The 60,948-nt window shown below is 45.9% G+C and overlaps 1 long non-coding RNA gene and 1 pseudogene across 1 annotated transcript; both read left to right on the top strand.

Moving 5' to 3' along the window:
• The first annotated feature begins 405 nt into the window (after nt 1-405).
• On the top strand, nt 406-37,007 carry LOC131833186 (uncharacterized). The gene is made up of 5 exons (XR_009354352.1): nt 406-474; nt 21,194-21,298; nt 30,045-30,130; nt 30,349-30,436; nt 36,585-37,007. It is a non-coding gene; the product is annotated as an uncharacterized LOC131833186 (long non-coding RNA).
• Nucleotides 37,008-49,511: 12,504 nt separating this feature from the next.
• On the top strand, nt 49,512-52,726 carry LOC131834624 (large ribosomal subunit protein eL31-like; annotated as a pseudogene).
• Nucleotides 52,727-60,948: the final 8,222 nt, after the last annotated feature.

The following is a 60,948-nucleotide window of genomic DNA, read 5'->3' as shown; positions in this document are numbered from 1 at the left end:
GGGTGGTCCGTGTATCACTGAGAGGAAAGGAACTTGGAGGATCCGTGATTTGTCAGGTGGGTTTTTTTTTTTTTTCCCCCTGTGCTGTCCAGGGCAAAGGGGCCCATCTGGCTGACAGGAACATCCGCTCTGCTTGACAGGCAGGCCCGAGAGGAGCCGGAGCATCAGGCAATCATAACTCACCGACACGAGCCATTAAGTATCAGCCTGCTCATCTCTGGCAGAGTCCTTGCTTACTACGCAGTCTTCGGATGAGAGTCATTCATTTCCCACGTGAGCAGGCCTCCCACCAATGGACATGAGGTTCTGGTTTTCTCAGAAGTTACAGTTCTCCCTGGTACTAATGAGCTAATATTCTGGCTTATTCATCAGTCTCTTGAGAGTTTGCACAGCCTGGGCGGGTCCCTGACCTCTGAGGCACCAACCAGATATAGCTGCTGCCTCTCAAAGTGGAGGACACGTTCCTGGGACCTGGTGAGCTCCTGTGCTCCCTCCGTCTTTCCTGCTCTTGATCCCCACTTTCTCTTCTTTCTCTTCATCTTTTTTTCTTCTGCTGCACCCACCTCCTCTCTTTCTCTTCCTCGGTGTCATGTCTCTGGTATGAATCATGACATAGCATTCTTGGTTAAGCTAACGGATTTTGGAGCCTGTGGGGTTTGAGTGCTGGTTCTGTCATTTAGTAGCTGTGGGCTCTTGGGCAAGTTATTTTAAGGTCTTGGTGACTCATTTGCAAAATGGGAATAATAACACTTGCCTCGTAAGGCTGATACCAGGATGAAATAAATCAGAGCAGCCCCTGGCACTGGTGGGTACTCACTCACTCAGTGTCAGTTAAGTGACAAATCCTGGGTGCCTGCCACGTGACACATTTGTGCTGAGGGTTTGTATAGATGGTTGGGAGACAGAGACCTGCCTCCAGGGCACATGTAGGAAGAATGGGGAGGAGGAGGCAGGGACATCAACAGGTCATTTCAAAGTATGCACTTACCTGATGCTGGCTCACCGTGAGGGGTGATGTCCCTTGGGGACATTTGAGTCTCAATGCTGTCTGTCTTTTCACTGCCACATGGGTCACTGCCTAGCGCCAAGAGGTACACTATATGGATCTAGGAGCCTTATGTGGGAGGGCGTTTGGGAGAGGAGTGACACCTACAAGGAGAGGCTCAGAGGGCATGGGGAATGAGGTTTGTGTCTGTTGCAGACTTTCAGAGTGCCTCTCATTGGGTGTTTGGGGCTGTTCCCCACATTCTGTACCAGTCATTTGATGAGACGTTCAGAGGTTCCTTCTTGGTTTATGGCTCCTGCAGTCCTGGTGGCCTGCAAATGGAAAGGTAGGTGTGTTGGTGAAGATGTGAATGTAGCACAATCCTGATGAATCAATGACTCCTATACTGACAGTGGTCTGATTGCTGAGGTTGGAAGTGCCCAGGAGACCTGGTGTCCTAACCAAGAATAAAGAAAGAGATAAGATTGTCTCCTTAGAGGTATGGGAAGGGATCCATAAATGTCACCGCTATTCCTTCCCAGGGGCTTTGCAACCTGTTGCCCTGAGTGTCCCACTAAGGGATTGCTATTGAAGTCTGCTCTCTGAAGACCATTGTCATATTCTACTCTTTTCTCTTTCATCAGATGCATGGATTTGGTGTCTTTGCTAATAGGTGTCACACTTCTAAGCAATTTAAAAAGTTAAATTAATTTCTTTTTGGAACAGGTGAAGAGTTGGCGTGCATTAAAGTCAAAAGGTACTGAAGAATATACAGAAAGTTTCTCCTGCTCCCTCTTTAACCACCTGGTTCCTCTCCCCAGGGCAATTAGTGTTAGCAGCTTCTTGTGAGACTGTCAGATCTTTAGATAAAAGAGACCAGGATTTATAAGATTTCTATTAATTCAACATTTCTTTATTGAGCACCAACCAGGTGCCAGGCGGTAGAGGAGAACAACAGGGAATGGTCTCAGTTCTCTGAGATCCCATGGCGCACTAGGGGCGGAGGCCAACAATTATAATCTGATTTTATTAAAGGAGAAATAGAGAGAGGAAAACAAGCCAATAATGGAGACAGAGGACCGTCTGTAACCCACCTTTTGGATTTTCCAGTCCACCACAATTGGAGCGCTGTAGAATTCATTTCTTCCCTGGTAAATGAGCTTTTGACTCTTTCTCTTAACTTAGTCTCATAGAATTGAAATCTATTTTGGATCATCTGCTAATTAAAAAAAAAAAAACCATGAGATACAGTTCATGCAACACAAAATTTACCTTTTAAAGTATACAATCTCTCATATTCTCCTACACTAAAATCATGCATTAACAAGACAATCAATTTTAGAACCTTTGCCTTACCCTAAGAGGAAACCTCATACCTCTTTATTATTACCCACAATCTCCCCATCCCCCCAGCTACTGGCAAATCTATCTCTATAGATTTGCCTATTCTGGACGTTTAAATGGATATACATGGAGTTATGTAATATGTAGCCTTTTATGTCTGACTTCTTTCATTTAGCGTCATGTTTTCAAGGTCCACCCATGTTGTAGCGTGCACAAGAGCTTTGTCTGCCTATGATGGCATAATACCCCACTGTGTGGATAGACAACATTTCGTGTATCCATTCATCAGTTGATGACATTTGGGTGGTTTCTATGTTTTGGCTATTATGAATAATGCTGTTATAATCATTCATGTACAAGTGCTTTTTTGAAAGCTTGTTTTTAATTCCTTTGGGTGTGTACCTGGGTGTGGAATTGCTGAGCCATAATGTAATTTTATATTTAACTTATTAAGGAATCACCAAATGGTTTTCCACAGCAGCCACACCATTTTACATTTTCACCAGCAGCACATAAGGGTTCTAATTTTCTCATTTTCCTGCTTTTAAAATTGGACTTTTCTCCTAGATGCTCCTTCTGGAATCATCTACTTCGCTGCTCACTCTGCTGCCTGTGGACTCACCTCAGGCCTCAGCCCCTACTTACCTGGTGGCGACCTAGACAGAATTTGTAAATCATGTTTATCTTTTTTTTTTTTTTTTTTAAAGATTTTATGTATTTATTTGACAGAGAGAAATAGATCACAAGTAGGCAGAGAGGCTGGCAGAGAGAGAGGGGGAACCAGGTTCCCCACTGAGCAGAGAGATTGATCTCAGAGCCTTGATCCCAGGACCCTGAGATCATGACCTTGATCCCAGGATCCTGAGATCGTGACCGAAGACAGAAGCTTAAACCACTGAGCCACCCAGGCACCCTTATTGTGTTTATCTTTAAACTTTACATGTGAGAGCTACAGGCCATCACACCTGTATTCATGTCTGGAGAATGGAAGAAAAGATCTTGGGAGGCAGAGAAAGAGAGGTCAGGTGTATTTGGTAGTTGTACTAAGTTCCCTTTTGACCCCAAGGCAGTAACTAATTGCTTCTTTTTTTAGTTTCCCCACTTAAGGGAGGACTGAGTGGGCTCTAGGTGAGTCCAGTGGGCTGGAGAGAGAGAACTAGGGAGCCAAGGACAGAGAGAGGGAAGCAGAAGGTCAAGGACTTTGTCCATGGTTATGCCAGGAAGATTTGGAGGCCAGGTGGTATCTAGAGGGCACAAAGGTGTCAGCAGCAAGCCAGGAACCCCAGAGCTAAAAAAAAAAAGAGGACAAAGCATGCTCCATACCAGGGGAGGACAGGTAAGCCAGGACTGACCATGCAGCCCCAGCAGAGTGCTTCACAGAGGCTGCTGGATCTTGAGCCCTGCTTGACCTAATCCCAAGCTATGGGCTGCTGGCTTTGCAGATGCAGAGGTATTGCAGATGTTGGGAAGGAAGACTTCTATTACTCCTGGCAGAGGCAGAGGGAGGGGATCTAGGGTGCTGAGGATTAGGAAGTGTGACCCTTAGGGAGGATGGTGGCCCTACTCTGCATTCCTGCAACCCCCAGTCATTCAGCCTTCAGTTGTGCTGTGTGGCTATCCAACAAAGCACTGACTGGTTGGGAAGTGGAAAACGTAGTCATTCCAGCAGCCTTGGAAGCTGGGAAGCTGGGAAGCCTCAGAAGCCACTAGATAGAGGTTGATGCCAAGGTGCAGACCTGTTCTGGCTCACCTGTACGTGCAATGGTAATTGACATACTTATGTACCAGGCACTGTTCTAGGCACTTTACATGTGTTGATCCATTTAACCCTCAGAAACCTCTGATTTGGGTGCTCTAATAATGCTAGTTTTCCAATGAGGAAAGTGAGGCACAGAGTGGTTAAGCAAGAGCTCCCCAAGACCCAGCTGGTAAACGCCAGAGCAAGGGTTTGAACATAAACCTGGACAGTCTGCTTCCAGGGTGTGTAGTTTTTTGTTTTTGTTTTTGTTTTTATTTTGTTTTGGGGGGAGAGAGAGAGAGAAAGAGAGAGAGAGGGAGAAAGAACAGGGGTGGGGAGGGGCAGGGGGAGGAGGAGAGAGAGAATTCAAGCAGGCTCCACACTCAGCATGGAGCTGGATGAAGGGCTTGATCTCACGACCCTGAGATCATGTCCTGAACCAAAATCAAGAGTCGACGCTTAATGGACTGAGGCACCCAGGTGTCCCTGGAGTGAGTAATTTTAACCACTAGGCTATGCTGCTTGTGTCTTTGAACCTTTGTTGTCTCTTTCCCCTGTCCCTTCCAAGGTCCTGAGGAACCAGGGTCCACTGTCTCCTAGATGTGGCTGAGATTGCTCCTCCTCTGCTGCCTTGGCCAACATCCCTCTCCGCCACAATTCTACAGACTCTAGATCTCTTCATCTATCTCTTCTAGCCACCGCCCCCCACCCCCCACTCCCGCCATTTTTCCTTGTCTAAGCTTATCTGATTTAGCAAAATACAAACACAAAACTGAAAAAGCAAGCAAAGAAAAATCACAAAATTCCAAAACTGGAATGCCCAGTTACTACTGTGTTTTAGAGAACCAGCGAATGATTTTGTAGTGTAATTATGTCCCAGGGGCATACTTATGTTTGGGAAATACTTGTGCTACATAATTTTTTGTTGTCTCTCTCAAGTTAAAGTATAACTAGGGGCGCCTGGGTGGCTCAGTGGGTTAAGCCTCTGCCTTTGGCTCAGGTCATGATCTCAGGTTCTGGGATTGAGCCCCGCATCGGGCTCTCTGCTCAGCAGGGAGCCTGCTTCCCACCCTCTCTCTCTCTGCCTGCCTCTCTGCCTGCTTGTGATCTCTGTCAAATAAATATATAAAATCTTTAAAAAAATTAAAGTATAACTAGCAGTTCTGTGTTTTATCTGACAAACTTACTCTGTTTTTTGGGCTTTGTGTTGGGGTCACACGTAGATGAAGAGTTGCTGTTGTGAACACTTCCTCCTCCAGATACTCCCCAGAATGTTCACTGTCTATCCATCTTATTATGATTCCTGGGGGACCCTGCCATTAGAAGATGGGTGTGGTGAAAAAGTAATGAATACTGTTTTTCTGAAAATAAATAAATTGAAAAAATTAAAAAAAAAAAAGAAGTCTCTATTAGGGACGCCTGGGTGGCTCAGTTGGTTGGGCGGCTGCCTTTGGCGGGTCATGATCCCAGCATCCTGGGATGGAGTTCTGCATTGGGCTCCTTGCTTGGCAGGGAGCCTCCTTCTCCCTCTGTCTCTGCCTGCCACTCTGCTTTCCTGTGCTTGCTCTCTCTCTCTATCTGATAAATAAATAAATAATATCTTAAAAAACCCCATATGCTTATTTAATCTTATTTCTCTATTTCTGGATTTGAAGACATAGCCTTACCAATCCCAGAGCAGATGAATGTTTATGAGCCCGTGCTTTAAAACCACACCACAGAGTTTTTGAAATTCTGAAGATGTGCTGTTTACTGATCTTCTTCCTCTCCTTCCATTATGCTTCTCTATTTGCTCCCCTTTAAGAAAGAATTTTCAGATTAGTTTTTTTCTGAATCTCCTTTTGGAAGACCCATGCCAGCTTTCCACCAAGTTCATGTTCTTCAGGTATCCTATGATCTCACATACAGATTCTATCAACATATTTGGAATAAAAGTCAGGCCCATTGCTCTTTGGTTCTTTGGCTCCTCTGTAGGCTTTTATAATAGGTCCTACATTTTGGCCAACATTTCTGCAATTTCACCCTTCAGAGCTCTTGGATGGATGCCATATAGTCAGCAGGATTTATTTACACCTAATTTTTCAATTAGGTCTAGACTGTCTCTACAACCCATGTCTTGCATGCTTCAAAAGATACTTTGAGGGGTAGAAAATTCTCTCCTGACCTTTCCCATCTGCTTGAAGTTGGCTGTCTAGTTTGGGCCTATAGTAGATCCTAGAAGAATCAAAGATGTAAAAAATATGGTCCCTGGCAACAAATAGCCTATAGTCTGGGAAGGAAGATGATAGAGTTAAAAAATCTCTCAGCGGCAAATTACAGAAAAATTAGCTAGAGGTGGATTAAACAAATGAGTTTTATTTATTTATTTTTAATAATAAGTAGTCTGAGGGCAGGTGAATCCTGATGTTGGTTTAGTTCTTCAACAATGTCCTTAGGGACCAGGCCCCATAGGTCCATTTTTAGTTATTGGTTTCTCATCTTTGTGCTCTTTGCCTCATGGCCACAAAATAGCTGCTGTGGCCCCAAGCATTATGCCCCTGCTTGAGGCTGGAACAAAAAGGAAGAGTAGGACACCACCTGTTTCTGTTTCTGTCATTGGGAAGAAGCACCTCCCACCCTACCCCTGCCACTTCTCCCAACCAAACATACGAGACTTGAGCTCATCTATCATTGGCTACAACACATGTCATATGGCCACCCAAGCAGTAAAACAGGTTAGGCTAGGAACATGAGTGTTTAGGCTTTTCAGACTCTTTGGTGGAGGTAGGCAAGTTTGGGAATGGGTGTTTGTTTAGCTAATGAATAGTATTCTCCTTGGAAGGGAAGCCATAAACATGCCAATGTCACTGACAGCCTAAGGCAGTTTCAATGCCAGAGGAGTAGCACAGATTCAGACCCAGCAAATCAGTTATTCCCCTAGCTTCTTACTTTATGTGGAGTTCAGAAGGAAGACAGTTGCTCATGAACTGAGATAGCCATGGAACTTAAGTTGCAGCAGGAAGGCTGGATGAGATTTAGACGTTGTTGGGTTGAGGACATTCTAGGTCAGAGAAATAATGGAAAGGACTAGAGACGGGGACACAACTGTTTTGAAGGGCAGTGAGCATGGAGTGTGGGATCATGTAGAGTAGAAATGTACCCAAAGGACTGATTTTGGTTAGTTTTCCCGAAGCTGCACTCTTGAGTTTTTCAGAAGCTGTAGCTTGCCTTACATGCATGGAGAAGGGTAAGCACTGTGTATGGAGAAAGTTCCCAGCAAAGTTCTCTTCAGATGCATCATGTTTCCCAACATCCTCTGCATGGGCTCTGAGCAAGCACATTTTTGATCTGCTCATGCTGAAGAGCCTCTTTGGCCCCCACTCCAGTTACTGTCCACCTGGTCCTTCTTTCTGAAGCCCACCTTCTACTTCTTATCTTTGTACTCCTTTACATCTCTGGAATGGTTCCATTGCTTTTATCTACTTTGAGATGTTGTCCTTTGTGCTCAGATGTTGGCAGTTATGTTCCCTCTCTACACTTGACCTTTTTTGGACATTAACAATCCTTCCACACTTATTGAGCTCTTGACAACTGATGACCCCAGGCTTCATGATTGAAATCTAATCCAGGCCACCATCCTTGACCCAACCCTACAACTAAACTTGGTCAAGCTATTATCCAGTCTTGTTCTTCATTCAGTAAGCATAAAGTAGTCATTGAAAGCCTTGGTTGGGAGAATCCAAGTCAGTAAAAGACATGTTAGGAAGCTCTCCATGACAGTGGCATTTAGAAGAGGTTGTGGGGAGGAGATCCAGTGGTGAGCAGACCAGTCAGGAGGCTGCTGCAGTAATTTATAAAGATTTGGACTGGGCAGGGGCAGGGCACATCCCTGATATCAGAAAAATATGAAAGGATGTGTCAGTGGCATTCGGGACATGATGATTTTGGTTTGGGAAGAGAAGAAGAAGCACAACAGGAAGCCAGTGTTTCTAGTGGGAACTGTTATTGGGAATAGCAGACAAGGAACCATTGAACCAGGTTTTGTTTGGTTCGTTTTTAAGAAGATGAATTTGGCTTTGGGCAAGCTTCGTGTGGAGTGGCAGCAGGGTTTCTAGGGGAAGACAGTGTGGGAGTTGAGAAAAGGATCCTGGTGAGAAGGAAAACTTGTAGGTGTTCACTGGGAACAGCAAGAAAGAGGGGTTAGGAAAGAGCAGGGAGAAACAAGGATGGTGGAAGGTCAGGAAGGGGAGGGGAAGTTGGAGAAGTAGTTGCAGGCAAGTAGAATATGTGAGGGTCTGAGAAACCAGAACAGGAGAGTTTCAAACCTGAGGGAATGGCCAGCCATGGCAGCCCACAAGCCTCTTCCCTCATAAGGTAGAGCATTCAAGTCCTTTTGCTGGGTCCTTATCATTTCTAATTTCAGTCCTGTCCTCATGATAATTAAGAACATTTTCCCGCTCATCAGTTTTCTCCCTTGGGGTGCTTATTTTTACAAAGATAGTTTTCCAATACATTTTAACCTTAGTTAATTCTGAGTTTCATCTGCCTGTCACAATGAGTGAGTTTCCTCATTCCCCTGATTTGAATGAATATTTCTCAGGGTTTTTTTTTTTTTTTTTTTGGTAAAACAAGGGCAGAACCTCTTATGTGGCCGAACAGCAGTGCTGTGACATTTGGTTGCCTTGTAAGGCTTTCGTTTGTTTGTTTTTGCTTCTTAAACATTTTTCCTGGACTTCCTGAGAGATGCTAGTGAACATTCTTCAGGATTCCTGTGACCTTTTTCCTTCTTTCTGTACTTAGCAGCTCATTCTTGTATTTTCCTAGTTCCTACTGAAAGCCTGAGGTGTATCTTACTATGGATTTCTTTTCTCTCTGGTTGTTGGAGTTAATTTTGTGTTACAATGTTAACAGCAGCTAACATTTGTAAAGTGCTTTACAATTTACAAAGCACCTCGCATACATTTTCTTATTGTATCTTCACAGTAATTCTGTGAAACAGTTTAGGTACAATTGTCCTTGTTTTACCAATGAGGCCTCTGAAGACTCTGACAGTAATAAAAGGGGCCCTAGTGATTAAGATCCTTGACTTACTTTCCTTCCTCCCTTCTTCCCTCCCTCTCTTCTTTCCTTCCTTCCTAATATCACATTTTTTTCCTTTAAAAAAAGAAGAAAGACAACATGATCATTTGAGGAAATTTGGAAAGTCCACAAAAAAATAAAGAAGCAGATATACATTGTTATCTACTCCACTGTCCAGGAAATGCTCCTGTCAGTACTTTGTGGTGTTTCTTTCCAGTCCCATGTCTATAGATTGGTGAAGACTTAACATGATTAAAAGTTAACCGCATCTTGATGTTTGAGCCTGACTTTTAAGTGTAACATTCTATTGTGCACATTTCCCCTTGCCATTTGACTATTTGAAAATCGATTCTAGCATGTGGATATTATAATAATCCATGTAACCATTCCCCTCTTGCAGGACCTTGGAGTTGTTTCCATTTGGGGCTTGTACGAAAACACTTGTGATGAACATATTTTATACCACAAACACCTGTCTGAACATCTGTGTTCTAAGAGTAAGGAAGGAAGGGCTGCATGAAAGAGCCTATCGCTCAACCATATTCCATAGATGTACTAGCTTTTATCCAACAAGAAGCCTATCTTACCACACCTTTGCCAGCATTATTATATTTTAAACCAATTATTAGTTTTATGGATGAAAAACAAAGTTCCATTGTTTTGTTTTACATGTCTTTGTAAATAGCTTACGAGACAGAACTTTTCCCATTTGTTATCTGTTTCCTGTTAGAGAGTCTATCGTATTTTCACTTTGTTATTGATATTTAAGGTTTTATGTGAGTTAAATGGCTCCCTAATTCTTGATGCTCCCGCAGACACCATTCATGTTGTCTTCCCCCACCATAGAATCCATGCTGAAAAGGGGATTTCAGCCTACTATTAGAGGAAAAAATAATAAACTGAATCAACTCATATAGAATGCATATGATGTATAGGTCCCCTTCTCCAAACAGCCCTCTTAGGGCCTTGTACCTGGCACATATCATGTAAAGGTAAAAGTAGGTGCAAGTATGCTATAGATACTTGTGGAATGAGTAAATTCATGTGGTTCCAAGGGATTAAATCAGATTAGGATGAGGATGGAAAGGGAGAACTCAGTTGCTCAAGGACGGGATGAGCTACAAGCAGTGATGAGATGTCCAGGTAGGGACATCCTGGTCTAAGAGGGACTCTAGTACCATTTCAGGGACTGGAATAGATCATTCCATTGGCCCAGAGGTTTCCTCTCTGCCCATTAATGTAGTTTGAGACATTATACAAAATGTCTTGGTACCTTTGTTCTAGGTCACAAATGGCAAACAGATTTCATCCCATGTGCCAGTTCCTATGGGCTGGTCGTGGTTGCCTGTAGGGCTGGTCGAGTAATATTATGCTGCTGTACTGGGTTCTGCAGAGCAGAACACTGTGATTTAGCAATAATGTCTTCCATGGGGCCTGGAGCAGGAAGGTTCATGTCTGTGTCATCTTTGTCTTTTATTTTTTTTTTAAGACTTTATTTATTTACTTGTGAGAGAGAAAGAGAATGAGAAGGGGGAGGATCAGAGGGAGAAGCAGACATCCTGCCGAGCAGGGAGCCCAATGTGGGACTTGATCCTGGGACTCCAGGATCATGACCTGAGCCTTAACCAACTGAGCCACCCAGGTGCCCATGTGCCATTTTTGCCTTAAGGAATCCCTCCAACCCTGTCTCCGGATCCTGCTTACTCATCTTGATGTTCTTGGAGATTTCCCATTTTGAATCAAGTTATTCTCTCCTCACTTGTTAGATTTGATAGTTGAAAATCACTCTTGCTCTCTCAGTTCCTGACTGGCTCTAGCTCTTGGGAGTCCCCTTAGGGAAGAGCTTGCATGGGACTGCATTTTGGATGTGGATGATTTTTTTTTTTAAAGCAGATTTATTGAGGTATAATTGACATATCATCATATCATAAAAACTCATTATTTAAACTGTATAATTCAGTGGTTTCAAAATATATTCATGGAGTTGTGCAACCATCACCATAATCAATTTGTTTTTAGATTTTTTAAAATTTATCTATTTGACAGAGAGAGATCACAAGTGGGCAGAGAGAGAGGAGGAAGCAGGCTCCCTGCTGAGAAGAGAGCCCGATGCGGGGCTCGATCCCAGAACCCTGAAATCATGACCTGAGCCGAAGGCAGGGGCTTAATCCACTGAGCCACCCAGGTGCCCCACCATAATCAATTTTATAACATTTCCATCACTCTAAAAAGAAGTCACCCTCCCTTCCCAAACCATCCCCTTCTCTAGCCCTAACAACAGTAATCTGCTTTCTGTTTCTATAGATTGGTCTGTTCTGGACATTTCATATAAATGGAACCATACAGTATGTGCTTGTGACTAGCTTCTTTCACCTGGCATAATGTTTCCAAGGTTTATCCATGCCATGTTGTAGCGTGGGTGAGTACTTCCTTATTATTTATTAGTGCCGAATCATATTCTGTAGTATGGACAGATCACATTTTATCTATCAGTTCATCAGTTGATGGTCATTTGGGCTGTTTCCACCTTTCAGCTTTTGAGGGTAATGTTAGCATGAACATTCATTACAAGTTTTTGTTCAGGAGTGTATTTTCATTCCTTCTGAGTAGGTAATCCTGTGCTTAACCTTTTCAAAAGCTACCAGACTGTTATCCTAAAGTTGCTGTGTCATTTAACATTTTCATCAGCATTTCCTGAGGGTTCTATTTTCTCCACATCTTCTCCAAGACTTATTTGTCAGTCCTTTTGACTATAGTTACCCTAGTGGGTGTAAAGTGGTATCTCATTGTGGTTTTGATTTGTATTTCCCTGATGACTAATGATATTGGGTATGTTTTCATCATCTTATTTGTTATTTATGTATTTTTATTTTTTTAAGAAATGTCTGCTCAGATTCTTTGCCGAATTTTTAATTGGGTTCTTTGTCTTTTTATAATTGCATTATTAGGGTTCTTGATATATATCTTGGATGTAAATCTCATCAGATAGATGATTTGCAAAATTTTTCTCCCCTTCCATGGGCTATCTTTTCATTTTTTTTTTTTTTAAATTTCAGTATCTTTTCATTTTCTTGATGGTGTCCCTCGAGGTACAAAAAATTTCTGATGGTATCCAGTTTATATATTTTTTGTTGCTTTTGGTGCCATGTAAGAGTGAATTTGAGTGAATTTTGGTGCGAGTAGGAATCCAAATTCATACTTTGCATGTGGATAAACAGTTGCCCAGCATCATTTAGTGAAAGATTATTATTTCTCCATTGAATTATCTCAGAACCTTTGTTGAAAATTGATCGACTATATATATGAGGGAACTCATAATTTTATTCCATTGGTCTATATGTCAGACATGGGTGACATTTAAATTTACTCCCACATTCGGGGATTCTGGAAATTTATGCAGACTCCTACTATATGAAGTTAGAGAATTTGTTCTTCGATCTCTCTACAAAGTTCAATCCGCCACACTTTGATGAAGTTTGCAGCAGGCAGACTGATGTTTACTTAATAAAGCTTTGGAATGCCTTTGTTTGCAAGCTCTGCAACAGAACGACTCAAGGTGACTTGAGAAATATGGAAACTTAATTGTTTCTTATAATAAAAAAATCCAGAGGCTGGTGGCTCTAGGATTAGTTCATTTAGCAGCTCAGTGTTGATAGTACTGTGCTCAGTATATCTACAGTTCTCTTGTTCTTTTCCTCATGCAAGTTGGTGGCTGTATGTACAAGCATCAGAGTCTCCTATAACTGTACCCAAGGCAAGAAGGAAGGGAGGTTTTTATTTTCACAGATTCCTCTGTTCTATTAAGAAAGAAAATCTTCCAGGGGGTCAGGCTTCTACCCTGTGTGACCAAGACTGAGCCACACAGTCAATTCTAACCACAGTAAGGTAGGGAAAGTGAATCCCAACTCTTAGAAATTAAGCAAAGAGGGCAAAGGGGGGGAATGGATGGAAATGACAACTACCAATGTCTACCTTCTGATTTGGCAGTAGTTGAAGGGGTTGGGAGGCATGTGTGTGTGGGGGGGTGAGGGCAGGGTGGGGTGGAGGGGGCAGGATAGGAGAGATTCCACTGGGTTGAGAACTGGAGCCATCAGTTCTCCCTCCTTACATCAATGATATAAACATTTGGATTGAAAAGTCTGGAAATATATGCGGAAAAGTGAGATGGCAGGCAAGAGAACTTGGAAAGAACACCAAATCTGGGAAGTCCAGAGACAGGGGTCAAAGAGGTAGAAAAGAGTCAAGACTGAAAGCTGAGCAAGAACTAATGAGACTCAGAGCAATTCCTTAGAACCCCACCTGGCATGGAGGTTGGTTTCTGTAAGCTGGCAGGCACAGGATGTTAGTGGTTGGGTCTGGTGGGAAGACTCAGGAGCAAGGTCACCATTTGTGCTGAGCACTCTGTCAGACAACACAAAGATGTCTAGGGCCGTCTCCTGCCTTCAGGAACTTTTAATCTCATCATTTCTCCAGTGAACAACCTTGCCAGCTGTGAAAAAGGAGAGGCCATTCCTGTCTTACACAGGCTGGTTCTCAGGGTAGCAAGAGTTCATGTCCTGCCTCAAAATTATAAGCCAGGGAAGCTCAGCTCCCCTGGTACCAGTTCTTAACCCCAGGCCACTACTTTTTAGGTAATGCCCATGACTAACATTTATCGAACACTTACTCTTTGTATAATTTTAATCACTTTTTATTACTAAAGTTTTTCTTTTCTTTTTTTTTTTTCTTAAGATTTTACTTTTATTTATTTGACAAAGAGAGACACAATGAGAAAGGGAACACAAGCTGGGGGAGTGGGAGAGGGAGAAGCAGGTTCCCTGCTGAGCAAGGAGCCCAATGTAGGGCTCCATCTCAGGACCCTGAGATTATGACCTGAGCCCAAAGCAGATGCTTAACCAATGAGCCACCCAGGCACACTTATTACTAAAGCTTTCTATCACTCAATGGAGCAGATAGTTTGTTATCATCCTCATTTTATACATGAGAAAACTGAGTCTCTGAGAGGTCAGTCAACTTTCTTAAGGTCATACACAAGGTCAGGTATTTCATTTCAGGCAGTCTGATGCCAATGCAAAGGGGAGGGCAGCACTGCCTCCTAGGAGTCAACACCTTTCTGTGGAAGAGATTCTTGTGTATCCAAGAACAGGGAGGGTTGATGCTGGAGAGATGTGCTGATCCTATGCTGTGCGGTCCTTGCCTCTCGGCGCCTGTTTCCTCATGTGTGAAATGAGATGATCATCTGATATTCTCTAGGTCCCTTCTGGCCTGGAGGTCTGTGAGCAGTCCTTTAGAAGGCAGGGCAGCCATGGCTGATGCTTGGATGAAGTTAAACTCCTTCTAGCTCTTAAATCTTAGCTGCACCGAATCCTCATAGTCACAGTGACAAAGAGCCTCCAGTAAAACCCCCAATCATCTCAAATACTGTTGACAGGAACAAGGAGGATTCCCATGGGAGGACCAGGCTCCGGGGTGGGGGTGTGTGTGTGTGTGATAGAACTGGAAACAATATGTGTCTCTCACGATTCCTTTTCCTTAGGAAGAGGCAGATGTTGCAAGCAGATCAGTTCATTATAACTGTATTTACTGCATTGATTTCCATTGCTTTGATAAGGAAACTTTCCAGCAGGAGAGGCAAGTTGCCTTGGACCTATAAATCTTGCTAGCACAGCCCTGGTCTTCTCAGGACAGAGCAGCCAGTGTGTTGGTTTCTTCTCCTATGAAGAGGTAGCTCTGATTTGTAGAATGGAAAAGAAGGGCTCAGGGCCCTGTAGTGGGAGGTTCCAGTCCTGGAGTCTTGGTCTTGGGAACCTCCACAGGTGAGGATCTCAGCTTCCCAATCTGTGGATGCAAAATGCTATCGCTAGCAACATGTTGAACCACTAACCTTGAACAAGATACTTAACCTCTGTGGAGTAGGTTTCTTCATCTGTGAAATGAGGATAATACGAGTACTTATAGAATTACTGTGATGAGTAAATGAGTTATTCTATATAAAGCAACTGGTTCATGGTAAGGCACTATAGAAATGTTGGTTCCAAACATGTTTCCTTGGTGAGCCTCAAAGCTTCCTGAGGGCAGGGATCTTGACTACCTGATATAACACCACAACCACAGTGTAGGCTGAAGTGCAGGTTTATAATAGAGCGTCACATATATTTGTTGAATAAATGAAGAATGAATGAGAGTGCTTTGCAAACTGGTAAGTGCAACTTAAGAGAGTTGCAGAATTATTATCTATGGTAGTTCCTGGTTTCTCGGGATTATCGGGTAGCTCAGAAACGAGGATACAGAACATTCTGGGTCTGGTTCATTGGTCTGATGCTTCCTGTTAACTCCTTTCAAGGTCTTGGGGACCAAGCACTGTTATTAGTCAGGGTCTTGAAGGCATAGGTCAGTTGAGAGGGAGGAGGCAATGGCTCAGTATTATAGACTCAGTGTATACCTTTGGCCAAAAAACTCCTTTGTTTGTGAAAGCAGGCATTGGCAATGCGAAATCTCCCCATTTGTCAAGTTGGTCTTTACGCAGCATAAAGAGTTTTGCAGGCAGTGTTTCCCACCTGCTTCTGGAAGCAGAATGACAAGGTTGAGGGGGCTGAGGCTCGTTGAAGGTCCAAAGCTGAGACTCAAACCCAGGTCTCCTGACATCAGTCCAGGGACCCTCCTGATTATCACACTGGTGTTCCTTGTAGAGGAGGGGCTGGCTAGAGTTCTGCCTCTTATAAGATGTGTGTGTGTGTGTCCTCGGACAAGTAACCTTTCTCTCTACAAAATGAGAACAGCAGAAAAACCTACCTCTCAGGATTGTAGCAAGAATTATATGAGGTAGTGTGGGAAAAGAGCTTAAGTCAGAACTTGACATGAAGAACATAATCAAGCTTTTGCCCCCCCCGCCCCACTAGCCCGTAGTGCCGTCTGTCATGTGCTAACAGTATGGAGAGAGATGGTGCACAAAGGGAAGGGTGGGGCAATCCTCGCCTTCCCTTAGCAAATATTTAATTGAGGGCCTCCTATGTACTAGGCATGACACCAGGCACCCGGGAGACAGTGGTGACCAAATGGCGCTGACATAGGTCCAGTGGGACTTAAAATCCAGCAAGAAAGGCAATCATTAATGGAATATCCACAGACAAAACAAGGCCTGCCCTCTCCTTGAGGCATATAAAAGACAGTATTTATAATACATACACAATTCTGGGGAAATGATGCCTAAGCTAAGATCTGAAGGATGTGGCAGGAATCAGAGGATTAAGAGCCTCGTTTCAGCCTCTTTAGGCTTGAGATATCTTGAAAGGTGTGCATGGTGAGCCAGACAGCCAGCTGGCTCTGTGATAGCAGAGCTCAGCAGAGGGGCGGTGATGAAGGTGGAGATGTGGGGTCTGTCATCACACGGGTGGGATTCAACCCATGTAAAATGAGTAAAGAGCTCCAAGAAAGAGGTTGAGACCAAAGATACATGAGACCTGGTTCCTCCCGCTTTGGGGAGCTTGGAGTGCGGTTGAATGGGGGAGCGAGTTTCCACATTTGGAAAGTGGCTGGAGGCAGGTTGTCAGGAATGTAAACCCAGAGAGTGAAGAGACAGGTGGAAACCAGTTAGTTGAGGAAGGATGGAGAAGGATTTATCCTGCTAACTGGGGTTCATCAGGAGGAGAGACTGGGTGAGGCTATCACTGCAGAATGCACCCAAGATTTCTCTGTTGCCCCAGCAACAACCCCCAACAGGCTCTCCAGCACTGGCAAGAATTGATGGTGGCCAAGGAGTCAGCACCAGAGGCAGAGGGCAGTGTGAAAGCCTAGTGCCCTTGTGTGTATAGGTGCATGTACATGTGCATGTGTGAGTGTGTATGTGTACATGTGTTTATGAGCATCTTATCTACATAAAACAAACAAGTTTTTAAAACCTCACTTTGAAACTTCTGATGTCTAAATAGTTTGAACTGTGTGTTAATGCCATGAAAGCGCAAAGCGCCCTCAATTTGAGAATGCTAATATCTCCTGCAGGTACTGTTTTGGTTAAATACATTTTTCCCCCTCGTGCTAAGTATGTTAATTTTTGGAAGTCTCTTATGCCTGGTTCAGATGTTTGTTTTTAGGTCACTGCTGGAGTTACCTGACTTAATGACAAAATGTATTTGCAAAACAATTCCTGAGGAGCCATGGCTTTTATTGGCATTAGGCAAGATTTCTTGTGGTCTTTCTTTCATTCCTTTATTCATCACTCATAATTTAAGCACTGATATGGGGGGAAGGAGAAGTTCTAGGAAAGCTGGAAGGAAAAGGCTCAAGTGAGAGGGTCTGAGATACAGTGATGAAAGGGCTACAGCCTAGGAAAGAAAGAACAGAGAAGGGTACATGTCAATCACATATACCTAGAAGAGAGTACTATGTTGGGTTAAGTGCCACAGTGGTAGGTAAGAAATGAGATGCTTTCAGCTACAAATAACTAAGAGTGGAATAAACAAGGAGCTTTAATTTAACAAGAGGCTGAAAGAAGGCCATCATTTGTGTTATTTCCATCTAGTTCATCCAGGATTGTGGTTTATTCCGTCCTCTTGCTCAGACACTCTGCTTGTGTTTGGGATGCCTCATGGCCTCAATGTGGCTGCTACAATCACATGCTGGTAGGGTAGCATCCCAAGGAGGTGGGAATGGAAGAGAATTTCTCCTCAAAGCGCTTTCATTCCCTCTTTCTCCTGCTCTTAAAAGATTACCCAGTCTTTGGGGTCCAGGTCAAATGCCTCCCACCCAGTCATCCCATGAAGATAGCCCACTTTTATCTAAATTTTGGTAGTATTTGATTTGTTCCACCTCGCTTCAGCATACACATAGTGTTTTGTGTTATAATTACTTGTGCTTGTGAGTAGATCTTGTTGGTCCCCTTTGAACACTCATGACAAGGAGATTGATAGTGAGGTACGGAAGGTTTAGGAAGCTTGCCCAAAGGTATCTAGCTGAACTGGGATCCAGGCCACGGCATACCCTGTCTATTTTGATTAAATAATGTGCCAGAGATTTTCTTGTGATTGGTCTGGTTTTCCCAAATAAAATCTGGTGGGAAAGGTACTAAGGAAATATTCTGGTTAGTTGGTGAGTGACTGTTAATGTGCTATTGCTCCTCAGGTGTTTATGTGATTATGAGCTTTGTTTCATGGCATAAGTGCCTGCATACCTTTCACCACCACTTTCTCCTCTTGCCAACTTGCCAAATATGTAGTATGTGCTCAATAAAGAACTGTTGGATTGAATTGTACTCACACCCACATGCACATCTCCTCTTCCATATGCCTTCCTAATGGACTGGGGTAACAGGTTTTAACTTAAAATACTGGGATTGGAGGATGCCTGGGAGGCTCAGTTGGTTAAAGCCTCAGGTCATGATCCCAGGGTCCTGGGATCGAGCCCCACATCGGGCTCTCTGCTCATCAGGGAGCCTGCTTCCTCCTCTCTGTCCCTCTGCCTGCCTCTCTGCCTACTTGTGATCTCTGTCAAATAAATAAATAAAATCTTAAAAAAAAAAAAGACTGGGATTGGAACCCTGATGAGTAAACATGGTAATATATAATGGAAATGATAATTTATTAGCTTCTGGCCACCAACATTTAATTAATACTCCTGTAATACCATTTAGTGCCACTGGATACTCACCATGGAGGAAGGCCAGGCAACTGCAGGAAATATTAAAAAAAGATATAAACACTCAACTTCTAGGATTCTCATGGGCTGAGGCCCAGAGATGGATATTTGTCCTCATAGAGCCTTGCTGGCCTAATGGCTTACTCATCAAATATTTTTGATCCAGAATTTCCTTTTTCTGCAAAGTCTGTCTTTAAATGCACTGTTGGTATTACATTCTTTGTAGTGATTGCTCTATTTTCTTCTTTCTTTATCCACTGGTGTATCATTATTATCTGTACATCTACCCACCCATTCATCCATCTACTTACCCATCCATCCACTCACCCATCGATCCATTCATCCACCATTCCCTTGTCCACCCCTCCTGCTCTCCCTCGTTTCTTCCCTCCCTCCCTCCATCCTTCCAACCCCCCCCATCCCTCTGTCCCTCCATCCACCAATCCCATCCATCAAGACAGCTTGCGTTGACTACTGTTTTTATATCAGGCATTGTGTAAAGTTCAGATCCTACACAATCTGATTCTCCCTTGCCTTATCTCCTCCCACTTTGTCCTTCACTCTACTGAGTACGATAGAAGTCTTCTTTTTATTCTTTTTTAAAAGACTTATTTACTTATTTATTTGACAGAGAGAGAGAGAGAGAGACATTGAGAGAGGGAACACAAGCATGGGGAGTGGGAGATAGAGAAGCAGGCTTCCCGCGGAGCAGGGAGCTCCCAAAGCAGGGAGCTTGATCCCAGAACCCTGGGGCCATGACCCGAGCCAAAGTTAGATGCCCAACAACTGAGCCACCCAGACTATATAAGACAAGCTTATTCCTGTTCCTCCATGATGGAGTATTCTTCTACCAGATTCTTACAAGTCTTATTCCTTTATTTCATTCAGGTTTTTGTTCAAAAGTCCCCAGTAGTTCCCCTACCTCCTGTGGGAGTAATCCCATTTACCTGTTTTGTTTTCCTTTGGGCTACTCGCTGATCACTTGGAATTGTAGTCATTACTTATCATCTATCTCCATCTCTGAATTGCAGCATCCCTGAGGACAATTTTCTCCATCTTTGGTGCTGTCTTCTTAGCACCTTAAAGAGGCCCCAGCCCACAGTGGGTGTTCAGGAACTATTTGTCAGATGACTGAATGACCTCGGCCTTAATTCTGTCCCTGACCAATTTACAGTATATGTGTGGAGACAGAAAAGATACCTAAGGAGATTAAAACAAAAGGTGGCTATGGCAAAAATACGATGAATTGTTTCTGATGATGAAATGCCAATTGAATATTACCCCCACCTTAAAAGACCACCAGAGACGTGAGTCAAAGCCAATCAGCAAGGGTCGTTTATTGCAGGTTCGAACCTGGACCTCTGCGCCGCTCGTTGCCAATAACACCGAGAGGTCCAGAGCTGGGTTGGTGCAGGGTTTTTATAGACAGGTACAAACAAGTTTCGGGTGGGGCTGAGCTTATTGATTGATAGTTTGAACACAATTGGGAGTCTCCTGGTGGAATGTTACATTCCTGCTATCAAGCATCCCTGTTAATGAGATTTAGGTTTAGAAGAAATTTAACTTTATTTACTTTTCCTTCTACCTCCGCCTCCTTCGGTTTTTCATGGAGGGGAGGGTGACATTAGGGCTATTGATAAGGTAACTTCTTTGTTGTAAATCTCAAGGATATTTGCAAACCAGGGGAGACTCCTACCTTGCAGGACTGTGATCTCTGCAAGTTAACTATTTATCGTTTTATGGCAGTCAGGGGTGCCTGAGGAATGCTACACATATGGAGGGGAGCGGGTGAATGGGGGGGTGCAAGGCGCCAGCCTTTGCTTTGTCCTTAGCCAGCCTCCTGCTCCTTCAATGATTATCAGTCAGGGTGATTGTGTCTGCCTGGAGGGAGAATGGCTTGGAGGGTAGGGATGCTGTAGCTGACACTGTGGTTACCCTTCTTGCATCTAGACCTTCTTCCCGGTTTACCTGCATCTGTGATGTGGCCATGCATACTGGTGCTTCCCACCTGTGAACTGTGAACTCAGGTCTGTGGTTCTCTGGGTTTTTCTGGTATCATGGGAGCTTGCTCAGCTTGGGTGCAGGGTGACCCAGAGGTGCTGGACGTGAAAGGCTCTGGGAGTGAGTAAATACTTTTGCTTCCCTACTCAGCACTAGGACAACGTGGAGGCATGTTTTCTACAGTCCCTCCTGGTGGGAGGGAGCACAGGTACTCGGAGCAGTAATCCCCCGCCCCCATATTAGCTTCCCTCCCTCCCCTGTTTCACTTCCCCTCCACCTCACCTGGTTGTCCTGGAGTAAACCACCAGCATCAACAATTTGTCTCCGGGTCTGCTTTCAGGAAGCTCAAACCTAGAAGGGCAGGGTGGGGTAGAGGCATTTTAGAAACAGTAGAAAAAGTCAGTAACCCAGATTTCTCTGTGGCTCTGACTTTCCAGCAGTCGAGGGAGCTTCCACGCCCGCTCACACCTTGCCTACACCATCGCACACTTGCTCAAGAGAGAAGGAAGCCCTCGATTCCTGGTGGCAAGGGGCAGCTGAAGGTAGGGAAGTGGCGAGGGTCCGGGAGGCAGGAGTTTTTCAGTAATATGCTGTGTGCCCTTGGGCAAGTCCCTTCCTCTCTCTGGGCATCAGTCTTATCACTGACCCTGTGATGTGGGTGGTATGTCTAACTCTAAGCTTCCTTCTCACTCTGGGGCTCTACAACATTATCTCGCTTTGCTATTCTTCCTTTCTTTCCCTCTCACTCTGATTCCAATCATCTGTCTGTCTCTCAAGGTCCAGTTTTGGGGGATGGGCTGGTAAAATGCCCAGCTTTAGTTGTCCCTGGTAAGGATGGGTGAGGCTTAATCCATGCAGCATTCTTTGGGATCCTGGAGATGACCGTATTCTCTCTGCCTACGGTGTCATTATTGTTAATAATGATGACATCAATCTACCTCATCAGGACGCGCAAGTGCTTAACTAAGAAAAATGCTTTTGTCGCTGTTAGTAAATATAAAGTGAGCCTACTCCATCAGAATGCCACCCCAGAGGGGGGAGTCTGTTCCCTTCCCTGTGCCCTGATGACTGCTCGTTTGCAATCCTGCCCTTCTTCCAACGACAGCGTTTATTTTTTATTGATGTTTCAGCACTTTGACAAATACATTTTTCCATGAAGAGAAACATAATTAACTTAAGTCATTTATATTAATCACAAGGGGGGAAAATCATGCAAAACAGGGGTAATTTTGTATTGAACAAGGCACGTTGTCTAATGAATATAGATGATGTTGATTTATGTGTTTATCCAAAAAGCATCAGTAGGGAAAAAATGCCAACCCCCGAGTCCCACCCTATCCCCCCCAAAAGCTGAAAAAAAAATCCCTCAAGTTCTATTTAATGATGCTTCCTGGGTTGGTGGCATCCTGCCCACAGACTGAAAAATAAAATGACTTTTCAAGTGTTTACGGAGCTTGAACAGCAAGAGAAATTCTCTCCCAGCGTGGGTGTCCTCTGCCTGAATCCCAGGGAAGCTGTAATTACTTATTCCTGCAAACACTGGGCCAATGTGGCTGGGTCTATGCAGGTAGGATGGTGTGGACTCTTTCCTACTGCAGCTTTGGGACAGGTCTGAGGGCCAAAACTGCAGGCTGTGGTTGGCAGGGACTCGGCCACCAGAGCTCAGATCTCCCAGCCGTGTGGACTAGCTGAAGTAGATCCATTTGATGGGAAAGTTGCTTCTGGAATAATTCACTGTTGTGAAAAAGAGTGGTAACGCCTCCTGTTTCCAGCCTCGCCTCCCCATGTGTGTGAGTACAGCTACTGGCTGGAGCTCGCAGGTACCAAGAAGAAGGGGAGGGAAAGGAGACAAGGATGCATCACGGGAACATCACTAAGTCACACAGTGTTCGAGCCAGGAGCCCATACCTTACTTACAAAAGCATGGAACCCAGGCCCCTCATTTCCCCACTGAGTAAACTGAAGCCCAGAGAGGAACAATAATTGGTGCTACCAAGCACTCCCTATGTATCAGGCATCATTCTAAGTGTTTTTTTGGCATTGTAATCTTCACAGTAATTTTAGGGGTTAAGTGCTGTCATGGTCCTCATTTTACAGCTGAGGAAATTCAGGCTCAGAGGAAGGATGGTGCTTCTGCAGGAGCCCACAGAGAGTCATTGGCTGAATAAGACCCCAGACTTTCTGACTCCTCTCTCCCCCCACCCAGGAGGGAGGGAGCAGCTCGTTGGGAGTGTGTGAATTCCCCCAGGGATCTTTTGAGCAAGACTTTGGAAACTTTTTTAGAGCTTGGTTCCATCTCTCTTCTTTTTGTTTTATGTAGGCTGCTCCCTTTGCTGTCACTGGCCATAAACATCCCTACACAATCTCAGAGGACTGCGAGCTTGCCTCAGGGACACAGAGGTGACAGATTAATGAGTTATGAGAGGGTATCTGGGTGGGGGTGGGATCTGGGTTGGGATTATTGGGTGGAGGCAGAGAGTGTTTGAAGGCCGAGGAGCCAGAGCCAGGGTTCCTGGAAGAGCAGAAGGAGGCCAGCCCTGGAACTTGCTGATGGTGTTCCAGTGGTAGCAGTTCCTTTTGCCCATAGAGAAACAGACAGGGCAACCTCTTCCTGACCAGAAATCTGGATTTTTAGTTTTTTCTTCTTGTTGTCTGTTTTTGACTTATCATGGTATCCCCTCTACTTGAGACCCCCAAATAGCAGTCCTGAGGACAATGGATCTAGACCGTCTGGATTCAAATCCTGTCTCTGTCACTTGCTGTGTGACCTTGGAAAACTCCCCTAACCTCTCTGGACTGAGTTTCCTACACCTCCACTAGGGTATAGCTAAGGATTAGTGCTCAGATTTAGGACAGTGCAGCGAATCTATGCGTTGGCTATTATAATTATCATGAGAAGAAATTGAATCCCCAGAGTACACACCTCCTTGTATGTGACCACACAAAGTCATAAGCGAACATCAAGTTTGGGCAGACTTGGCTCAGTGGGGAGGAGCAGGGAGCCCAGGAAGGGCTTTTGGGGTGGGTGCGGGAAGGTGGGACCAACCAGAGACTAGTTTCGTGGTTTCCTCGGCACTCTGTGCTCTGAGCCACCATGCCCACGGACCAGGCTGCAATCTGTCTTTGGCCTGGTCTGTGGCTCCTTGTGCAGCTGGACCAAGCAGGAGCCTGGGCCCCATCCATCCTCGGCTGCTTGGACAGCGGTGCTGGAGAGCGCATCTGTCACTGTCTCCCATGGCATGGGTGAATGGCGTGTCATCTTTGACAAATGTCTATGCCAGCAAGCTCTGCGTGGCTGTGTATAGTTACAGACACTGAAAACGCACAAACACAGACGGGCTGCTCCACACGCCAGCAGACACAAAGGAGGACTAGCGCTACAGATTGGAGGGGCTGGGGAAGGGCGGCCATGGAGAGCGGGACGTCCACTTGAAAGATCTGGGCTCTGCCTCCTACCCTCTCTCTCTCTTTTCTAAAACATTTTATTTATTTACTTGAGATACAGAGAGAGAGCATGAGAGACAGAGCATGGGCCGGGTGGAGGGGCTGGGGGAGAGGGAGAAGCAGGGATCCCGATGGGGAGCTCAATCCCAGGACCCTGGGATCACAAACTGAGCCACAGACAGATGTGAGCCACCCAGGCACCCCTCTGCCTCTTGCTCTTCACAAAACTTTGTGCAAACCATTTCCTCTCCCTGTGCCTGGGTTTTCCTGTGCATGAGGTGGGGATAAAAGTCCCCGCCCTGCACTGTGCAGTATTATAGGAATCCATCAAGATGTTCATCACCCTGTTAGCAATGATAGCAGCTACCCCCTTTCAAGCACTTGCCTTGGGTCAAGTGTTTTGTGCCTATGTGCGCAAGTCCCCCACATTCCTCAAATAAGCCCATTTTACAGATGAGGAAATAGATTTAGAAAAGCAACCTAGCTGGGGGTCACACAGCAAACAACAGAGCTGCGTTGGCGGGCAGGCAGTGCCCGCTCTGGGCTGGGATCTGGCAACCTGAATCTGCAAAGGGCCGGACAGTTGATGCTTTATGGTTCATAGGCCATGTGTTCCCTGCTGCATCTACTCAGTTCTACTGCCAGTGTTGTTCGGAAGACTGACAATAAATAAATGCTTGTGGCTGTGTGCCAATGCAATTTTATTTATAACACAGTTGGCCGGCTCGATTTGTCTTTGGGGCTCACAGGCCATAGCTTGTGACCCCTGCTCTAGGCTTCCAAATCAAAGGAGAAGATGAGAACAGAGGACTATGTATGCTTCAGGATACCAGCTCAGGAGCTGGACTGCCTGTGTGACAGTCCCAACTGGGCCCCTTACTGCTTGTGAGATCCTGGGCAAGAGACTTAATAGCCCTATGCCTCAGTTTCTCCATCTATAAAATGGGAATACTAATATTGCCCACCCTTCAGGCTTCTTGTTAGAATTACATGGTTAACTGTGGGTCTAGCACATCATAAACATTGGGTAAATGTCACCTATTATCACACCCCAGCGAACATTATCATCGACACTTAAGAGGCTGATGTTAATTTAAATGGTGAGTCAAACAAGATTTCCCAGCTCAGCTCTCCTGGTTCCAGCTTTCTGCTTTCTTCCTGCAAGAGCCCAAGTCCTTAATGGGGGGAGTGGCTGCTTTGTCATGTGTTCATCTCTTACACCCCCGGGATGACAGACAAAGGGACCTTAGGCACTAGCCTGCCTTTTACCATAGAACACTGAGGTCCAGAGAGGGGAAGGAACTTACTCGAGGTCACACACAAAAGTGTCAGATTCACTTTTCCTTTCTCCCCAGTCAGTGCTCCTTCCCAAGTCGCTCAGATGGGCTCTCCTGGCTCTGTGGAATGCAAGGCATCTTTCTGCAGGTGAAGTCATCCAGAAGGGGGTGGCTTTCCAATGTCTGGGGCTGGCAAACACAGCAGTGAAGGACAGAGACTAAGGCCAACCTCCTCCTTTCCTGACACAAGCCTTGGAGAACCCTGTCCATCCGGAGCCCTGAGCCCCAGCACGTCCCAGTTCAAGGCCCTGTCTCCTCACCCACAATTAAGAAGCCTCCATCCTCTGGTCTGCTGTATTCTCTGGGGAATGACCAGAGGTAAGATTTCCCGGACAAAGCTGGGAGTAGACACTAGGTAGAATCTGCAAACAAATCACACTTGAGTCAGAAGGTAGTGAGTTCTTTTGCAGTTGGTACTTCTGGTTGTATATTGAGAAAGAGAAAGCAAAATGGTCCAGACAGCAGGCCTGGTAACTACCAACCAGCCAAGCCCTGGTGGCTCTTGTGAACATAAATCATGCAGTACAAAATTGGATTCAGACAAGGGCTCCCTGGGACCATAATGGAACATGATAAGCACATGGATATGAGGAAATAACCCCGAAATGCATGAACATCCTTGTCTGCCAGCAGATGCAAGGGGTTCTTCTTTCTTCATCAACGACAGCTCTAGCCTCACTTTATTCCTCTTGCCTCCTTGATACAAATGATTAAGATATCCAACCAGCAACAGCTCCCTGCTCCCTGACAGCACGCAATCTAGAACAACACTTGCTCCCCCAGTCCTCTCTAAAATCACACAAAACAAGCCCAAAATCTGGACTGGCCTTTCACTGAAGTACCCCATGGTTCCCCATGGAGCATGCTCTCCTGTGCCGACACAGGTTAATAAGCCTCACTGTGCTCGATGAAGAGGTGGACCTGGGGATCTTTGGCTACTGGGCTTTATCTGCGTATTTATTGATACTGGAATGTGAATGAGTGAGGTGAAGCGTTCAATGGTGAGGAGGAAGGTGGAGTCAATCCCTGAGTCCCACAGAGACTCAGGTGCTCTAAGTGTGATAGGTAGCTTTCGTGAGGTAGATCCTGCCATGAGCACTATTTCATTTTATTCTCCTAATGACCTTGGTGGAGTACTAACATTTCCATTTTTAGACAAACAAACCAACAACCCCCCCACACCACCCCCGAGGCCCAGCAAGCTTCAGGAACTTCCCTGTGGTTCTGCAGCTGGTAAGGATGGGTCCAGGAGCCAGGAGTCTCCCAATGCCAAGCCTTCCAATGTAAGGCTAATCTGTGGTTTACATAGCAAGAAGGCCCCATGCACCATCTGGTTCTCACAATTGACACACTGACACCTTAAGATGGGTGGTCTTCTTTAGAACATATTGACCACATGGTCAGAGTCAATCAAGGGGTTTTGGTGGGCAATCTTTCCATCTTCAGAACAGACAACAGCTCTCAGGGCTAGGCGTCCACTACATGGTCTGAAGGATGCAGCTATTGCTGCTGGCCTGGCACTGGGAGTTGAGGATCAGGGAAGAGCCCCATGGACACTTTTCCTTTAACCCTGACCTTGGATGTGGAGAAAGGTGAACCCTCCTACACTGCTGGCGGAAATGTAAATTTCAGAGTGGTGAAGCCACTCTGGAAAACAGTATGGAGGTTCCTGAAAAAGTTAAAACGGGAGCTACCCTATGACTCAGCAATTACACTACTTGATATTTATCCAAAGAATACAAACATAGTGATTTGAAGGGACACATGCACCCCAATGTTTATAGCAGCAATGTCCACAGTAGCCAAACTATGGAAGGAGCTGAGATGTCCATCAACAGATGAATGGATAAAGAAGATGTGGTGTGTATGTATGTATGTATCTATCTATATGTGTATGTGTGTGTGTGTGTGTGTATATATATATATATATATATATATATATATATATATATATGAATATTACTCAACCATCAAAAGAAATGAAATCTTTCCACTTGCAAAGATGTGGATGGAACTGGAGGGTGTTATACTAAGTAAAATAAGTCATTCATAGAAAGACAAATATCATATGATCTCAGTCATATGTGGAATTTAAGAAACAAAATGGATGAACATAGGGAAGGGAAGGAAAATATAAAAAGATGAAATCAGATGGAGGCAAACCGTAAGAGACACTTAATTCTAGGGAGCAAACTGAGGGTTGGTAGAGGAGAGATGGGTGGGGGGATGGGGTGACTGGGTGATGGACACTAGGAGAGCACTTGGTGGAATGAGCACTGGATGTTATATGAAACCGATGAATCATTAAACTCTACCTCTGAAACTAATAATAAGCTATCTGTGAATTAATTGATTTAGGAAAACAAGTTAAAAAAGCCAAAACCTTGACCTTGACATCTAGCACTCCACATTCACTTTTTTAAGCCATCGCACAGAGGGACAATCTAATCTCATCAAAGAATGTCTAGAGCAGAGTTTTCATGAAGCTCCTTTCCCAGCTATTTGAAGAGTCACCTTCTTCATTAAGTTCCATGGGCCTGCATGTTCTGTGTGGAAGAAGGGACAACTGTAGGGTTGCATGGTGGAAAATGGAAAAGGCAGCAGGAAGGGCAGGAAGTCGGGAACTTTCCAAGTGTCCACTTTACGTTGGACAGTATGTTGGGTGCTTTTCATGGGTATGGGAACCCATTAGAATTGGCTTTTTTTTAAAAATATACTTTTAGTTATATATTTTATTTATTTATTTATTTTTAAATGTTTAAATAAACATATAATGTATTATTAGCCCCAGGGGTACAGGTCTGTGAATTGCCAGGTTTACACACTTCACAGCATAGAGCTGGCTTTTAGTGTAACAGGAGAAGTGTTACTTGGAGGCAGGTGGCAGTGTGAGGATTTCGGATGTTGAAAGGTGGGTTCAACTTTGAAGCCCACTTCCCTGGTTTTAGGCCCCCGTTGGATAGAGTGTGTACACCAAGCACCCAGCCATTGTTCTTGGAGAACATGGTGATATTACCCAACAGACTGTACTCTGTATAGCCATGGAGATTTTACCCAGTCTGTGACCTTGAAGAAGTAGAAAATGTTTTTCCCTAACTGCATAGGTCGTTGGGGTCCCTGGAGATGCAGTGTGGTTTCGGGCTGAATAACAAGGATTGGGAGGTTCCCTTGAAGGATGACATCATCTCACCTTTCACTGGCTCTGAAGTTTCTACTGGGAGCTCTGGGGAGGGAGGCAATTCTGAAGCAGAAGTACTCAGTGGGCCTGCCATGTGGTGCCTGCCAAGAGTGAGCAGAAGCCCTGAGCTGAGCGCTCACCTCCTGTGTTGTCCTTGCTATGTCATAGGTGTTCACTGGAGCTTTGCTGGACATCCATAATCTGGTTGCAGCAACTGGGGGATGACCATCCTGTTCTCTACTACCCCGTGGAACATTGGCCTTTTGGAGTTGATTCTCCAGGGCACTGGGGTCTTCACATGGTGGCTCCCTGTGCCTGGAATATTCTTCCTTGCTCTTTCTTCAGTTGTGGTTTCTCCTTTCTCTTCCTCCTCCTCCTCCTCCCGCTCCCCCTTTTCTTCTTTTTCTCCTCCTCCTCCTCCTTTTTCTTCTTCTCCTCCATCTCCTTCTTCTTCTACTTTTCCTTCTCCTTCTCCTTTTTTTTTTTTTTTAAAGAAAGGATTATTTATTTATACATGAGAGAGACAGTCAGTGAGCATGAGCAGGGGTGCGGAGGGGCAGGCAGAGGGAGAAGAGGCTTCCTGCTGAGGAGAGAGCCTGATGTAGGACTCAATCCCAGGACCCCGAGATCATGATCTGAGCTGAAGGCAGACCCTTAACCAACTGAGCCCCCCAAGGTGCCCCTAGATGTCACTTCTTAGTAACACTTTCCCTGACTACCCCAATGTTCTAACTTTCTATCCCGTTATAATTTTTTTTCCTTAGGTTTATCGCTAACATAATATGTAGTTTCCTTAAGCATTGTGTGTATTGTCTGTCTCTTGTATTGAGAAATGAGCACCCTTAGGGTGGGGAATTTTTGTCTAATATGGTCATGGCTACAGTCCTCAAGGTTGAGAACCCAGTTAGATGCCTGGTAGGCATGCAATGTATGTGTGTTGGAAGAATGAATGAGTTTCTGTTTCTATTACATAGAGTTTATATTTCATCAAACACTTTTCTCATTTGTTGATATGATCACATTTTCCCCTTAAATTTATTGGTATAATGAATTATGTTAATTGATTTCCTGTCATAAATCTGTGTGTTACTAGGATAAATCCCACTTGATCATAATGACATTTTGCCAGGTTTCATTTACTGGGGCTTTATTTCCAGTTTTTACATTTATAATGAGAAGAATGATTGGTCTGCAGTTCTTTTCCTAAGCGATCTGTACCAGGTTTTGGTACTAAGGCTATGTGGGCTTCATAAAATAAATTGCAGCACTTTATCTTTTCCTATGATCTGGAAGAGTTTAATTAACGTTGGAATTATTTGTTCTTTAAAGGTTACATAGAGCTCAGCTGTGAAACCATCTGTTCCTGGTGCCTTTTGTGATGGTGGATCTTTAACCACCTTTCCAGTCTCCCTGTGGTAGGTAATTGGTCTTCTCATTTTCTAAATTTCCTTAGGTCAATTTACGTAATTTATATTTTGCTAGGTACATACCCACTCCCAGGTTTCCTATTTTGCTTCTGCAGAGTTGCTGTAGAATTCTCTTGTTATTTTTTATATCCTCAATGCATCCGTGCCTGTGTCTCTTCTGTTGTTCCAATTCTTCACTTTGTTCTTTTCCTTTTCCCTGTAATCAGGCTCCTGATGGATTCGCATGTCCTCAGCGCTCTGGAGAAGCTGAGAGGCCTGGGCCCACACCTGGAACCCACAGGTTCACAGAGAGAGGTGCCTGGGGGAGGCTGGCACGGAGCCGCTCAGGATGGTGGTGGGAGGACCCCAGCAGGCCAGGGAAGGTGGATGGTGCTGGCGGCTGGAGTGTGACTCCTGGCTCTCCCTCTTCCTGGTCGTGTGACCTTGGCAAGATGCTCTGCTTCTCCGCCCTTGTGTTTCCCTCTCTGCAAGTGCCTAGCTCACATGGGTGGGGAGGAGAACTGGATGAATGTATTTGAAGAAAGTGCTGTGTACAGTCTCTGGCAGGGAGTGGATGTGCAGTTAGCCTTAGCCTTCTCTGTGGAAAGAACACCGTGGAGGGAACAATAGGGCACAAGCATTTCCAGAAATCACTGGGTGTGCTATGGAAGAATGGGCTTTGAACCCCCATCCTGCAGATATAGGGGAGGAGTTGTGGTTTGGGGGACTACAGGGAGTGTGACTTCCCTCTGGGGTCTCAAGCTAGTTAGCGAGGGGGTCATCACAGTGACGTGTGTACTCACCACATCCTCCCTGTAGCCCTGTAAGGTAGGTGGTAGGTTAAACCTATGAGACTGGCAATATTCAGCCATTTTTAACCCACATCAAGGCACATTCATATGGTTCACCCTGATGTTACTATTGCCATCGTTTTTTAGACGACAGACTCGGAGGGGCCAAGCAGCTGTCCTAAGGTCACACAGCCTGTTGATGTAGACTGCACTTTGGTCAAACCAGGGCCATAGAATTCCAAAGCCTATGTGATCCCTCCCAGTGTGGTCAGAAAAGAAAAACCCCATAAAAGCTGTTGCAAAGATATACTGCAAACCCAATTTGAGCAAGGTGGCCAGTACAGATGGTTGCAAAGCAGTAATTGTCTAAGCATCTAGAGGCTGAGCTGAACAGGAGGAGAGGAGCAGGGCTCTGATAGAGAGAGCTCCTGGGGTCAAAAAACCCAGTCCCCAGAGCTCTGGCTTATGAAGGTAGCCACCGTCATCCTAATACCCCATTTGTGGAACTATTACAGCCAGCATCCTACTAAAGAGAAGGTGTTTATTTGCAGGACCTGGGCAGCTCTTGGAAAGCAGGCATCCTCTCACTTATCTTGTAATTACCCTCCTAGTAACAAGCTTCCTGTCAAATGGTTATCTGAAAATGGTTATCTGAACCTGAATTTTAGGTTCTTACACAAGGGATTGCTTATCTAGACAGAATTTGGGGTGGGAGAGATGATGCTATTTATGTAGTTTTGCCCAACATGGGAAAGAGAAAATGGGTTCTAACAGTTATGTGGGGTCTATCCCTCCAGGGGTCAATGGCTGGTGACACTTAAGATGGACCTTAAATGTGGTACTTAATGAAAATGACAGGATGACTTGTCAATGTGAAGGTCTGGGTTTTCGTGAGGACGCACATGGATGTATGGTACACATCCACATTCAATAAACTGACAAGGATATTGACAACACGATGCCGGTCTTCAGGTCCCCATACTAGGGAACGGCTAGTCCTTGACTAGAAGTGGTAGGATGCTGACCTCATGGTCTGACCTGAAGCTCTGTGCTGGGATATCCACCTCTTGCTCTAGAACATTCCTTCCTGAACTTCAGTGCCTGCTCATGCTCTGACTCACATATTCACCAAGAGCCTGAAGAGCCCGATCTCAGTCAATTTCCAAAGGAGGATGGCTTCTGCCCAGCACACTGCAAAATTCTGATTCTGGTTGAGCATGGTGCAGCCCTGGTGTCCAGTCCGAGAATGCTGAGGGTGCCTTCCCTCTGTTGGGACCAGAGAGACACTGCCCTGGATTTTCTATCTCTGATTATAGGAATGATAAGGGTCATTCATCTCAGTCTGTTTTCTGGGAGGAAGATGGTTCTTGGCATCCAAGCTCAGAACGGAGTGCCCACTTATGGAGCCGAGGCTGTTTCTCTGAAACCCTCTGTGGTCAACATCATATCCTGCCAATCCCCCTTAGTGCTCTAATTTTCAGCACAAGCTGACAGCTTCTTACTGCAAACACCTGCTGCTGTCTCTGGCTGCAGTAGAGTGGGAGGCCGAGATAAGGGACATTCTAGAAGTGTCAGGAAGCTGAAGTCTCTGAGAAGAGCTCTCTGCAAATGACGGGTGAGAGTTAGTGGATAAATACCCCAGTTCCTAGCCCCTTGAGTGGGACACCCCATGACATATTCTGTGCTGTCAGTCTCCTAGAGGGAGGCCAGAGGAACTGAGCTCATTAACACATTCATTCCCTGTCTTACTTTCTCACTCTCCTGCTGCTGCTTCCTGGGCTCACTCCCTAAATAAGCTACCACATCTTTGTCTCAGGGTCTACTCCTGGGGAACCCCACGAAGACATATCTTAAACTTCCTCCTTCTCAACCCAGCCACTCACGTGCACCTGCTAATTAATTGGGTGGTGCTCTGCAAATACCAGCAGGCAGCTGCCATCCTTTGAGCTCTTCGGTCCTCTTTGTAGCTCAAACCTCTGGGATTTGTGGGTCTAGAGAATATTAGTCAAATGTGCTCATTCTGCCGCCTGAACAAGTCTCAAGCAAACCCCTGTATCACCCACTGTATAGCATGTTTCCCAGCGGGTTCCCAGGGTTTTTCAAGGGTGGAGGCACATGTGGGGGAAATTAGATTCACTTGTATCTGGACACTTGTATCTGGCTCACACCTGAGCTGAATGTCAGCATTCTGCTGTGCTAGCTTTTCTGTTGTGGTGGCCCCTCTGGATAGTACTGCCCCAAGGATGCGAGAATGCCTGGAGCTTCTCCATTGTCAGCCCAGCCTTTGTCAAGTGGCAGGCTTTTTGACATTCCTGCATCACGGGTTGGTCCGGTGCTTCTGTGAGTCCTTGGGTGCAAGGCCTGGCTCTGCATCAGTGAGCTCCTCTCTGCACCGCCTCCTCTAGCCACCATCATCCATGTATCTAGGGCGTCACATGCAACTTGCTTGAACTTCAATCTCCTCTGTCATGGGCAACTCCTTTCTTGTAGTAGCTGAAGACAAGACCCCAAGGGTCATTTTGACTCTTCTCTTCCTGTCATACCTCATATCCAGTCCTTCAGTAAATACTGCTGCCTTAATCCTCCAAACTCTGTCTGATCACGTCTCCCCACCTCCCCGCTGTCTCTCTGGTACAAGGATCATTATTTCTTGCTTAGACTTATGCAGGAGCAGAGTCTCGCACACTGATGCCCTGATCCCACCCCCACCACCCTTCTGTGTATTCATGACACAGCAGCCCTTGAAAACTGAAACCAGTTCCCACCTCTGTCAGAGCCTTCCTTGGATCTCACTCTAGTGGAGTAAAGGCCACATCCTTACAGTGGCTTCATGGGTCATGAGAACTGGTCCCCAGACCTTCCCATGTCTCTCTGACTTTAGATGCCACCACTCAACTCCTGGCTCACTCAACTCCAGCCACACTGCCAGCCATACTGCTCTCTTTGCCTTTTCTCCAACATCCAGCCATGCCCCTGCCTTTTGGACTTCGAACTCACTCTTCCCTTTGCCTGGAACATCCTGCCTCCCGCCCTGCCCCTGACCCTACTCCCCAGAGAGGCTCTCTTACCTCCTTCAGGCTTTCACACAAAGCTTTCCCTGCTGAAAACTGTCTTCACCTCCAACGCGCTCTCTAGCCCTGTCCTCTACTTTATGTTTCTCTCTGGTACTTACTGCCACCTCACACACAGGTACTTTACCTGGTTACCTTGTTATAGCTAACTAGGAGGTAAACTCCTTGGGAATAGAGACCATTCCTGTTCACCATTGTATCCCTGCCATTAGAACAAGCCTTGGGAAGTGGTAGGTTTTCAATAGGTGTATGTTAGAAGATAAATATGGGTACAGTAGGTTGTGACCTTGAGTAAGCCTTCTTTTCTGGATCTTAGTACCACCAAGGGACCTGCCACCCTCGGTGATTTCCAAGGCCCTGTTCCTGCTCTTGCTCTTTGGTTTCATGAGGGAGCTGGCTCTAAGACTGGGGATGGCTCACTATTTGTCAGCCATGTCAGGACTCAGCTTTCTGCTTTCCTGGCAGAGGGATCATTAGGAAAGCAGAGAAGGTGGACAGGTATATTTACCTTGCTCATCTGTACAGGTGGACAGTAGAGGCAGGTATCCCAGCATCCACCACTGGGGCACCTGAGATCTATGTCTGGCTGGTCTTTTTTATCTAACTGGCTAAAACCTTGAGGTTGAAATTTTAAGTGCTTGGGGGTGCCTAGGCGGCTCAGTTGGTTAAGCATTTGCCTTTGGGTCAGGTCATGATCCTGAGGTCCTGGGATCAAGTCTTGCATCGGGCTCTCTGCTCAGAAGGGAGGCTGCTTCCCCCTCTGCCCTTCACCCAGCTCATGCTCATGCTCTCTCCTGCTATCTCTGTCTCAAACAAATAAATAAAATCTTTTTTAAAAAAAGAAATTTCAAGTGACTGTAATAGCTTGCTTTCTTTCTTGCGGTGAAACAAGAAAGGAATTTATTTATTTGTTCCCACACTGAGAATACTGCAAACTAGTATCTCAAGGATTGTCTCCAAAGTGCTGAAAATACATCCTGGTTTATAGAAGGAAAACGTGGTACACGGGTGGGGTGGGTACATGCAGGTGGGCAGTGAAGGGCACATCCATCATGGGAGGGGTCTTGCTGGCTCAGGGCGGTTCTTACTGCTCGAGGGGCTAGTTTCAGGTCCCATCAGGGGGTGCTTTGCCCTCAGGCTCTTTTGCCTGATCCAGGAGACAAGTTGGAAAGAATGGAATCAACTTGAAAGTTTGAGGACAAAATGTAGGTAGTTGGAAGTCCTCTTTCAGGTTTTGTTTTTTTTTTTAATTTAAATTAAAAAAATTTTTTTTCAGTGTTCCAGAATTCATTGTTTATGTACACCCAGTGCTCCGTAGCTTTATGTCCCAGATTGCTGGTGTGTGTGTGTGTGCATGCACGCCTGTGTATGTGTGTACATATGTGCACTTGTACATGTGCATGTATGTGTGAAAGTATCCAACAGCTAATGAATAAGGATTCAGGAATATGAGCCAAAGTAACAAAGGGCGCAAGGATGAAAAAGCTGACTTCAATTACCCAGCCCATGCCCAGATCCTTGGTCCACAGCACTTCTAGGCATTCTGACTCGCTTCCCACAGCTGAGGGTCTACAGACCTTACCTGCTTCCAGGTACATGAGTGCTTCTCTCTGGGAGTGCGATGGGCTTGCCCCTCTTTGCAGGGCAACAGGGCTGTGCCAAGCCCATTCCAAGCCTGCAGTCCTGCCCTCTGACGTGCACTGCTTTCTCTCTGCCACTCTCACAGCTGCTGCCCAGGGGTCCAAATGGAGGCTGTACTCACAAGTTGAGGGGTTGGGCTGGTGAAGAAATCATTTTTGCAGGACAGAAAGTGTCTCCCCATTACAGCAAGGCATATTTGGGGAAAGGGTGGGGTTGTCCACTGTCATCCTTGCTCTGGCTGGGTTGGCGATGCTGCACCCTGCTGAGGTGGACAGAGACTAAGTGGAGAGCAGGGCGTTGGTTGGGTAATGCCATCTGGGCTGAGTGTTGGCAGTTTTGTGGGTTTGGCAAGTGGGAGACACTAGAGAAGTTGCCAGGTGGGCACTGAGGGAGGAGAAGGAGCTTTGCAGTTTGTCTATGGAATTTAAACTGGATTCTCATTACTATTCCTTAAGAGATGCAGAAAAAATTGACACAAATGTAAAATTACTTTTGGCAACTGGGCTGTGCTCATTTATATGTGAGGCTGTACAGAGAACGCGTCACATGGGACACTAGCTTGTGTTCGGGTTATGTATGCTTGTGTTTGAAAGAGGTGTTTGGATGTGAAAGATAAAGCGTAAAAAAATGGCTGAGTGACAGAGATAGGAAAACTGGGAAGGAAAGAGATAAGGAGAGAGAGAGAGAGAGAGAAACAAAAGAGGAAATAAAAAAGAAGAATAAAAGGGGAAACAGTATCGGAAAAATGGACAGATGGGGTAAATATACACAAAAGTATTGGGGAAATAGAAATCAAGGAAATTAGGATTGTCTTCTCTCTGTATCCCAGGGCTCTCTAGCACTGTTTCTTAAACCTTTAAACATTTTCAACTGTGGTTAACTACTAGGAATATATTTCACATTGCTACTTGCTATTTATACATGATTGGAATTCTTTTTTTTTTTTTTTTTTCTTTTAAGGAACCAGTGTTTGTGGTCTGCTATGAACCACCAGCATTCCTGTCCTGTGTTGTCCCCTCTCAGGATGACTCTGGACTTGAGTTGTAAGACATCAGCAGGGGTAATGGGAGCGAAGACGAGATAAGCTCTTGTACATGGAGACATTTGCCCTCTGGGAAGGTTTGCTCTTGGTGTGTAGTCCCGGGGAACCCAGAAGTCATACTGCAGAAGCAAATGAGCCATACAGATGGAGAGGCCACCTGCTGAAGCATGCAGTCTCCAGCTAACCCCTGAAGCAGAGCTCGCACCCATGTGGATGAAGGTATCGTGCGAGTGGGTGCTCCAAGTCCAAGTGAGCCACCCTGACTCTTGCCCGTGGAGCAGAGATGATTTGCCTTCACTGAGCCCTGCCCAAATTTCAGAATTGTGAGCAAATAAATGTTGTCATTCTAGGGCCACTACGTTTTGTGTTGGTTTTTTTAATGCAGCAATAGATAGCCAAGCATCCTGACTAAAGGCAAGGCACCATGATAGTTTCTATTGTATTTAATTCAGTTTTATTTTTCAAAAAACTTCGTCGATTTTATGACCCACTGATGAGTCATGATCCAACTTGATGGTGTCTGTTTGTAGACATGACTCCTTCTCTTGCTGCCCTCACCAATGGCTGATGTGTTTGAGATCATGGGTCTTCCAACCTTTCCCTCCATCCTGTTGCTCTTAGAATCATGGCATGCCAGACATGAAAGGCAATCTTAAGACGTCATCCAGTCCAGGGCTGTGTCTCAGAAGAGGCTTCCCTGAGCCATTTGGGTCTCTGAGTAGACGGTTCTACTCAGTAGATAAAATTTTACTCAGGGGAGGTATTTAGCCCTTTTGTATGCCTGGTTCCGAATCCTGTTAAACATAATTTACAGCCAAGCATGGTCTCTTGGTACCCACTTCTGCCAGAAACTGAATTCATCCTTACAAATGGAGAAAGGATATCACTCACCCTCCTGCCAATACCCATCCTTATGTCCCTGTTTCTCAAGTCTCTAGCTTTAAGACGAAAGAAGCATCTTCATATGTCATTCAAGCTTCCTAGAACACAGTTTTACCAAATACATGTTTTTTCCCTCTGATCCAGTGATTGCTACATCATATGCCACCAACCAAATGTAACAGAACCACAGGGGGAGCTTTTCAAATGCATATTCCCAAGCCCTGCTAGGAGGTAGGGCCTCCAAAATTTCTGGAATGTGATGCCTGAAATTCTACATTTGAAAAAAATCTTCCCAGCTTTGAAAAAGCTTCCCAGATCTGTTGGGCATTGGTATTCAGGTTCAAGGATGCTAAGTGCTATGGTCTGGATTAGTGCATTTCAGCTTTTCCTACCACAGGTCATGGTAAGAAACAATCTTACATTCTGTCTGTATGCACAGGCACGTGTGTGTAAAGGAAACAAAGCTTTCGTCAAACTCCGCTTTCGTCAAACTCCACACTTGACGAAAACTGCACTCTAACTTTCTTATCTTATTTTATTTTTTCAGTTGCTGGTTGTAACTCATTAAACTGGTTTTACGATTAACTCATGGGTCACGCTATACAGCTAATAAATAACACAGCCAACCTAAGCAAATACAGGCTACGTGTCTATTCAGCAGACATGGCTCCTTTTCCCGGGCTTTGCTGTAATAACGACCGTTTGGCATGGCAAGCCCACTCTCCATCTTTCCCCAACAAGCCCCTGATTCCACTGCTAGGAGGTCCAACCTGCAGGTAGCATCTTCCTCTTCGTCAGGGCCTCCGGCTGATCCTGGGCTGGAGCTCAGGCTGCAGCTGAACTGGGGGCCTGGGGCTCCCTCTGGGCTCAGTTTGTTGGAGCCAATAACTTCAGGAGCTTTTGATTGCAGGGAGAAAGAAATAGCAAGGGTGGGACGGTGCAGGGCTGTGACGGCTAACCTCTGCTTTTTCTCCACGATGACTGTTCCGGAGTCCTCAAGGGGCAGGAGTTGGAATTTGTAGCCTGAGAATGGGTCCCTGAAAGGCCACAAGAGCCTCCCTGGAAGGGCAGAGATTCTTCAGTGTCCGGCTGCTGAAGCACCTGTGAGACACCTCTGGGACCCCCAGAAGGGAACTGGAGAAGGCTGTTGAGGCAGAAAGTGGGGTGCCCTCATCTGTGTATCTGGTGATTTGGGTCACCTGCTCCTGATCTTCTATTTTCATCTGCTGTCAATTCTTAGGCTGAGAAGTTCCTTGGATCCACTGCAACCCTGGGGCTTGCTCGCTCCCCAGCCTGCCTCTTTCAGACGCAGAGATGGAGACTCTCCTGGTCTACTCTAGGACCTGGGGATGGGTCCTCGTTCCCTGTTCCACTCTCTCTAGACCTTGGACCTGCTTCTCGAGCTTCATCCTTTGGCCAGCTGAGCTGCCATCTTTCCTGTCTGCCCTCAGACTTCAGCCTCTCCATCTGCTCCATCATTTTGGACATTTGAGACACCCACAGGAAATCAAAACAAATTTTAAAAATGTGCCATTTATGGTGGCCAAGAAAGCCAAACTGATCCCCAAATGATTGATTTAGTGGTTGCAGCTGGGCCTGGATGCAGACAGACCGCTAATGAGGTAATTTTTCTAAAGGCACAGTGTAAACAAGATAACGCCTCCCACCCACCCTGCAAGTCTCTCTGGGTTTCCATCCCTCTCCCTCAGTTTTCTGCAGAGATGCACACACCAGTTAACGTTGCTCCACTGTTAGGGGTTGAACTGCGGCCCCGCCCAATGATATGCAGGAGTCCTAACCCCTCAGTCTTTCTGGATGTGGCCTTATTTGGAGACAGGGTCTTTACGGGGAGGTCACTGGGGTACAATGTGGCCATTGGGGAGGGCCCTCACCCAGTATGACTGGTGCCCTTATGGAAAGAGGGAAATGGAGACACACAGATATGCAGAGAGAGAAAATGGTAAGAGGAGACACGGAGAAGATGGACATCTATGAGCCACAGGGAGAGAGGTCTGGAACAGATTCCCCCTGTCACCCCTCAGAAGGACCCACTGTGCTGCCAGCCGGGTCCTGGACTTCGGGCCCCCACAGCTACGAGACAGCACATTTCCGTTGTTGAGGCTCCGTGCTCTGTGGTATGTTGTGACAGCTGCACCAGCCAACTAATGCCCACGTGTTTAAAGTCTTTGGCTTTTGTCTTCTCTCAGTTGGTGATTCTCCTTTCTGAGGTAGGACAGCACGGAGAAGGCAAAAAGGGTGGGGCAGAATCCCCGGGAAAGCTTGGGAAGGCTTGCCCTTCGGGGCCCTTCCAGAGCTGTGGCTGGACCCACTGGGGCGCCCTCACGTGCTCATAGGTTTTTGTGGAATTTGCAAACAATATGCAAACTGCAGTCAGTTATGATTGCTGACATTCCTCACTGCAGCTTTCCATCCAGCGCCCTTCCAGCCCATCTGGTGGCCTTTGAATGGCCACACGGTATTTATTCCCAGACCCAGATAAAGGGAATTAGAACTGAGAATACATACATGGGGTTGAGTGAGATATATGTATGATTTGCAGTTACTTCCACATGTAATCCACATATAGGCAGGGCACCCAGGAGTGCCCCTCTATCTTCTGTCCATTCACCTCGGGATGTGACATAAAGGTATAGACCAAGTTCTATCAGTATGCGAACAGGGTCCAAGGCACCCAGCACCCGACGTATGTGGGCAGTGGAGAAAATTCAGGTTTGAAATATGGAGGTGAATGCCAGCCAATGGGAATTCTTCCACTCATTAAATGTGGAAAACATTCTAGGTCCTTATAAGCATGTATTAGAAAGCTGTGCTAAGCAGTTAGTTAATATAAATTTATTTTTCTGGATTGTGTGATTTCTGTGGCATTTGTCAGCTTCTCAGAATTTGTAATTTGTTCTCATTTCTTCCCTTATTTATTTGAAATATTTGCTTTTGGATCTAATTTTGTGTTCATATCGTGGTGTTTTCCTTAGTATATGTGCTGCAGAAGGGAACACTCATGGTCTTTTCCTTGAAAGGGCTTCCTAAGATGGCTCAAGTTTCAGTCCCACCCAACTTCGAGCTGGCCCTGGTTACGGGAAATGAACAGGGAAGGGGGGTGTTGTGATGGGCAGGCAGAGCATTGGTGGAAGGTGAGGGGGGCATTTGGACATACTTTGGAGAGGGAAGCAAAGGTGGAGGAAGAAGCTGAGGACAGTGAGCTGGGCTTTGCACTGGGAGACAGAAAATCACCCAGCCAGCCCAGCCCTGCCACTCAGTTTGTCCCATGCTCCAGGGCAAGTCAATTTCCCTTCCTGAAATTTATTTTATTTTATTTATTTATTTGACAGGCGGAGATCACACGTAGGCAGAGAGGCAGGCAGAGAGGCAGGCAGAGAGAGAGGAGGAAGCAGGCTCCCTGCCGAGCAGAGAGCCTGATGTGGGGCTTGATCCCAGGACCCTGAGATCATGATCTGAGCCAAAGGCAAAGGCTTAACCCACTGAGCCACCCAAGGTGCCCCCCCTTCCTGAAATTTCTTAAGAGCTGTGTGCCTTGCGGGGTTACCTCTGATACACCTTAGGCTCCAATTTTCTAGGATCCTGTTATCTCCATCACTAGGGGAGAAAATGGAGTCAAAATTGTTAGTGTCTGGTGAAGCCATCTTCTGAGGGAGGAGAAGCACCTGAGGAAGACCTCTCTGATGAGACAGGACTTGCCAGAGCTCCAGCTAGGAATCCCAAGCGACAGGTGTGGTTTTTACGGTCACTCACTCTCATCTTCACTGGTTCTGTTCTCCAGCAGCTGCACACCATGTCAGCCCTCCACGGGCACTGGGGAAAGCACAGTGAAGGAGACAGCCCCTCCTTCAAGAAGCTGGCATTCTGGGCAGGGAGACAGGTCATCCACTGTATCACAGAGGGTATCACAGAGGTGCTCTTGCTGGGGCTCGCTCATCTCTAGTGAGGTGTCTTAGTGATTCTGGAAAACGTGGGTGTGTGTGATCCAGGGGTCTGACCCTAACCGCACACTGGAATAATCAGAGAAGTTTTCAAAGTAAATATATTTCCATGGACCCATCTCTGGAAAATCTTGGTTAGTTGGGGGGTGGGTGCAGCAACATTTTAAAAAGTACCCCCCCAAGGTGATCATCACATACAGTCGGAGTTGAGACCCCCCTCTTCCATAACCTTCTTCTCAAACATAATTGTGCACAGGGACACTTATGGATCTTGGTTGGGGTGGGTTCTGACTTAGTAGGTTGGGGTGTGTGGGAGGTCTGAGATCCCAGGTTTTAAGCAGCTCCCAGGCAGTGCTGACGCTGGCCTCAAAGCAGCCCAGCTCTGAGGTCTGGCTCTCACGTCCTCTGATCTCATCTCCACCTACGTTCCCCTTGTTCTTCCTGCTCCAGCCACACTGGTCTTCTTGCAGATCCCAAAACACTTTGGGTCCACTCACTCCTTGGGGTCTTTGCACACACTCTCTCTGGCACAGTCATCCCCCCAGATGTCCTCATGGCTCGCTCCCGCACATCATTCTGGGGCCCGTGACAAAGCACCCTGACTGAGAGTCATCCTTCAAACCTTCTCAGTCTATTAAACAAGGGAAATGGATTTGAAATTGAGCACACATCAGTACAGCTTTGGGAAACCACTTGTATTAATCAACATTGGTTTTATTTTTCCATGTTATGTAATGATGCTTTAAGTTCTCTTACTAAGCGAGGGTGGTGGGGCAAGTTGGAAGTAATGGCCCTGGTCTGTGGCTCCTCCAGCAGGACCCCAGGGAAGGGCTGATGCCTGGTTTCCCCAGAGTCTCAGGCAGGCTCTCTCCGGGGGCTATATCAATAGACTCTCCTTCAGCTGGGACCCATTTAGTACCTAGAGAATCTCCATCATGCCTGAGGGTGGCAGATACCCCAGAGCCTCAGGATCCCGTGAGCATCTTTCCAGGAGAATAAAGGACATAGGTCAGCAAAACCTAGGAAAACACTTACCCTGCTCTGGTGGGTAGGGTAGGGTTAGGTCTGATGATGTGGAGCTGGAGTCCTGTGGTAACCTACGGATGCGCAGCGATTTGGTTAGGAGGTCTTGGGTGAATAAACTGGGTATGGTGACTCCAAGACCTCCTGTTAGTCATTTCACATAAAAGAATGATGACCCAGTGCTGGTTCCTTTGTCCAGAACAGCAATGTTCAGTGAGGGGCTGTCCGTTGCATGCAAAGAGACCCAAGCCTGCTGCCCTGTGCCTGGCACACAGTAGGAACACGATGTAAGTGCATTTGAGTTAAAACTATCAAATCATGGCACTTTGGCTCCTCTCTGTGGGCCCACAGATGATTCCCAAATACCAAACCCACCTCAAAATGTTAAAATGCACTTTAGCAAAATTGCAAGTTACCATGCAGGGGAGCTGTTGGGCCCAGAGCTCAAACCCTAACTGTCATGCCTGCTCTCCACCACCTCGGCGGTGGTTGGAGAGGGGTATCTGAAAAGGGAGGGGCTGACCAGGAGGGGCTTCTCTGCTTGTTCATTGCATCATCAGGAATGTTGGGCCTGAAGTGAAGATCACACCGGCCTCTCATCGCATGGCAAGAATGTGGTCTTTAGGAAAGGTTGGAATTGCCACCTCTTTTGTTCGAGCCACAGCGATGGATTTGCCAGGGAGAGGACGGGTGTGAGGTGGAGAAGATGGGAAAATGGTGATCCGTGAGTAGGCAGCAGTGAGGTCTGTGAGGAGAGCGGGTTGGGGGGTTTGGCTGCCACGGATCAGCCTTGCCAGCAAGTGAGGAGCTGAGACAAGGGGAGGCAGAGGGCAGGGGGTGGCTGATGAAGGGCCTTCATTCAAATGTGGGTTCTATTCGGTGAGTCCTAAAGAGGTATGGAAGTTTCCTGAGCCCTGGGAGGGTGGGGGGTGCCCAAAAGAACACAACTGCGTTTGAGGACAATCAGTTTGTCAGCCAAGGGACAGGAAGATGAGTTTGGAGCAGAGACATAGGTTCCTGGTTCCTCTGTGAATTCTGGGGAGAGGTCTGGGACTCAGGCTGACCTTGGCACCTGGACCAGAGTCGTAACTCAGTGTGGAGCTGGCAGAAGGAGGGGAGCTCGAGAATGGCTTGAGAATGGAGGGGGTTAAAGCTAGCAGCATGTGAGGGCCTGGCCTCCAGGCAGACAGTGAACAGCCATCAGGCCCTGGGGCAGTACTGGCCTGATTCAGCCTCATCCAGTCACCGTCCTCATTAGAACACTCAAACCTAGGTGGTCCGTCTGCGGCTGCGTGCTTTTGTGCTAATTAATTTATCCTCATCAGAGGGCGCCATCCAAGTGCTCGGTCCCCTCTCCAGGGGTGGATGAACCAGAGGCCAAACTTGCTAAACTTAGATGGCGTTGTAGGAAGGATGATGTGGGGGTCATTTGTTGTCATGAATCATGGCTATATCTTCAGCAGGTGCCCTGTGCAGGAAGGCTGGAAATCAGAGATATATTTTTGAGACTGCTTTATAACAGCCCATGAGAATCTCCTTCTTTGTTTTATGCTTCCCCGAAGCAGAGCCTCTGAACCATGACTGCTTCCCAAACAGCAGCCTTGGCTGCAAATCAAGACAGTCTTGCACCTGTAGGATGCAGGTGGCCAGAGGGGGCTCTGGTCGAGCATCAGTCTTTCTCTGCCACGCCTTGGGGTCCCCACATCAGTAGCAGCCACCTGTCTTTGTGTTGGTTGTGGCCACAAAGGCAGAATAAACCTATCCCCGTAAAGCAGGTCTTCATTCTTGCCCTTTGTTGCTTTTCTACTCAACTCAATTGCCACCCAGCTGGGCACCCGTCCTCTGTGAACCTTCCATCCCAGCCTGCGAGATGGCTTCCTCCGCTGATCCCTTCAAGGCTAGACTCACTTGGAAGTTACCCTGTGCCTCTGGTTTCTTCTCTTACCATTTCTTTTCTCTTTCAGGTTTGAGCCTCTTCTTAGCCTCCTTCAATAAATTCATTCTTTGAAAGGAAGGACCGTGTCTTGTACTTAGGGTGACATACGATCTTTCATCCAAACCAAGACACTTCCAAGAGTGGTATAGATGTTGCTGGGGCCTGCTCATATTTTCTTGACACTCACTGTTCTTGTACATTCTGACATTTTCCTACTGCAAGCTGGAGGCCTTCCTCTATTCACTGGAGCAGCTGGAAAGACCCGAGCTAACCCATGAGCCAGGGGCAGCTGTGGCCAGTGACGAACTGGAGCTGGTGTGGAGATCCCCAGCTTCCTCCTCTGGGACAACTCTGAGGGCTGTTCTTCACAATCTGCCAGGGTCCCCCAGTGGGCTCGCATCCCAAGTGCTCACGGCGGTAACCTGCTCACGATCAGGCCCTGGACTGGTTCCTTCCCTTCCTGTGAAATTTCCCACACCCACCTCCCAGGGATAACCCTGGGCCATAGGGATGTGTGGTGACCCTTCTCCCAGGCCTCTTGGTCTGGCACTGCCTAGCATGGCGCTGGCCCAGAGCACTCACTCACATTTTGCCAAATGAATGTATGAATGGGTTTAAAGAATGTTTCGTTGTACCCCTTTGAGGGCATGCTGGCCAGTTTCTCCATTTCCCATGTCTGTGCTTGTTCACACTCTGCTGTGTACCTAATTAGAGCTTCTTGCGTCTCCCCCAACCCTAGGCTCCCACTCAGCTGATGACCTCACGTCTTATTTCACTGGGGACACAGACGTCATGGGAAGGGACGTCCACGTGTTCTCCCGCCTGCACCCATGCTCAAGTACCCTGCCCGGCTGCCTGTTACTACAGATGACCTGCCCACACGTCCGAAGCTCTTGCACCTCTGCCCCCTCTGTTTCCTGCTCCTTGTCTTGGTCTTTGCTCAGGTGTTGCCGCTCAGAGAAGCCTTCTCCAGCTAAAATCGCATGCCTCCTCTCAGGCCTCCCCTCTATTTTCCTCTGGAGCTCTCCTAAACCCTGGTGTCCTGTATGTTTTGCTTGTCTTTGTTGTCGGCTTCCCTCCCCGTGTACACTCTATATAGACAGGAGTCTTTGTTTTGTTTGTTGTATTAAGAAAGGTTTATGGAAAGAAGAAAAGCAGGAAAGCTTTTGAGAGAGATAATGAAAACCATTTAGAGCGTAAGGCCAGAAATGGACCTTGAAAGTTAACCTCCCTCACCCCTTTCTCATTTTATAGAGGAGGGAACAGAGGCCAGGGGACCCCAGCGGTTAGGTGAAGAGCAGAATGGGAATCTCTCTGTCTCAGAGCCCATTTGGGAGTCTATCCCATAGCTAACCATCACAGAGTGAGGGCCTAAACTCTAGTTCTGTGACCCTCGGGTAGGGGGTGGTCAGCTTACTCCCAGTGCTGCTGTCTGTTGGTCACTGTTTATGTTCTCTAACGTGACATTAGCTCCCCGCTAGAACCAAAGCCCTTGAGATCATGAACCAGGGCTTCTTCCTTTGAAATTCCCAGTGCATGACCCAGTGCATCCTGTGGTGGGAGCTGGAGGCCCCGGGAAGCCTCCTGCCCTCCTCTAAGCTCACTGGTTTGCAAAAATCATCCGTTATTATTGAGCTGCCTCTATGTGCTAGGGGCTTCAGGTATGCCAGGAGGGTAGGCACTGTTGGCCCATTTTAGGGATGAGGGCACTAGGGCTCAGAGAGTTGAGCAAGCTGCCCCAAGACTGATCAAAAGCAAGTGGCGGTGTCAGAAATCATTCCCTCTCCAGGATGGACAGAGAGCCATGGGGTGGGAGAAGGGAGTAAAGATGGTATATTAGAGAATGTATATTTGCCACCTGCTTATTCCCTGATGCCCAAAAGTCCCACAGGAAGGCACAAAGTGGTCCTTTGAACAGGGCCAGTTCAAGGGCTCAATGACTGAGGGAGATTCTCCCCTGAGACAGAGTTTGGATCATGCAAAGAAGTGGGATGGAGGGTACCAGGTCCTGGAACAAGGCAGGGGGCCCAGAAGGTGCTGAGGTTGTGGGGACAGGCAGGAAGGGGTACCAGACACACCGCCTAGTTCACAATTTAGCTGATGGCACAGGACAAGGAGTCAACAAGTATTGATTGATTGCTTGGTTGATTATCTCTGACATATCCCACTTTAGCCCCAGAAACAGGGCCTAACGTGCCAACTGTCTGCTCGATGTGGGATTTTAGCAGTTATGATTTTCAAGTTGGAACCAAATATAGACCCACATTGAGCTGGATAGAGCTCTTAGCCTGCAAGTAAATCGCACAGCCTTCGGAGCCATAAACAAGCTTAGATAAATAAAGGCTGGGTCGATTTCCTGGCTGTGAATCTCAGAATGCTCCCTTGGAGGTGTTGATTGATACACTAAGACTCAGAAGTGAGCATCGCACCTGCCTCATCAGGAGGCGACAAGTGCGCACACCTTCCCAGGCAGCTCAGCGGAGGCAGGGCCTGGCCTAACTTGGTGGCTGCTGGGCCTCAGCGGGGCCTGTGCTCCCAGCCCCCAGAGCACGAGAAGAGAGAGACAGATGTCGTCGAGTCCGAACCCCTGGCTTCCCTGAAGGGGAAACTGAGCCTCAGGGATTGGCAACTTGCCCAGGGAAAGGGATCATTAGAGGCCACAGTGGAACTGGAAACACCCCTGTGCCCTGTAGGTACATCCCTGGGCCTGCTCCTAGGCCATTTCGGGCAGAATGAACGTGTCCATGTCTAGATTTCTGAACACTCCACACTGAGGGCATGCTCTGGACATCCTTCTTAAAGGCAGGGCCACCTGGGCAAAGGCTTTTGCTAGCCGTACACCTAGAGAAGGTTTCTCTGAACTTAAAAGGAGTACATGAACGGAGTCTCTTGACGCTGCCACTCCCGGGACTTGTACTGGGAAGAAAGCGGCTAGTACAGTCATTTTTGAACAAGAGAGCTACACCATCCCCTGGAAGAAAAGGAATATATAACAGAAGAGAAAAAAATAGTCCCTTACCATGTGATATCGGTGAGTTTCTCCTGAGCTGCTGCCCTTTTTCAAGACTTTACAACTTCTCTCCCAGGCTTGTACAATTGCCTTGTAAAACAGTGTTTTAAAGAAATTGTTAAAAGGTTTTAAGTTACAATAAGATGCAGAGAAAAGCACGCCGTGTGCCTACCACCACAATTAAAAAAAAAAAAGCTCACATCTTCTTATTCCATACCTATGTACATTACGTACACTCCATGCATGTATATGTAACATATAGATACCACGGGCATTCTATATGTGGGTGTGTATATAATCTTATAGCTGAAGCCCCTTCCCACTTCCCCACTGTCCTGCTCCCACCCTCCCCTCCTCTGTCACTGATAGCCTGAAATGGTTCTGTATTATTTCCAGCCATGAAGGTACAGAATTGGTCTCCAACTGAATGTACTTTTTGTAACTTAGTATTTTTTTTAAACTTTATTTATTTATTTGAAAGAGGGAGGGGAGGGGAGGGAGAACGGGAGAGGCGAAAGAGAGAATTTTAAGCAGGCTCCACACCCAGTGGGGAGCCCAATGCAGGGCTTCATCTCATGACCTTGAGATCATGACCTAAGATCATGACCAAGAGCTGGACGCTTAACAGACAGAGCCATCCATCCAGGTGCCCCGAGTAACTTAGGTTTTGATTCAATGTTATGTTTTCAGGCTGTAGCCATGTTGATACACGTAGATCCAGTTTCTTCTTTTAATTGAATTAATTTTAATTTCAAGCCTTCATTGAAGTCCAGTGTATTAGCTTGTTAGGGCTGCTGTGACAAAGTGCTAAAGACTGGGTGGTCCAAACAACAAAAATTCATTTCCTTGGGGCGCCTGGGTGGCTCAGTGGGTTAAGCCTCTGCCTTCGGCTCAGGTCATGATAGCAGGGTCCTGGGATTGAGCCCCGCATCAGGCTCTCTGCTCAGCAGGAGCCTGCTTTCCCCTCTCTCTCTCTGTCTGCCTCTCTGCCTTCTTGTGATCTCTTTCTCTCTGTCAAATAAACAAATTAAATCTTTAAAAAAAATTCATTTCCTTGCAGTTCTGGAGGCTAGAGGGGGCAAGATGAATATGTTGGCAGGGTTGGTTTCTTCTGAGGACCCTCTCCTGGGCTTGTAAATGGCCACTGCTTCTCCCTGTGTCTCATTTCCTCTTCCTAGAAAGACATCAGTCATACTGGATTGCCTCATTGTAACTTAATCACCGTTTTAAAGACCCTACCTTCTGTGGTATATATATGTACATATAGACATTTAGATACACACAAGGGAATACTAGGCAGCCATCAAAAAACCATGAAATCTTGCCAATTGCAATGACGTGGATGGAACTATGCTAAGTGAAATGAGTCCATCAGAAAAAGGCAATTATCATATGATCTCACTGATATGAGGAATTTGAGAAACAAAACAAAGGATCATAGGGGAAGGGAGGGAAAAATGAAGCAAGATGAAACCAGAGAGGGAGACAAACCATAAGAGACTCCTAATCTCAGGAAACAAACTGAGGGCTGCTGGAGTGGACAGAGGTGGGAGGGATGGTGTGGCTGGGGGATGACATTGGGGAGGTATGTGCTATGGTGAGAGCTGTGAAGTGTGTAAGACTTATGATTCATAGACCTGTACCCCTGAAACAAATCATATATTATGTGTTAGTTTAAAAAAAAAAAAGACCCTATCTGCAAATACAGTTACCATCTGAGGTCCTGGAGGTTTAGGATTTTAACACATGAGCTTTGGGGGAATTCAGTTCAGCCCACAATAGCCATCATGTTGGTAGTTTCTCTCTCTCCTTTTCTCTGTCTCTCTCCTTCTCTCTCTACTATCACAAGCAGTGTCATAGTGACCATCTTTGTATATGTCTCTTTGAACACATGAGGGGATTTCCCTGGGACCAGCACTGGAAGTGGAGTGCTGGATGCAATGGTGTGTATATTGCAGCTCGATTAGACGAGGACACATTGCTTTCCAAAGCAGGCCTGTAACTCATACTTTCACTAGCAGCGTGCGAGTGTTTCATGAATGTTCGGTATGGCCAGACTTTCAAATTTTGCCAGTCTGATGGTGGTGAAATGGAGCCGTATTGTGATCTTAATTTTAATTTCCTTGATTGTTTATGAAGTTGACATTTTTATGTTTATTTAATGGCCATTCATATTTTCCGTTCTATGAATCACCTGTTCATACCTTGGCTTATTTTCCTATTGTTCTATCTTTACTGATCTGCAAGAAATTTGTATATATTCTAGATACCATTCCTTGCTTAACTCTAGGGATCTCTTCTCTGGTCTCCTTGCTTCCAGGGTCTCCACTTGTCAATTCTTCTTCAAGGATCTTTACCCTCTTCCCAGAGACCACAGGATAAGATGCAGACGTCAGGCCCTCATGACTGAGCTGAAGCCTGACTTTCCAGCCTTCCTCCCCAGCTTCTCTCCCTGTAGATTCCAACCACCCAGGCTGAGTCCCAGCTCCAGGAGCATGCATCACGTTTATGCTTCTAGACCTTTGCATGCTGCTCTTGCTGCCCGGAATATCTGGCCTCTCCTTTGCTGACTGCAGAAATTAGATATGATTTTCCAAATCCAGCTCTGATGTCAGCTCTTGGGTAAGGCCCCACAGTCCCTTCACAGTGGGAGGACAGTTTGTACATACCATTACCATGTTAACTGCACCCACTGTTTTAGGGTTGGTTGTTGAGCTCTATTTCCTTGGCCAGATTGTGAGCCCCACCAAAAGCAAGCAATTCCCCCCCCCCCTTTTCATCTTCATGTTCTCAGTACTGATATATAGCAGTGCTTGATGTTTGTTGAATTTTATTTTTTAGATCCTTAGTGCTATTTAAAAGATTACAATTATTAATGAGTAGGCAGCTGTAATAGAATTGTTTAGATTATTCTTCCTGCCTGAAATTTGCTCATTATCCCTAAGGTCATAAACTTGGGTTCACAAAAAACTCTGCAGGATATACGATGGACAGATGTAGTTTAGCTGTGTAAGCCCGAGTTGGGGGATTGGAAGAAAACCCACTGTGAGTAAACACTGAGAGGTGGTTGCTATAATAGTTACAGCAATGCTAAGGCAAGGCAATGAAAGGGTAGTGTCTAGAATGAGACAATAGTCTGCTCTCTTCTCAGATAAGTGTCAGAGTGCTATTGGGTTCTGAGCATGCTTTAAGAAGGAGGGACAGACCAAGTAGAGTACCTTCAGGAGGAGGCCAGCCAAGAGAGTAAGGAGATAAGATTCCATGTCACCTGAGATAGGACAGAGAGAGTCCAGGCCGTTTATCCTGTAGGCTGGAGTCACCAGAGGTTATATAACTGTCTTCACACACCATGCACAAGGGGCTGTCTTTTGGAACAAAGAATCGAATTGTCCTATATCTTTCCAAGAGAGACAACCAGGGCTGATGGAAGAAATTTATGAAGAGATGAACTTTTGCCAAATAGATTAAAACATTTTAAGCATACAGATGTGAGAAGATGGTTTCGCTGTTTCGAGAAGGGAGGACTACTCCATTGGGGTGGGGGGAAGTATTTATGAAATAGCCTGGTGACCAGTTGGCAAGAAATGATGTCTAGGGAACTTGGGGATCAAATGGTGATTGGGTTTGGATTACATGACCCTTATAGGCCTTTCCAAAGCTGAAATTTCACAATTCCATGACTTTGAGTCAGATGGATCCAAGTGGGGGACCAAAGTCTCAAAACATCTTTGAGTCCTGCTAAATGAAGTTTATTCTTTGATAGGAAGGACCTCCAGCTAACAGTCTTCTGTTGTCCCCTGGTCCCAAGCCCCATCACCATCTTAAGCAACTCCATGTCTATATAGATGTCTGAGACAGTAAGCTATCTGTACTCCCAGCCTCCAAAGATCTTCTCCACTCTCTTGGGTACCTACTTGGACAAACCCTAGAATAACAATGCCCAAACTATAATGTATGCTAGAAAAACATGGATAACTTGTTAAAAGCATAGTTTCCTGGGCTGTAGGAGTATAACATATGATCGAGGTTTAAGCCATAAGCACACTGCATTCCTATGGATCTTGTGATTGGTCTGGGGATTGGCATGTAAGCAAATCAGAGCTGATGAGATTCCATCAGACAGTTAGGGTAGATGGTGGTACTCTCTTACATTGGCTGAGACATTATTAGGTTTCAAGCTATCACATTCCTATCATGTTAGCAGGAAGAGCCTAGAAGCAAAGCCAAAATGTGAGAAGATAAATTTGAGAGATTGGGAAAATCTTGTTTAATGATACAATTTGAGTTCTGAACCCAAATACACCCAGAGCCAGACTGTCCCTGGGATTTGTGATTATCTGCATGAATTCATTTTGTCTTTTGTTTAAGCCACTTGAATTAGGTTTCCTGTCACCTGGAAGTTTCTAAGTGATACAAACCTAAATACTATTCCTTGCCCACAGATTTGATTGGGTTGGGCTGCCAGAAGAGGTGGGCTTAGTTTGTAAAACTTGTGCTCTTGCTAAAGTGCATGGCTGTCACCCAAGCTCTGCTGGGTCAGCACCTACCTATCATGTATTAAAGCTCCATTAGGTACTGAGCATTCTTCCACATCTACAAGTGATTGAAATAGAAGACTTGATCCTTCCCCTCAACAAATTTGTGCTCTATCAGGTGCAAGACAAAATATGAGGCAAGTGTCAAGTGAGTTATGTGGGGGTAGGATCTTGGGGGCACTCATTGTGTATTGGGTTGGTCAAGTAAAAATGCATGGACAACAGGGTGTCAACAAGTTCTTAAAAAGTATATGAATAGAAGAAAGGAAGGAAGCTTTATGAAAATCTGGGAAACCACTTTTTACCCTGGGCCTGGCAGAATGGCTTCTGCAAAAAAGGTGGCAAGAAGAAGGTTCATTCTGTCTTCAATGAGGTAGTGACCAGAGAACACACCATTGACATTCACAGGTGCATCCACGGAGTGGTTTCTGGAGAAGCATGCCCCTCAGGCTCTCAAAGAGATCTTGCCGTGAAGGAGATGGGAACTGTAGATGTGCATGTTGAAACCAAGCTCAACAAAGCTATCTGGACTGAAGGAATAAGGAATGTTCCATCCTATATTCACGAGTAGTGGTCCAGAAAACAGAAGGGGTATGAAGGTTCACTAAACAAGCTCTATACGTTGGTTACCTATGTACCTGTCACCACTTTCAGAAATCTACAGACTGTTAATGTGAATGAGAACTAATTGCTGATTATCAGATAAAGGACTAAAACTGCAAAAAAAAAAAAAAAAAAAAAAAACTGGAACACCATTTCTAAGCAGCTTATATAAACTTTGAGTAATATATGGTCCACGGAACAGAAATAGAGTTAAATAAACTTCCATATAATTATATCATATAGTGTGCTTTGGATGAGATAATTGTATAGGCAGACAGATGTACCTGGGCAGAAAGATGAAAAATCCAAAAGGCCTAGGAATTAGAGACCTTTTGGGTTACTAATACACTAACCCAATGTAGCTAACAGTGGTATAAAATGTTTAATTGGATAAATTACATGCTTTGAAAGTTGCCAGGTTGTGTGTGTTCCTCTGGCTCTACAGGTTAATTGCTCTGTTAATTTGGAACAGGGCTTGCCTCCTCTAAAACTGACAGTGGATTTAATCTTCATAGTGTCTCTCTTACTTTCTTGGGAGAGCTGGGGTGGAATGAACACTGGACCATGTTCCATGCCTGTTCCTGTTTTTAGAATGAAGTCAACCAGGGTCCCCTCCACCAGGCCTGCTCTCCTGTCTCCCAAACTAGGAGCCCACCACTTCCTACCAGCACTGAGAATGCTGGGGCAATACCCAAAGACTCTCCTAGTCTTTTACCCTGGTGACTTGGAACTTTTGTGCTGTGTAGCTCCATACTTGTTTCATATGTGATGCCAGAAGACCCTCATTTCACTTGTTTCTGCTCCCCTTATTCAGCTAATTCATAAGGGCCTTGGGGAAAGGAGCCCACTCTTTTTTTTTTTTTTTTTTTTGCTATACCAATGTCCATTACCCTCTCCTACCCTAAGGCCTCACCCAGTGCTTCATCTATACTAGACACTCAGTACCAAGTTTGCATAAGAAATGGATGTGTATATATAATTCTGCCCCTAGATGTTGGAAATTCACCTGGAAACCCCAAGTCCCCTGGGGTCTCCTTCTTGAAGCACTGTCCCTTGGGTCCAGATTTTATTTGTTACTTATCCTCAGCTATATTCCAGCAAGTCTATGTTCTATAGGTCATCATCACACTCTTCAGAGTGCAGTGCCTGAGACTCTTGCTCATATATCATATACCATTAGACCAAAAGACCCCAATCCTACCAGGGGTGAGACTTGGGAGGGGCACAGGAATGATGGGGGCAGAGACCCACATCCTGCCTCAGAAAATAAATACAGATCTATAAAAGGATTCCATGGAGGTTAATGGTGGCTTCCCCTGGCAAGTGACCATCCTGTAAGAGCTTATTTCTGATGTCAGAATTTTCATCTTTTGGGATTAAAACATTGTTTTGTGTTAAACTAAAAGCTCTTTTCACCCACCCCATTAAACGACTATGTATTATTATCTCAGTGTGAAGGAGTTTGTATGGGTTTTCAGGTGTGCAGAGGACAAGAGGGAGAAGGGTCTCAGAGGAAGGGAGAACTAAGTAGGATACACCGTTGGAGTGGAACATTCCAAAGTGACAGGGTCAGGTCAAGTGCACAGAGGGCTTGGAGGTCACAGCAGGGAGAATGCAGAGGAGCTTTCTGACTGTCAGATGTGAGTCTGGAGTGAGGGAAGTAACTGAGTCATGGGATCTGGATCAACAAACCTCATTCATACCTTCCTTCACTTATTCAATACATATTTGCCAAGTGGGTAATACAGTGGCTCATGTATTAACCAAACAATGGCATTTTTTAGGGAGAAAGAAGTCACTATTAATATCTATGCTGGGATATCGGGCAAACCAGGATGTGTGGTCACCTTAGTAACATCTGCAAGACTTCATGCAGGACAGACATAAACACCCTGCTGTGCTCAAGACACCTGCAAATGAGAGGCAGGATACTGACACAGTGGTAACAAAGATAGCAAACACCCAGAGAATATTTTTTTAACGTGCCAGGTACTGTGCTAAATACTTTCTGTGACTCATTTAATCCTTCTTGTCATTGCTAATGTTATTCCCATTACACTGTGAAAAAGGAGGGAGCAGGCCCCAAATGGAGTCACTTTTGCTAAACCTGATGTCAGCAAAACAAGACAACGCTAATAACCTCATTGAAGCTTCAACCCCATAGGAATGTAAGCTTTAGCCAGTTAACATGGAATTGTCCAGTCAGCACTAGGAAAGCAATCTACCCCCATAGGCCCTTTCCATTACCCTTAGGAGGCTGACTTTACCTGAAACAACACAAGTGACCCTTAAGTGGGTCCACTTAGATGCAGAAATTTTTTTAATAAATTCAGTACAATACCGTAAATGTATTTTTTCTTCCTTATGAACTTATGAATAACATTCTCTTTTATCTAGCTTCTTTTATTATAAGAATACAGCATATAATTTATATTATACACAAAACATGTATTAATTGGCTCTTTATGTTTCATCAATAGCAGGATATTAGGTATGTTTTTGGGAGAGTCAAAAGTTATATGTAGATTTGCAACTACATGGAGGGGGATGGTTAGTGCTCATAAACTTGTATTGTTCAAGGTCAAATGTACATTTTTTGCTGATAATTTACTTTTTCTGCCCTCTTCTCTGCCTTTAAAATCTTCTCTCTCCTATAGCTCTGTGGGGCTCCTTTCTACTTGGACGGATGGGACAGGATGCTGGACGGGGTGCTGCCCGCCTGATTCACGCATCATTTAATAGAGCCGATTTGATCTTCAAATATACTCAGTTGAATTTTGTTATTTAATGACACAGATGTGAACACTTGCCAGCACCAAATGGCTAGGCAGAGGGAGAGCCCAGAATTCCCAAGCAGGTTGGCTGGTTCCTGAGCCAGGCTCTTCTGTACTAAGGCAGTGCTGAGGGGTTTCTGAGGAGGGGGACAAACTTCCATCTGGGGAAACCAAGTTGGGTTTCCTGGTAAAAACAGCATTCAGCTGCTCTGTAAAGTAGATGCACGGAGAAAAGCATTCTGGTGGTGGGGGAAAAAAATGGCAGGATCAGAAGCATAAAAACAGGAAAAATGATCATGTTTGGAAACAGAAAGGATAAGGTTTGGGCCAGGGCATTTTGGAATTCATAATAGCTAACAACTGCTAAAGTCTTACTAAGTATTTTGTCTGTTTATCACCACAGCACCTTGTGAGGGTGTCACTATTTTTATTCCCATTTTACAGAAAAGGAGATCGATGCTGTAGGAGGTGAAATAACCGGTCAACCATGGGTCAGAGATGATGCTGGGAAGCCCATCCTAGCAGTCTGAAGTCAAAGGACACACTCTTAATCTTTAAGATTGTACCTTCTCGTGGGATGGGTGACATAGGACACTTGCTTCTGACTAGGCTGAGGAGAGCTTAATTTATCATGGGTGAGGAATAAGGACACGGGAGGCAGGTGGATGAAGGGCCATACTGTTGTCATTCTGTTTTGGGTGAGAAGAATCAGGAAAGCTCATTTTCATGGGGCTGTGCTGGTTTTTAATTTGTTGGAGGAGGGAGTATTGGTCGTGGGTGTCCTGCTTCAAATCTAACTCAACTCCAGTAATTTCTCATGAAGCCTACTGTATGGCTTTAATTTTCCCTTTATATAAACAAATGAGATTCTCTAAGCAAGGGATTCAGGATATTAGAATATTAAGTAACTTAGCTGGCCTGTCAAGAGGGTCAGGAAGTGAGATGAATGTGTATCATTATGGTCTTCAAAGTTGCCAGGAATCTTCTGTCACCCAGTTCTACTGAAAATTCTGGTTTCCTCCAAGTCCTTTGAAGAAATGGGGAAAAGGGAAAAGGGAAAGGGAGAAATGTCCTTGATGTCCGTTGAATGGGAGGAAAAGGACTTCCTTATCAATGCTGTGATTCTTCAGCAATGTCCCCCAGCCAGGCTAAGGTTGTAGATCAGCTCTTGCATGGGTCAGCAGTGAGAGGGCTCACTATCTGGTCCCTCCCATGAAAATGCATTCCTATTTCAGCAAATGCCAGCTCCCCCTGAGTCTGGCACTGCTACTTAAAACGTGGATGGGTTTCCCCATCCCTGGAGGGCTAGACGGTGTTGGCTTGACATTTGTTGTCCCTTCTTGGGTGCCATACCTATGGGACTGTGTTTAGCTCACCTGGCCCAGTGATTAGGGTTCTCAGAAGTGTTGTCAGCATCTCAGACCTAGTAACACATGATTATAAGCTGTTGTACCTTTTTGTAGAAATCAGCTCTTGGATTAAAAAATCTCACCTGTTCTCTAACATTTGTGAGATAGCGCTGAGCAAGAGCTTGAGAAATACAATTGTCTAAGTACAATGGGTACTTTCTCATCATTTCAAATGCTAGCAATTATAACTCTGGTTTTCTATTCTTCGAAGAGAAACTATTTACATTCATTTATTTATTCAACAATTATTTCATAAATGCCTCCTGTATCAGGGACTAAGTGCATGGTGTGGTCCATGTGAAAAGGGTAGAAACGATCCTAGCCGCATGGGACTTGCGGTCAGAGGGGATGAGCATGACGTGAACAAAATCACACAGACAACAGAGTGAAATTGTGAGTAAGTTTGTGAGGGGAAGTGCACTCGGTGTTTCAGGCATGACTTCCTGCCTGCGTGTGCGGTCTGGGCAAACATGCCAACCTAAGTTTTTTCTCTATAAAACTTCAGGTTTTATACCATTGTGTCTGAAAGTCCATTTCCAGCGCTATTAGATTCTCAGCGGGTGCAGCACATCTTTTCACTGGCTTGACTTATTTGCCCCAAATGAATGATAAATTCCAGCTTGATTCCTGGAGCATTTCAAGAGGTGTTTAGTGATGAACCCAGAGAGAGGGAGCTAGGGCACCCCTTTTCCCAACCTGCTGCTTAAGCATCTGTTAAGAGCAGCAATGAGCCTACCAGCAGCTGCCAAATTCCCCTCCTCCCAGAGGCTGTGGCTGCAGTGAACTCACTTAAGATGGGGTGGTTTGCCTGCTGCTTCCTTATAAATTGAACCCAATTAGGGAGGAAAAAGGGTTTTCTTCTCTTTAATATTAAGAGGATGGCACATGAGGTAATGCATGGCCTCTCCATCTCTGTCTGGGAACATCAGCTTCCCGTGCCCATGCCACATTCCATCACCACCATCTCTCACTCGTCACTGGGTTCTGGGCCAACCCAACAGAAACTCAGTGCAGGGATCAGAGTTCCGCTCCCTCCAGCTTTTATTATTTCCCAACTCCTCTGCTAGGACTCTCACTGATGTCCATGACATGGGCTCTAAATAGAGACTCAGCAAAAAAGAAGGAAGCTTGTCACAGGTTCACCACTGCTTTGCATTGGGACATGAAATATGAGACTAATGGCTTTTCCTTATTCCTAGCAGCTGCTGCTGCTGCTCTCTTTCTTGGACAGGGAGGATTAGAAGGAGTGACCCTGAGTGTCACTGAATCTGGCTGATCTACCATGTTATGACAACCTGGCCCAGCAAATCAGAGGCAGCTTCTAGGTACCATCATTTTCCTTCTGGCATCCTGCTGGTGAATGGTTCATGTAGTCCATCAGAATCTCCCCATGGACCTGTCCCAACCCTCAGAGTGCTCACAGAGTAGCAGAGGCCATACCGGATTATTTCAGGGTCTCCTGTGGTTACTGAAGCTTGGTGTTGAAGATGGGAAATGTGGAGCAGGTGGTGCCTTCCTACCCTGCGGAAGCAAGATATCTTGGTAGCTTATCAGAATTGCCGTAGGTGAAGACCACAGAGAAGCTATGGCACTTGTCAGTGCAGGACACACTGGGGCACTGATGACTTCGTCACGTGGCATTGCCTCTAGGTGAGCACAGGCACCCTTCTGTAGGTGAGGGGCACTCAGGGTGGGAAGGCTCGTGTGAGTAGGTTAGGCCCACCCAGGTGCTCTACATCATGACAGTCGGCCAACGAGGAGTCTTAATGCCATCTGCAAAATCTCTTTGCCATATAATGTGTTATGAATATGAGAAAACCACTGGGAGGCAGACATCAGAGGGCCATCGGAGAGCTCTTCCTGCCACACCAGCTATGTGGACAGATGATGTTGTGCAGGCAGTAGTGAGGTGAGAAAGAGTTGGGGCGAAAGGCAGCAGAGCAGGCTCGTGTGTACAGTCTGGGCTTCCCAGTGGACATGGAGCCAGGGAAGCTGAGGAGCACTGGTGCTTCTCCAGGAGAACCTACAAAGCTAGAGAGCCTGGGACTAGGCCTTCTTTCCTCTGCCTCTGTCTGGCATGGTGAGCTTCAGGCACAGGGCAACAAACCCTTTGGATTTCTCCCTTGCTTGCCTGGTGAGGTCAGAGGCCACCACCGAACTGGAAGTCAGCACAGAGCAGCTCACCCTCACCTGTACTGAGATCAGAGCAGCAAGTCTCACGAGCATGAAGCAGAGGGCCCTGAGTGGCTCATGACTGAGGGTGTCCCGATGGAGGGAAGGCCAGGACGCCCACGTGGGGTTTGTGAGGGGCCCACAGTCACCCCCTTGCCAGAGTTAGCCTCCTATCCTGAACTCTGATCTGGTGTCCACAGGTGGCCTATTTCCTACTGCCAGGTCTCCAGGTGTTGATGAGATGTTTAAGGCCATCTGTGGTCCCAAGTTATCTCCACTCCAACGTGAGGTGTCCTCCGGGGATCGTGCCAGCTTAAAAATACGTCACTCTGGAATAGGCTCAGGCATTATCAGTCCATAAGAGCTCACTGTTAAACACACACAGCTAATGTTCTATTATTATCTCTGCTATAGGGAGGGGCTCATTAGCTCCTCGGTTCCTTTCCAGCTTAGGAATAGGAAATGAAGGAGAAAGTTTTAGGGGCAGACTGGGGGAGACATGAGTCCCTGAACCCTGTTAGGGCCGATTTAATGTTAAAACCTGTTTAACTATTAGAGCCTGCTTAGCCAGAGCAACTCCATATTGCCTAGGTAGCCATATTGTTTTTTACATCCACGGACTTCATTCTGGGAATAAACACCCCAGTAGTTCCTGGTATCGGTCTGGGTATCGATTCTGGGAGTAAATGCCTTAACAATAGAAGCCACGTACCTTGGGTCTATGGTTATGTCCTATAAAACCAGCCTGTGAGAACTGGACGGGGTTGCTTTCTTTGGAGGTGGCCCTGGCTGGTCAGTCTGACTTCTAATGCTTGGTATAGAATAAAGCTTTGCATAGCTTTCACTTTGTCTCAGTCTCGTTCCCCTGGCCAGTCAGTCTAACTTCTAATGCTTGGCATAGATTAAAGCTTTGCATAACTTTCACTTTGTCTCAGTCTTGTTCCTTTGATAACGGACCCCAACAAACCCCAGATCTGGGAGGGACCCAGAAGTTCCGTGGTTCGGCCTGTCGTGTGTAGGCGGTCTCCTGGTTGCACGGTTATTCCAGTCTTGCTGGGAATAATTCCAGTGACCACAGATTCACTAACAATCAGCTAAAGTAACCCATCTTCGGATCCTCGAATTGTCATGTCCTCCTTGTAGAGGTTGCTATCTCTGCCCTATGGCATACACACATTGTTCGACCCTGACCCTTGGGACCTCACAGACTGCTTTCCTTCACATTCCTTCTGTCAGCAAACTTCTACTGAGCTCCTGTTATGTGCTGGGCAAGCTGTAGGGGTTTTAGAGAATAATATGACTCAGGCATGGCACCAGCAGCAAAAAGGGAGCCCCAGTGCTTGAGGAGGGCAACCAGCCCCTCTCCACATTCCCTCTTCTCTGGTGGGACAACCCAGACCATCCCAGAGTCTGAAAAACTGAACATTTTTTCAGAGTTCCCTCAAAGAGAGACTCATTGTGGTTATTTGTTTCCAGACATGCTCTAGCAGAGGCTCCCCCTTCTTCTCTGCACTCCCAGGGTCCCCACAATGAAAGCAAGCTTTCACTGTGGGAAGGAAATCTGCCAGCACAAGCTAGACGCTCTGCTCCTGTCCACCCAGCCTAATGGTAGGCACATCACAGGCCACCACGGAACACTAGCTGTGACTCAGTTACCTCATCTATGAAATGGGAGTAATAATAGTTTTCACCTCATAAGGATGCCTGAAGATGAAATGCGTTAGTATGCAGCACGGTGCCTGGCACACAGTGAATGCTCAGTGAATGCCACCAACATGATCACCATCGCTGCCATGATCCTGTTAGTCATGCCTTTGGAGTGAATGGAAAATGAACCCCTTCCATTTTCCTTTGGCGTGCACATTTTTCTTTTCTTTTTCTTAAGATTTTATTTATTTATTTGACAGAGAGAAATCACAAGCAGACAGAGAGGCAGGCAGAGAGAGAGAGAAAGGGAAGCAGGCTCCCTGCTGAGCAGG

Source organism: Mustela lutreola, chromosome 6 (genome assembly GCF_030435805.1).
Source record: "Mustela lutreola isolate mMusLut2 chromosome 6, mMusLut2.pri, whole genome shotgun sequence".
NCBI lineage: Eukaryota > Metazoa > Chordata > Mammalia > Carnivora > Mustelidae > Mustela > Mustela lutreola.
Note: the sequence above shows the minus strand (reverse complement) of the source record. Positions and strands in the feature narration are given on the sequence as shown.